This window comes from Mesoplodon mirus (genome assembly GCF_964341445.2).
Source record: "Mesoplodon mirus genome assembly, chromosome: 11".
NCBI lineage: Eukaryota > Metazoa > Chordata > Mammalia > Artiodactyla > Ziphiidae > Mesoplodon > Mesoplodon mirus.
The window spans coordinates 71,056,973-71,129,061 of NC_138987.1; the positions used below are offsets into that span (position 1 = coordinate 71,056,973).

The 72,089-nt window shown below is 40.2% G+C and overlaps 1 protein-coding gene across 3 annotated transcripts; it reads right to left on the reverse strand.

Annotated features, from left to right (window-relative positions):
* Window positions 1–10,146: 10,146 nt before the first annotated feature.
* On the reverse strand, window positions 10,147–39,850 carry MDM1 (Mdm1 nuclear protein). 3 transcript variants are annotated; one of them, XM_082635243.1, is made up of 15 exons: window positions 39,723–39,850; window positions 38,543–38,657; window positions 34,593–34,966; window positions 33,356–33,490; window positions 29,391–29,558; window positions 28,019–28,122; window positions 27,838–27,937; window positions 22,944–22,973; window positions 22,436–22,611; window positions 20,708–21,001; window positions 19,569–19,681; window positions 19,364–19,473; window positions 14,079–14,331; window positions 12,404–12,463; window positions 10,147–11,168 (listed from the first exon to the last, which is right to left on the reverse strand). In XM_082635243.1, exons 1-15 carry the CDS (start codon window positions 39,738–39,740, stop codon window positions 11,056–11,058), a joined length of 2,163 nt encoding a protein of 720 aa, XP_082491369.1. In that variant the 5' UTR covers window positions 39,741–39,850; the 3' UTR covers window positions 10,147–11,055. The 3 variants fall into 3 exon arrangements, with proteins under 3 accessions (XP_082491369.1, XP_082491370.1, XP_082491371.1); XM_082635244.1 differs by lacking the exon at window positions 22,944–22,973; XM_082635245.1 differs by lacking the exons at window positions 34,593–34,966; window positions 38,543–38,657; window positions 39,723–39,850 and having other exon boundaries at window positions 29,391–29,518; window positions 33,356–33,385.
* Between the last annotated feature and the right edge of the window lie 32,239 nt (window positions 39,851–72,089).

A 72,089-nucleotide genomic window follows, 5' to 3' on the forward strand; every position in this document is an offset into this window, starting at 1 on the left:
TGCCACCATTGGCTCTCATGAGCAGGTACAGCCGCCCCAGCACACCATTGCCACAAGCTAACAAATGTCCACAATCCTCACTCACTCACTCAACCCAGGGCTCCATCTAGGAGAGTCTCAAGGAGGGGCTCCTTCTCAGGAAACCCCTAACCTCTATCCCCTCTCCTTCCCTTTTCTATCCCCAGTTTGGCCAATATGAGTCTCTCTCAGGGGCTAAAAACATTCAGTTTTATCTTTTGAAAAAACCCAAAATAAAATAACTCTACTACTCCCATTATTCAATGACAATCTTTATAGGTAATACTAGCTTATGGTCTAGTTAGTGCTGAACTGGGAGAAAAACAGTTTAACAGAAAATACCAGGTTGGGGCGGGGCAGTGGGAAGGATCTATATTTACTATATCAAAATAATAGCTCACTACATTACAGGGAATTTCCTTACCTCCTACCCTCCCACCAGCACTGCCTGCCAAGGATTATACCCCTTACCCATTCCCCAGGTGATGCAGGCATGATGTGGGTTTCAGTAGATGCTCAGGCTACAAGCTCAGGTGTGCAAGAAACACAATTTCATTTTTTTCTCGATTATGAAGATTAACCTTTTTTTTTCAGGATGGCAATATGACCAATTCAATAAATATAAAATGTATACATTCTTTGACCCCCAAACTTCATGTTTTTTTGATATATACCTGTTACGGGCTGAGCTGTGTTCCTCTCCCCCACCCACCAAAATTTTATATGTTGAAGTCCTAACCCCCGGTACCTGAGAATGTGACTGTATTTGGAAAGAGGGTCTTTTGAGAGGTAATCAAGTTAAAATGAGATAATCTGGGTGGGTCCTAATCCAACATGACTGGTGTCCTCATAAGAAGAGGAGATTGATACACAGGGAGATACCATGTGAAGACACGGGGAGAAGTGGCCATCTACAAGCCAAGGAGAGACACCTCAGAAGAAACCAACCTTGCTGCCAACATGATGCCAGACCTCTGGCCTCCAAGAATGTGAGAAAATTAATTCCTGTTGTTTAAGCCCCCTAGTCTGTGGTAATTGGTTATGGCAGCCCAAGCCAACTGAAAAAGACTTGCACTTTTGACAAGGCAGGTATTCGTGGGACAGGACTCAGACTTGTAGAGCTTGACTTCAAGGCATCAGGACAGAGGACAGAAGAACACAGCACTGCAGCAGCCACTAGGCACTTCCCTCCACCTACCCCTCCACCTCCTTAGTGCACACCGTGGTCTGAGGGCTGTCTCATCCCTTCCACGCAGGAGTTGCCAGAGCATTGATGTTATTGATGCTTATTCACTTTCCTCTCCATCCTGCATCCTTCAGTCATTGACTGATGGGAACTCCTTCGACCCTCAGCGCTCAGATACGAGCTCCCAGAATTTTCCCAGCTGTGCTGAGCTCCAGTCACTCAGCATGGTAGCTGGTTTAACAATATACCCCTTTACTGGCTGTTTCTCTGAATCTCCAGGGTAGGTGCATTGCTGTAGTTGCAGGCTTCTGTGTGAACAGCATCCTCTCTCTTCTCTTTTTTTAAACTTCTCTTTCTAGTCCCATTTGGGTGGGTGGTAGAAAGGAGTCAGAGGAGACCATGTTCGAGGTCCAGACAAAGAGATGCCAATGAGCTGCTGTGCACCTCTTAAGGTTGACCCTCCCTGGCCCTTGGGCCACTGCCCTGACTTCCTGTCTCACTTGCTAATTAAAAATGTTTTAAATGCTGAGTGAGAATAACTTTCATTCCTCCCAGCCTCCCTCATTTCCAATAAAATTGAGCAATTTTAGGAAGTGAAGTAGAAAATAATCGTTATAATTTTTGAGTTCTATGTGGCAGCATTAAGTGCTTCAGGTGTGCAGAATTACTTAATTTTCACAATAACAATTTGAAATAACTTATGCTTATTACCCTATTTAACATACTCATCAACTGGAGCTCAGAAGTTAGGTAACTTGCCCAGGATCACACAGCTAACAAGTGGCAGAACCAAGATTCAAACATCCTCTCGCCTGACCCAAGAGCATAAGCTCTGTTTAAAACAAATATTTGGGAGTGTTTCTTTTTTCCAGCTTCATTGTAGTCTTGTTACAATTGTTAAAGAAAATCTACTGTAGGAAGACTCGTGGGGATTGCACCATTCACCCAGAGAAAAATATGGTAATATACTCTAACACATTTTACCTTGTGTCCTTGCTGCATCTGGATTTGAGATGGCCTGCAAAGGCCAAGGAAATTGTGAGTTCTAGAGTAACCGGCACCTTGGAGCCCAGGAAAACCAGAAGGCAGAGACAGGGCAAATGTTCTTTAAAGCAGCTTGATTTGACAGAGGAAAAAGGATGTAAGACTTGTTATTTCTATCTTATTTAGTGTGCATAAAGTAACTGAGGTAGTGTGTTGTTATCATCAGTAACATACATGCAAACACATAGGTACACACACAAACCACTCATACCATATTTTACTGTAACTGATGAATTTGTTATTAGCAACTAGGAAAGAGTTTAACAAAGGGAACCTGACACAGGAAAAAGGAAGACTCACTGGCTGGTTACGATGCCCTCCAGAGAAGGAAACGGAAATTAATTGTTACAGAAAATTTGAAATCCATGAATCATGAGTGGAAAATGATTTTTCTCCTTATATGGAATTAACAAAAAAACAATATCTAAATGTCTGGTAGATTATTTTGTAACTTGCAACTGTGACTTGTGTTTAATCTTAAAGAGACACTAGGATTAACATTGTGCATAGCAGAAAATATCTGTGGAATTTTTGCATGCAGTTTTAGTGAATGAATAAATGAATATAGTCGCTAAATTTATAAAATAAGGATTGCCAGATTTTTAGGAGCTTCTCTTATCAAAAGTGTTCTGCTTCTAAGGTTTTCTAACATTATTTAAATAATTAAAGAACTGTATGTGTTGATATTAGTCTTTACTATCTTTTTATATTCAAATTATAAACACAAACCTAAATTTTAAAAAATTTAAAAATTTTTCTTCTTGGTCCTCACATGTTGATTCTGAATGATGAAAAAAACTGATTATGTTCTTAGAGCCTTGACCTGTGATGTTTTTAAAGTCTTGGCAGCTACAATTTACAGTAATTAAAGTGATCAGGCTGGAGTGTTTGTTAATGCCAGGCTATACTCTCAAATTAGTATAGTACTTTGGACGTTTCATCTTTGCAAAATTACAAGTTAAACCTTATTACTGGTTCTTTATGGAACAAAAGTGTGAGTATTGTCATACAAACCTATTTTCAATTTTCTTTGGTTTTTTTTCAAAACCTTAACTGTTTTGACCTGAATAATTTTTAACGGGAACATTAACTGCTAAGGTACTCATTGTGGGCAAAATTTTCCTGGGTGACATGTTCAAAGTCTGACTGTAACTGAATTTATGAGTGTAATGTTTCTACATTTTCCCATAGTGTGTGGCATCTAGGTTAGTTTATATTTCCTTCTTGAAGTTAAAAAACTCTGAGTTTTTATTTAATTCATCTCCAAAAAAATAATAACTTGTAGCAAAAGTAGGAAATCTTTGATATTGACTGTGCATTCATTCAGGGATCAACCTTGCCTATCTTCCCTTTCATCAGTAATTATCGTGGGTCCTTTATCTCTGCATGTGTGGCTCATACCTGATAACATCTCCAATTCATGGTTCCTCTAACACAGTTTGCATATATCGAGTAATTGATTCCACCTTCTAGAATTGCTGAGTCACAACACTGTAGTCACAGACTTCTTTGCTTTACCACATAACGGAAATAGACAAATCATTTCAGCACCCTTGCCCCAAACTGCCTCTGTGTGAGCTGAATGTAGGTCATCGCACACAGGGCTGTGATGCGAGATGCCACGATTTCAGGATACACTGCCTCTGGCTTTTTTACTTAAATTCAGCCTCTCTAAAATACACCTTCCTCCTACCATTGTTTTAATGAAAATTTGCCTTCAAAATAACAGAACTAACATTTCCAATTGAATTGTAACCGAATCTAGCTTTGGCTGCTCACAGCTCATAAGCCAATAATTCGAGAGGCAAATGTCAGTAGAAAGGAAAGATACTTTAATCAGAAAACCCAGCAATCTGGGGAGATGGTGGACTCATGTCCAGAGACAAATTCCAAAGATTCTGCTCAGCCATGACAGTTTTTAAAGGAAAAAATTGGGGGGGGGGGGAGAATCTCAGTGATTCATCGAGGCAGGAGGTTAGGTTCTATATCATTCTCCATTGAGTGTAGACTGGCTGACTCTCTCTTCAGAACTTGTCTTACCTGTGTGATCTGCCTGCAGGATTGCTTAGGGGGCTGCTGGGGGTAGAGAGCTAATCATTTCTGAACTGCTTATTTCTTCATTCTTCTTTTTATCTAGGAAAAGAATCAATAGTTTAGGCAAGGCATGGTGTACGTTCAGGAGAGCATAAGTCAGGAGTTAGTTTCAACTGCTTAGTGATCTCATTCCTATAATTAGGTTTTTTTTAAGGTTAGAGGGGAATAGAAATGGGCAAACAGGAAAGGGGAAAAGAGCTGTTTTCAATTCCCCACTGTCAAACATCATTCCATTTCCAAGGGATTAAGGGCGAAGGTCTATCTTCTGTAACATCTTCATACTGACATAGGGCACCATATTCTCAAGAGTGGAAGATGTCAACTTGGGTCTGCGGCATCTCTTTGCTGACAATTTTAGTTGCCCGCTTATATATATGGGCAGAGCAAGCTACAATTATTTTGATGCCCACAAAGATATAGATTATTATGAGCAATAATGTTAATCCCATTCTCTTGAGGCCAGTTTCTTGGAACTGTGCTAGCCATAGATTCAGAACTGCTCAAGATGAAGAAGCTTATATCATGACTACAGTCTGTTCATCAGGTAGTTGTTTGTTTTTTTTTTCTTTCCCTTGGTGGCAATTATAGTATCTGTAAAACAACTCAGGAATGTGCATCAGACACTGAGTCTGTGACTCTATTGTCCTAATCATTAACTGCTCGGTTTTGTACTTGGGGGAGAGGGAGGTTCTGCTTGGTTCCAGAATGACATTTGGGTAACATACATGAAACGTCTTTACAGACCTTAATCATAAGTTTTGTAGATGAGAAACAAACTCAAAGGAATTTAACCAGCTTGCTCCAGGTTGAGTTGGGATTCAACCATAGCTTATTATAACCCCAAAGCCAGTGGTTCCCAAACTACCTGAATATCAGAATCACCTGAAGATGACACATACAGATTCCCAGGCTCCATTTCTGGGTAATTCTGTGGGTGGATCATGGGTAGTGTCCCTGTGTAGTCTAGTATCTGCTATTTGTGGCTTATTTTTATTTTCTAGGTAGACTTCAGCCAAGAAAGGAAATTAAACCAAAGTACTTTATTTTTATAAGCCAAGGAAGATGTGAATGGTTTAATAAATCTCATAGCTTATCTTGAGCTGCTCTTTTCTTCTTCCTGAAATGGATCATTTTCTCTATCAGGCAAATGATATGGAAAGAAAAGCAGAGACTGATGTAGTGGCTGCCATGGTGAGCTTGTATACTGCCTCTGGGGGTAATGGGGAGGAAACCCTAGTCTATAGCATTTGCCAATTTCTGTGGTGTAAATACTCCCACCATTTTCAAAATTGTCAATTTCAAACTACTGATGGTTTAACAACCTGCTCACAAAAGTTCTGAATATTTAACAATTGGCCCAAAAGCCAGCTTCAAGATAGGTTACTATTGGGTATAAAATACATAGAGGGGAACTGAACAATTTCCCAACATTATTGATATTGTCCACTACATGGCTAGAATTAGTTGTGTGGTCCAAGTCGGTTGTGACTTCCCCAAACATCAGTCTATCTGTTGGTCTTCTGCTCTGACTTCCAAAGGGACCTCGGTAGCCCTGCTCCTCATCTCTCACTCAATTTCCAAGGACATGCTCTGATATGGGCCTGGGAAGTAATGAAGCCACGGAAGGGACTAGTGGGTAGGGAGCATTTAGTGGAAGAGAAGTGGATGCCATCTTTAGGAAGGCTACTCTTTCTTCTTACCTGCCTTATAGCAGGGGCAGTACAGCAGGCGAGCCGCCCTCTGCTTGAGAAAGGCTGCTATCCTTAGCAGGCCTTGCAGGACAAGGTGGGAATGAAACATGAAACAGGGTTTAAGGGAGCTTGGCTCTGAATCTGAGAGGACCAAAAAGGGCTGGGTGTTTCTGTGCCTCCACAGGAGAAACACACATAAGGTCAAGTCAGAGTGCAGGATCAACATTAGGGAAGTGAAGATACACTATATCAACATAGTGAAGATACCACTGGCTTGATTTTAATCCATGAGTTAGGCTAGAGGGGCAGGCTGGTTTCTCAGGCAGGGCACAACACTAGCTCATCCAATGACAGAGACTGTTCTTTTACCTGGAGTAGACTTTGTGCCACTGACTCATCTTAGGAAACAGCGACACTGGCAGTTTGACAAAGACTGGGCCCTGAGCACGCTATCATGACTAATGCCACCACATGGAAAAGGACCAAAAACATATTCCCAAACCAAATGTAAATGATTCTAAGATCACTTACCATTTTAGATTATTTGTCCCTTTGGTAAACTTCCAGAAGTTGTGATATTTTGGGGGTGTCTACAACTGCAACAAAGGTACATAATCCATCCTTGAGCTCCCTGAGTAGCCAACTGCAACACTACTTATATGAGAACACACTTGTTTTTTTTTTGTTTTTTTTTTTCTTTTTGCGGTATGCGGGCCTCTCACTGTTGTGGCCTCTCCCGTTGCGGAGCACAGGCTCCGGATGCGCAGGCCCAGCGGCCATGGCTCACGGGCCCAGCCGCTCCGCGGCATATGGGATCCTCCCAGACCGGGGCACGAACCCGTATCCCCTGCATCGGCAGGCGGACTCTCAACCACTGCGCCACCAGGGAGGCCCGAGAACACACTTGTTTTGAACGTTAACTCACTTTTATTCTGGTTCAATCCATTTGTACAATAACTCATTGCCCATATACTCTTTTTCCTGGCTAGATATAAAGATGTTTAATTTATCTTCTAAGATGACAAAGTTAAATTAACTCCCAAATGAATCAACCAGAGAGAACTGAATCACAGTAGGACTCACAATTTTATTATAAACACTCCAGAGCAGGCAGCGTGGGTAAATTTCAAGGAAAAAGACCTAGATTTACTCCACCAGCTATCAAGTCTTGGTCCAGTCATTTAACCTAAGAGGGTTTTCCCATCTGTAAAACCAGGATATTTATACTTAAATCTCATGGTAACATTTCCTGCCATGTACTAAGCATGTTTATCATGTTCTTTGCTCTTAATCCTCAAAATCGTCCTTTAAGAGTGCTTAACTTGGAGTTCAGACTCCCACACAGAGATCGAGATGAGATCCAACATGAACATGCCTTCCCATACACGTGTATGAAATTGAATTGAACAAAGTCTCCCATATATGTGTGTTTGTGCATTTTTATCTGGGTTCTCAGCCAGGGACACATGAGAATCTCAGGATCTGGGGTGAAGATGGGGGTAAGGAAGAACAGAGGCAGTAGGTGTGCTACTTCCATTGTGATCCTGACATTTCCTCCTCTGTCTAGTTTGTGAGATACCAATTTTGACAAAACGACCAAATCACCAGTTTATAATAGTGATATGGGTGTGTACCATATACATAAAGTAGAAGTTATATTAAAGATGAATAAAAATGGAATTACCTAGGATTTTCCAGAGAAATTAAAGCATATGTCTACAAAGATTTGCACACAGATATCAAATATTCATTATAATCCGAAAGTGCAAATAACCCAAAAGTCCACTGTGAATGAGTGGATTAAAAGGAAACATATGTGCCCAACACATAGATGACTCTCAAAAACATTCTGAGTGAAAGCCATATATAAAAGATAGTTCCATTTATATAAAATTCTGTGGGACTTCCCTGGTGGCACAGTGGTTAAGAATCCACCTGCCAATGCAGGGGACATGGGTTCAATCCCTGGTCTGGGAAGATCCCACATGTCGCGGATCAACTAAGCCCGTGCACCACAACTACTGAGCCTGTGCTCTAGAGCCAGGGAGCCATAACTACTGAGCCCACATGCCACAACTACTGAAGCTCGTGAGCCTAGAGCCCGTGCTCCACAACAAGAGAAGCCACCGCAGTGAGAAGCCCGTGCACTGCAATGAAGAGTAGCCCCTGCTCTCCACAACTAGAGAAAGCCCACGCAGCAACGAAGAGCCAACACAGTCAAAAATAAATAAATAATAAAATTATTGTAAACTAATTTATACTGACAGAAAGCAGATTAGTGATTGCCTTGGGGACCAGGGGTGGAGGGATGGACTGAACTGCAAAGGGAAATGAGGAAACTTTTTCCATGATGGAAATGTAGTGTATCTTGGTTGTGGTGTTGGTTTCACAATGTACACATTTTTTTCAAACTCACTGAGCTGCAAAATTTTTAATAACTGCAGATTATACATAAGTATGCCTTAATAAAATTGATAAAAAATTGAATTAACAACTCCTAGATGCCAGCAAATCTCATGGAGCATTTCTCATGTAATTAAAACCACTCACCAACTCAAATGCATGTCCTCTGAGTTGCTCTTTTAGGGAGAATGATGAAATAGTACTGATCCCTCAACACTATTCTCTTCCTTGGGCCTCTGAATAGGGCTTTCAAGAGGCAGTCAGAAGTATACTGCAAAGCTAAAGTGTCATGCGGAGGCTGGGGTAATGACCTCAGCCTCATGAGAACCATACCCTAATCCATCTTAACACCTGATAGACCAAGTTCGTGGTCTGACTTATCCAACGGGTATATCCAGATTCTACACCCTGGCTTAGATAAAACAGACAGTGTGTTATGCACAATTCCCTGCAAGCAAGCTATAATTCCTCTCTCTACTGTAGATCACCGGTCAGCCACTGAAAACTCTATGCTAACCAACTAAACTAACGAACTCTTTAGAAAGAAGACAATGATATGTCTAAGCTTCCAGAGAAATAGTTTCAAATTTATTTTACAATTAATATGCCTCAGTACACATTTGCATAGAAGCCAAGATGATCTGTGTTCTGTGTTCTAAAATCCAATTATACACTAATTTCTAGTTTTTATTTCCATCTTTAGTGCCTTAGTTTTTAAATCAACAAACGTTTTTAAAAGGTCTGTGAAATGTAAGCAAATACTTTGCATGACCACAGTTCTTTATAACCTCATGGTAACATAAGATCTTTAAGACTCTTACTGTGAATAAGTGATTTGCAAAAGCACTCGACCAAATTAAGCACTTTAGAAGAGACTGTTCATTTGCTTTCTAACCAACAGACATGAATATTCTGTGTATCATCTTCAGTACCTTCTATCTATTGTAAATATTTTATGAAATCCGTATTTTTTAGAAAATTGTTTATCATGACCTGCAAGATAAAGAGTAAGACCACAGAACATATCCTAAGAGTAAAGAAGTATAGTCAAAAAGTTTGTTAGGGATGTTCCCTGGTGGCACAGTGGTTAAAAATCTGCCTGCCAATGCAGGGGACCTGGGTTCCAGCCCTGGTCTGGGAAGATGCCACATGCCACGGAGCAACTAAGCCCATGCACCACAACTACTGAGCCTGCGCTCTAGAGCCCACGAGCCACAACTACTGAGCCCGCGAGCCACAACTACTGAAGCCTGTGCACCTAGAGCCCATGCCCTGCAACAGGAGAAGTCACTGCAATGAGAAGCCTGTGCACCTCACTGAAGAGTAGCCCCCACTCACTGCAACTAGAGAAAGCCCATGTGTAGCAATGAAGACCCAACGCAGCCAAAAATAAATAAATCAAAAACAAAAAAAAAGTTCTTAAAAAAAAAAGAAAAAAAAGTTTGTGTTAAATTTTTTAAAAATGAGTTTGCCTTGGAAATTCTACATTTTTCCTACATTTGTGCAAAAACATTGTGGACTCAGTTTTGCTGCATTTGGACAGCTGCAAAAGAAGTATGTGTTTAAGTTGTTGTGAGTAGAATGTTTTTAAAAAATAATTATTTGTTCCAGATAATAACTTTCTAGAGAAGCCAAACCCTTGAAACCCTTGAAGCAAATAGAACTGAAACACTTGATCAATATTTATTTCAAAATGTCTACAAAGTTATAATTCTCCATTATACAAATAATTTTTCAAAATTCAGACATTATTCAAATGTAAGCCAAAGTCCTTATACAAACAGAATACACACAAAGATCAAAAATATACATATTCTCTCAGCAAACTTTGTTACATAAATAAGAAAAGTATATACAAAAGCTGGTATTTTCAATCTAAAGAACAATTATTTTAACACTGTAACCATATACAGAAGGTACTAAAATAAAAATAAACACCACAGCAAAAGTTAAAGGAACCGGCTTCCCTGGTGGCGCAGTGGTTGAGAGACCACCTGCCGATGCAGGGGACACGGGTTTGTGCCCCGGTCTGGGAAGATCCCACATGCCGCAGAGCGGCTGGGCCCGTGAGCCATGGCCGCTGAGCCTGTGCATCTGGAGCCTGTGCTCCGCAACGGGAGAGGCCACAACAGCCCGCGTACCGTAAAAAAAAAAAAAAAAAAAAAAGTTAAAGGAACAACAAATTCATTTTATGACATCTACAACTGTAAACATACATAAAGCCAATCTTGGGGGGGATGTATAGTTCACACTTATATCTTAATTTTTACTTCACTTTATTCATTTTTAAGAATATTCTCTGGATAGGTGAAATTCACAATTCTACCAGCTACCCCTGACACCTAATACAAGTTAGAACATGTGAAGAACTATATACTCTATGTCTTTGTACTTTGGGACAGATGCAAAACGAATTCTTCAAAAGTTAAATTTTTATGAACCTATGTTAAAAATTTTCCAAGTAAATTGAATTGGCTATTGAAAAATCAAACAATTCTTTTTAGGTAGGAAATGTTAGAAAAAATCCAAACACTTGCAGTCTTAACATAGTAAAGCAATAAAGAAGATTATGCCAGTGGTTCCCCTAGATAAAAGCAACTTAACTAGGTGTATGTCTAATTATGTTTTGCCCCAGAAATTCTCCTTCCTTCTCTGAGCTCGTGCCAGAGTTTGAAAAGCCCGGAGACTAGAAGCTGCAGAGCGAGCAGAAATCTCAGATAATCTGTCCTCATCTGCAACGAAAGAATTATATTCAGTACAAAAAATATGTCTTATAAAAATACTATGTTTCAAAACATTAACAGCAAATTAAAAGCATCAAGCTTTGTAATGTCAATATTGACTCTGTCAGAAACCAGTAATCTATTAAAATATAAGATATCAACATTTTTAGGATAGTTCACAGTAATTTTCCAAGTTTATCATATTTAGAAATCAAACATTTTAATGTTAAATGAGCATTCTGTTTCCTTCCTGAAATCCCACTATGTCATTACCTAAACACTCGTGATTTCAGTATTACTCGGAAACAGTTCATCATCATATTGTCTTGTCCTACTTTAAAAAGCACAGCTGTTTGAGCAGAAGAACTTTAATGTTTTAAAAATGAAATGCCATACCTTAACATGGTACTCACATCACATTTCTAAAATAATTTCACTTAATGTAGAAATAATGTCTGACTTTAATACGTTACCCTTCATTATTAGTGAAATTCCACAATCTGAGCAAGCAAATCTCTTATCAAGTTATTTGTAAACACTGTTCTTCCATTAAAAAGAAAACAGAACTGGATTCAAAGTGTCCAGATATTGGCATTTCAAAACATAGCAACGTGATTTCCAGCTCACGGAATTCTGAAAAAAGTCTCAAACTTGCTAAGAAAAAACCTATAATGTGTGTGAAGCTATAATACATAAAGTATGAATTCAAATTTACTTTCAAATTCGAAATTTATAAATTCAGTAATTTCATACTTCTTAGGGTGAATTTAAAATAGTAATTTCAGTTGTTCAACATTGAGAATTCAAAATTCCTCCTGCCACTATTAGAAGCAAATGAATTTGTCAAACGAAAGAAAAAAATTCATTTTCCCTAATTATATATATTTTAAGAATATACAGACATATGAAAAAAATGATGGATATAATGCTAGGCCGAATTCCTGAGCCACCAGCTACCCAGGGTGTAAAACAGAGTACTGACCTTAGGTGTGATGCTAGGCACAATCTCTTGCCAACTGTTTGCTTTAAAAAAGATTCTTCAAGGCTTATTTCCCAGTTTACTCGTTTATAAAATGGGGATAATTTCACCCTCTTCACAGGGTTTCAAGGTTCTAATGAAATGACATCTGTGGAAGTACTTTGTAAACTCTAAAGTGCTAACCAAATGTAAAATCATACTATTATGAACTACTATATAATAAAACATTATACTTTTATCCTGTGTTCTTTGACTATTAAAATACCTTCATCATTAAAGGCTTCTTGCTGAGGTAACTGGAAATTGTTCATCCTTGATTTTCCCACTTTAAAAAAAAAAAGCCAGAAGAAATTATCCTTCAAAGCCACCCAACAGTGTATCTTATTTATAGTCAACTCTAAGTGAAGGTAGGCTGTCAGAAAATGTATTAATTTTATAACTTTAATAGAAATTACTGCCAAAGGGCCATTCATTAATTCATAATGTACTTAGCAAATTTGTAAACAAACAATGGATAATCTCCTGGGATTCTTTTCAATGATAATACTGATCTATTCTAACTTTAAAGAAATATACTAAGCTTCTCTTTAAAGATGGCAGTTGGACTACACACATCTACAAAAGTGATATAAACCCACAGGACAGCAAAAATGGGAAACAAGAAAACAGCAACAAAATTTTGGAAAGGGGAAAGCAAATGGAAGGGCAGTGAGTGGTCATCATAGCCAAGTGAGCTGAATCCTAAGGCAGCAGAGGAGGGAAACCAAGAGGCAACCAATTTGCTCCCCTGATGGCTGGGGTTTTGGGAGTTCTGAGTACCACTGAGAGTTGGAGCGAAGGTAAAACTGAATCAGGAATCTAGTTGAAAGTCTTCCTACAAAAGTCTGCCAGATCCTTCTTCAAATTTGTACAGCAGGGTAACTCTCCCAAAAGAGGAATGGAGGTCTCATTGCTAGAGAAGGTTTATCAGAGCTACTTTGACTGAAGGACACCGGATTCAACCGGGGGCACATATTCACAATAGGGATATTATATATATCATTTATCTCCTCAAACAGATAAAACATGCCATCCATGAAATAAGAACTAGATGCTGTATAAAAGGAGTATGTAGTGTTTAAAAAATCTTAGAAATTAAAAATATAGCAAAATATCATTTAAAAACTCAAGTAGAAGATAAAAATTAGTGACCCTTTCAAATTAAAACAAAAAGACAGAGATGGAAAATAGGAGAGGTAAGATAAGAAAATATCATGTTCAACATGTCCAACATCTGAAAAATAGTAGTGCTGGAAGGAAGAAATAGAAAGTGGAGGGGAAGAAATTACTGACTAAATAACTTAAGAAAATTTCCCAGAACTGAGGAACATGACTTTTCAGATTGAAAAGGTCTAGTGAGTACTAGAAAAATGAATGAAAAGGGACCCACTATAAAATTTCAGAGCACTGGGTATAAAGAGAAGATGCCAAGAGCTGCCAGGAAAAAAAAGAAAGCCACATACAAAAGATCAAAAATAAAAAGAGCTTCAGACTTCTCAGTAATAATAGTGGACATTAGAAAACAGCAGAGAAACACCTAATAAAACCAAAGGAAAATATTTTATGACCTTGAATTCTACATCCAGGCAACATTTGGTAATGTCTGAAGACATCTTTGGTTGTCACGCCTGGGGCAGAGGTGCTATGGCACCTAGTGGGTTGCCTGTACGTTTATGGGAAAGAACTTGAGAGACACCTCACACTTAGACCAAAGTGAACTTGGGTACAGCACAACTGAGTGTTCCAGAGATGAGATTTTTTCTATTTAAAGAAATCTATTACATTAACTAAAAAACTAAATAACACAATTTATTAATATATAGTATATACTCAGCGCCTTTATATCTATCAGTATAACACTTTCATTTTAATAGACAAAAAACTAAAATCCAAGTAATTACCATTATGCTGAAATTCTGGATCTCTCAGGGAGCCCTGAATTCGACGAGAAGGATGCCAGTAGGATGGGGCACAGGGTGGAGATGCAGACTGCCCAGGTGTGTTAGTTGGATTTTCTGGAATTTTTGAAACTGGAAGAGTTGTCTCAGCAAATTTGGGGATATTGGGTTCAGAATCCTCCCTCAAAGGCAAGGGATCAATTGTTTTTAGACCAGCAGCTGGAGAAGTGAGGAGGGGTATAGCACGGCTTTCTTTCTAAATGACAAAAACAAAACAAAATACATATATGCATGTATACATATATAAGCAAAACAAACATTTAAACATATAAAAGTATATAACCATAAAAGCAGTAGGAAAAAATATGGGGAAAATTTATGTAACCTCCATGTGGGGAAGGTTTTATAAGCCTAACAACCAATATAAAGATATTTAGCTAAATAAAAACAAAAAATATGTAAATATTTAAAAAATAAAAGAAAAATGACAAACTTGGGGAAAATATACAACTTACTGGACTGACAATGAATTATTATCACTGTTACATAAATATTTCTTTTAAAGTAGTAAGATAAACCTAATTTAAAGGTAGAAAAAGGATACATATCAGCAATTCATATACATATAAATTACAAATAGCAAACATATTCCACACCTCACTGATAATCAAATAATTTCAAAATAAAAGCAATGACGTAGTAATTTTTCATTTACCAAATTACAAAGATAAATGAAAACAAACAAACAAACTATAATAACCTGAGCTGACAAGGATGTAGAAAAACTGGCACTCTTATCCAGTGTTACTGGTAGGACAACCTTCCAGGGGAGCTGGCAAAATATAGCAAAAACCTTAATACTGTGGCTCTTTGACCACACAATTAATACTTAGGGAGTATTTACATAAAAATAGGTAACAAAAATATGAACAAAAATGCAGGTAAAGAATGAATTTCTTTACAGCATTTTTTCAAAATAAAGTAAAACTAAGAAATAACAATAGGCATCTAGTTTTAAAAAATACATTTCAACAATAAGCATCTAGTTAAAAAAAACTATAGTATAACTACAGATCGTACATCATGTCACAATTAAAAATCAGATTATAAATTAATGGTATGGAAGTATGTTCACAATACATTGCTAGGTGAGAAAAATATATTATGAAAACTTATCTACAGTATAATAAACAAATACACTATATATCTAAACTCAAATTCAACAATGGATGTTTCTGAACAGTAGGTATGAATTACCTTCTTTTTTGGTTTGGTCAGTATTTTCTATTTTTCCACAATGATAATATATCATGAATAGAAAAGTCCCTGTATAATTTTACTTTTTAGGAGAATGTAAACAAGTAAAATCAAATATAGCTCCAAACTTTCCTGATCATTCCTTGTAATTGTTGCCTTTAGTTATTAACTTTGAGTTTATCAATGTAATGTTCAAAACATTGCTTTCTGACCTTAGGCAGCATTTTCTGCAATTAGAGGGCTTATTGCTTCAAAGGGGAGATAGCCTGGGGTCTCATCCAAAAAACAAATATTTTTAAATCAAGATCTAAGATAAAACCACAAATTTTCCACTTGCTTCCCTTTTTTTTTTTTTTTTTTGCGGTATGCTGCGGGCCTCTCACTGTTGTGGCCTCTCCCGTTGCGGAGCACAGGCTCTGGACGCGCAGGCTCAGCGGCCATGGCTCACGGGCCCAGCCGCTCCACGGCATGTGGGATCTTCCCAGACTGGGGCACGAACCCACGTCCCCTGCATCGGCAGGCGGACTTTCAACCACTGCGCCACCAGGGACACTTGCTTCCCTTTTTAATTACAAGGATCTCTTATGAAAATCGTTCTTTTGGTTTTTTCTTTTTGTACACATATGTGTAGAATTTGGAATTTCTGTCAAATTGGTTTCATTATTGTTAAAACCTGAATTAAATCTATTGAATATTATAACACATGGGGTTCCCAGGTTTAATTTAACTGACTTCATGATCTGTTCTTGAACCTAAAAGCCTCCTTATTGGCCTCACTGCTTCTACTCTCCCCCAGTATAGCCCATTCTCCACTGAGTAGCCAGAGTGATTTTAGTTATCAAGTGTATCAGAGATCTATATTTGCTTTACTGCTTAAAATCCTCCAAGAGCTTCCCAGTGCCATTAGAAGAACATCCCACTCCTTACCCAGCTCCCTTGCCCACTCCCTTTCCACCCTCATTCCCTACCCTCTCCCCTGCTCTCTCCAGGCTCCAGTCACATGGGCCTTTTCACTCTCGATGAAATGCTCATTGTTGTTCACCTGCACTTGCTGTTCCTTGTACCTGGAAAACAATCTCCGGCCCAGATCTCTGCATGGGCACCTCCCTCATCAGCCAGGTCTTGCTAAAATGTCACCTCCTCAGAGGTGCCTGTCCTGATGACCCAAACTAAAGCAGTCTCACCCACCCCTTGGAGGTCATTTGCAGTTTTATTCAATTGATAGCAGTTACTACTATCTGAAATTCTTTTTTAAAAAATCATTTGTCTACTTCTCCCAATGAAAATGTAAGTTCCACGATCGCAGGAATTTTATCTTGATTACCAATGAATCCCCAGATCCCAGAACAGTGTTTGATACATAGTAAGAGCACAGTAAATTCTGAACTGAGTGAATGAAAATGAAACTCCTGATATTCCCCTCCAAAGATGGCTTTCGTGCAGAGTTCTCTTACTCAGTGCGTGGCACTCTCCATCAATCCTGCTGGGCAAGTCAGAAGCCTAGAAGTCATTATCCAACCCAGCTCCAGGCCTTGACATTGTTCCCCTTACACAAATCTTCAGTTTCACTCACGTCTATGCCCACCCTCTTTAGACCAAGCTCTCACAGCTCCTATCTGACTACTGCAATGGGCTCTCAAAGGTATACACAGTCCACTCTTGCCTTCCATGGCAGCCAGAGAGATCTTGCAAAACATAAATCAATCACAACACTCCCATATTTAAAATATTTCAGTCGTTTTCCATTTTACTTGAGATGAAAGAAATTTTCAAATTGCTGTCTCTTCCAGCCTTATCTTGCACCTGCTTCCTGCCACACACTGTACTGGTCTCTGTTTCTTAAAACTCTATGTCCATGGGACTTCCCTGGCGGTCCAGTGGTTAACACTTCACCTTCCAATGTGGGGGGTGTGGGTTCGATCCCTGGTCAGGGAGCTAAGATCCCACATGCCTCGTGGCCAAAAAACCAAAATATAAAACAGAAGCAATATCGTAACAAATTCAATAAAGACTTTAAAAAAATGGTCCACATCAAAAAAAAAATTAAAACCAGAAAAACTCTATGCCCTTTCTCTCCACGGGACTGTGGCATATGCTATGCTTCTCCTCCCCTCCCTTTTTACCTGGTTAACTCTTCTTCTTCCTCTATATCTCAACTCAATTATGACTTCTTCAAAGAAGCATCCTTGACTTTCAGGAAGCTTCCTGATCTCCATGACTAGGTCAATTCCTTCCAGAACAGCACTATACACTTCTTTGAAACTACTTTTAGTTTTAATTTTACTTTTTTGGGGGTGTGATTTTCACAAGACTGTAGGTTCAACAAAATCATGTACCATGTCTGTTTTTGCTCATTATCACAACCACAGCATCTAGCATGTAAGTAAATGGATAAGAAACATCTGCTGAATGAATGAAGTAAGCTAGCATACACTTGGGTTTTTAATATCATTTTTAAAATGTACAGATGGTACTTGACTATCAAACCAATATCATGAGAATTCTACTTTCAAGTCTTGTGAGACAGTGTTGTTTAGGGGTTAAAAATGTGGGCTCTGAGAACAGACTGCCAGGGGACAAATCCTACTCCACCATTATGAAGACTGAACAAATTAACACATGTAAAGTACTTAGCACAGAGCCTAGGACATAGTAAGTGCTCAGTAAATGCTAGCTATTATGATCCTCCCCACAGAAGTTCCCCAAATTGCTGCTGCCCCACAACACTCCCACAATTCAAGGTATGTCATTAAAAGTTAACACTGAAAATATTTCTGGATAATATAATATAGTCTTCCTAATTCCTATGGTAAAAAAAAGAGATACAGAATGATATTAACCAAGGGCAACTGAATGACAGGGATAATTCATTGCCTTTAGTTACTAATTTTGAGTTTATCAATGTAATGTTCATTGATAAACACTGTTCATTGATAAGTCATAATGACTTACAGATTTAATGTTATGATAATAGTAGCTTCTGTAAGAAAAGAAAGGAAAAAAATGACTGTGTTCAGTGAGTTTAATGACTCCTCTGCCTACCAGCAACCAAGGGGTAAACAATGGAAAATAACCAAATCTAGCTCCTGGTACAGCTACTGCTATGATCCAAATGACCATCACCTGTTGCCTGGATATTGTAACTGACTAACCAGTTTCAAGCCCTTGCTCTTGCACCCCTACTGTCTATTCCCAATACAGTTGCCAGAGTGACCTTGGAAAAACCCAAGTCAAATCATATCACTCCTCTGCCCCTCTAAAGGCTTTCCACTTCATTCAGAATCAAATTCAAAGTCTTTGCCATGACCTATAAGGCCCTACACAATTTAGTTCCTCATTATGCCTCTGACCTCACTGCGCATACTATTCTCCTTTTCTTGCCCTCAGCTCCACTCTGCTGGTTCCTCAAAGAATCAGGTACCTTCTCACCTGGAGGACTTTGCACTTGCTATTCTTTTTGCCTGGAATGCCTTCCTAGATATGAATACGGGTCAGTCCTTCACCTGCTTCAGATTCTGCTCAAATGTTACCCTCTCAGTGAGAACTTCCCTGGCCACTTCCTACTCACTTCCCCTGCTTTATTTTTCTCCTTAGTTCTTATCACTATCTAAAACACTGTGTATTTTACCTAGTTATCCTGTTTATTGTCTCTCTCCTCCACTAGAATGTAAGTTCAGTGAGGGCCAGGATTTCTACCTGCTCCTTTCACTGCTACATCTCTAGTGTTAAATCAGCACCTGGAACATAGCTGGAACAAAACTGCCACAGAAGATGCTCAATCAATAGTATTGTTTTTCTTCTCTCTCTTCCTGTTGTCACTACTGACAAAAATTGAAAGTATAGCAGAAATACAGTGCCACTACCCAAAAAAACAATTCAATGCCTTTGCCTTCTGAAAGTAAGTTAAGAGCATCATCTCCATATATGATAGGCAGAATTTTCTAAAATCTGAACCTCTCATTCACTTATTGCATGTGACTAAAATAATCACTTCCTGAAGAGATGTTTTTCTCCAAAATATAAATATTTACCTTCCTAAAATCATTCTTCAAAGTTTCTAAGCCATCCTGAGAGGACATTCTTTTTCTCTGTTCTGCAACTGAAGGCTTCATTTTAGATGGAGACACTAAAACAGCACCACCTGCAAAAATGCAAAAGATGCTATATTTTGATTAAACTAAATTATCATGTAGAGAAAGCAGGTGAAATAAGAACTGCACAGTGTTTGCCTGTTACCAACAGCTGGAGTGGTAAGATCGTGATGAGTCCTCTGGATTCCACCAAGTTCTCTTAGCTTTGGAGTAGGAAGCCTGCCTCCTTTTCCTGAGGACACAGAAGACGACTCCGACCTACAAATTAAAACAATTATGAAGCATGTCCTCCAGAAAATATAATAAAAAATACTTTGCCATCATTATGCAATTAAACTATAAACCTATAAGAGAAGGCCATTTTGTTTCTGAAAAAAATAAACAGATCTACACACAGTTAAGAGTAACTGAATATTGGAAAAGAGGTGAGATCACTGCAAGTCAGCAACACACCAGAGAATTCTTCCATTAAATCAGAACCTAAGTTCCATATTAGCTGCAAAACTCACAAATGAATAAGGGCGCTGGACTACGGACAAAAAAATACCATAACCAATGGTAGAGGACCACTCCCCAAAGCAATCTGCATATAAATCAATGGAAATTAGCTATTTGCAGAAATCACTTATTTTATTAAAAAAATTTTTTTAACATCTTTATTGGAGTATAATTGCTTTACAATGGTGTGTTAGTTTCTGCTTTATAACAAAGTGAATCCGCTATACATATACATATGTTCCCATATCTCTTCCCTCTTGCGTCTCCCTCCCTCCCACCCTCCCTATCCCACCCCTCTAGGCGGAAACAAAGCACCAAGCTGATCTCCCTGTGCTATGCAGCTGCTTCCCACTAGCTATCTATTTTACATTTGGTAGGAAATCACTTATTTTAATATTACAAAACATCTTTTCTTTCTTTTTGGTAGTATAACCATCTGATAGTAAAGAATTATCAGTTATTTTCTTCAAGTCACAAAGTCATACTTCCAGAGATATCTAGCAAATCCTAATTAGGAGGATATAAATGAAAATAACCCTAACTACTTTCTCCCCAAGTAGCTCAATGTTCAAGTGTTCAATTACCAAGTAGTGGTGACTCAAATACCTGAGTGAATCAAATTATATAAACCATAAAGAAATGCCTATTTCGTTACATTAAAGTAAAATCTTTTTATTAGTCATAAAACCAAAGTGTAAACCACTATAATTAATTAGTGACAAAACAAAATACATATTAACTGTGAACAATAATGCGTCTATATACTGATTAATTTAAAACGCTCACCCTTCTTTTATCTTGTCTGCTTTAGATTTTTCCTGTACTTCCAACTTCTCTAGCTCTCCCACATTAACCTGCTTGTCCCTTTCCTCCTCTTCCTCCTCCTCTCTTGGCTGTTTCTGTGTGTCTTCAGTGGTGTTCTCTGCATCCCAAGCCAGACGCCTTCTAACAGGTATGGGAGCATCTGACACACCCAATTTCTCTGTGGTAGTTTTCTGGGGCTGTTCTTCCAAGATAGGTCTTTTTTCTTCCAGTTTTGTAGAAGGACATTTCTGCAAAGTCTTATGGCTTGTAGGATCTCTGCATAACAAAAATAAGTTTTATTTTAAATTGAGTAGTTTGAGGTTTCTAATTGATACTTATTTTAATAAGACCGTCATTGTCTTCCATGGTTCACAACTGTTTCCCACTGATACTGCCTTGCCCAGATAATGAAGAAAAAAATCGAATTAAGAGTTCATTTTACAATAGAAGTTAAAGTTACAGTCTATTAAAATATTCCAAAATAAAGTATATTTATCTCCTTCTACTCCTCCCATCGCACATACATGCTTGCACCACTGCTGATAAAACTCACATGTATCTCTCGAGTGGCCTCTGCATACATGAACTAGGACCCCCTCACATGGTCTAACTTGTTCAGTTACTCAGTTAGGGTTTGTGCACAAACTCATGTGTACTTATGGATCAAATAAGCGGATTCAAATTTTATATTTTAGATATATTAATCTTTTCAAGTCATTGTTAAAGAACAGATTTTGTGATGAACTTTTAAAATCAGATGTCACATAATTAGAATTTATAGTTAATTTGGTATGTATGGCTGTATTAATACACTATAAAAACCAAAAACTATTTTATTTGCTACAAATCGATGTGCTATTCCTCTTAGAAACAGTTTAATTGTGTTCACTTTAAAACCCAAAATAGCAGAGAATTATTCCATAGAATCAGGGTGGAAGTTCCATATTAACCATAAAAATCCATTAATGAATGATAATGGAAATGTACTAATAGATAATATTCTCTAAGTTTTTATTATTGTTACCTTTTTGTTTTACTTTTTAAAGTTTTTTATGTCTACTGTATAGTCATCCCTAGTCTACTCTTTTTTTTTTTTTAATTAATTTATTTATTTTTTGGCTGCATTGGGTCTTCGTTGCTGCATGTGGGCTCTCTCTAGTTGGCAACAAGCGGGGGCTACCCTTCGTTGCGGTGCGCGGGCTTCTCATTACGGTGGCCTCTCTCACTGAGGAGCATGGGCTCTAGGCGCGCAGGCTTCAGTAGTTGCAGCGCACAGGCTCAGTAGTTGTGGCTCGCGGGCTCCAGAGCACAGGCTCAGTAGTTGTGGCGCACGGGCCCAGCTGCTCCGCGGCATGTGGGACCCTCCCAGACCAGGGCTCGAACCTGTGTCCCCTGCATTGGCAGGCAGGTTCTCAACCACTGCGCCACCAGGGAAGCCCCCTAGTCTACTCTTAATTGCTAAGAAGGAATGTTATAAAATCCAATCTTCCAGATTTAAATTATATATTATTTCTACCCAAGTGTGTAAAGCAAGTATGTATGGCTTTACTTTTCACAGAGAGTAAACTAAAAATAATGAACTGTAATAAGTGGCTGGTATATTTCCATTTGACTAGACAACTTTTGAGTCTTCATATCATTTTCCTATGTAATTCCACGATCTACATAAACTATAACATACTTTTCCACCATCCACAAATAACATCTCACCCAGCAAGATCTAGTGCTCTAATGTTGCTACTAATGGTTCCTTCTGAGCTCGTGGTCGAGGAGACATCCCAACAGCGGTTGTTTTCAGACAGAATCTGATTCAGATGGTCCCGAGAAAAATGAGTTCCCTGAACTCGTTTCCTATAAAACTCAGCCTTCTCTCGGAGTTCTTTAACCTATGCAGGAGAGTTGAGATATCAGGTATCATTGTAAATGCTCCTTTGCAAATATCACCAAGTAGCATATCCAAGACATTGTACAAATACAGCCAGAGACCAAGGAGAAAGAAAGGCAAAAGTAGCCACATACATTCATCAGACTATGTGCATTTTTAAGCAGAAATTAAAACAGTCAAGCTGATGCACAATGCAGTTATTTTACTTCAGGCCAGCAGGCAGGGAGAAATTTGCAGCAGCTAAGAAAAATATTGACACCTACTTCTTACTTCAACTGAAATTACACAAGTACTCTATGCATTATTAGATTTAAAAACTCAAAAGCAACCAACCTCTGCATACCACATGGCATTTAGAGAACCCTAGGGGAGGAATACAGAAACATACTTAATGACAGGTTAATGCCATAATTGAATATTAATGGGAATCACTGAAATACCTTATTATTTTTCCTTCTAAATATATACCAAACTTGTCAATCATTTTTTTTTTTTTTAGTATTTTCAGTAGCATTTAATTCAGTAACCAAGATACTTTAACATTGCCTTGAAAATCAACCACATTCTTGCATGGGTGGAATGCTGTCGCGACAAGGTAACCTAATTACTATTTCCCCACCTCTGGAAGAGTACTGACATGTCAGAAACCCCTAGCCCCAGTCTTTACTTCTAGGCTTATATACACCTGCTGCTACTACTACAGAAGCTCCACTGAGAGAGTCATGAGGCTTTCCCCTCCAAATTCCTCAACATTCCCTTGTAATCAGCAAAACCAGTATTAAATACATAATTTAAAAGAATATCCCACAAAATAATAACCGTAATATATTCGACAAAGCAACAGGATACCAAAAAAAAAGTTCTGATGAACTATTAATATAAGGTGACTTGAATTCCCTAATATGCAAATAACATATTTTCACATGAAAAGGAGTCTTTTATACTCATTGAAACCCTTTCATTTTATACATCATACTGCCACCTTCTGGCTTCCCTGAATACAATTCCACAATGTAAAAAAAATTAAGTTGCAGCTTAAAATAGTTTTGAATAATCTGCTTAAAATAATTTATTCTCAAAAAACTGTACAATTTTTTCTATCATAAATACAAATATTAGCCTTAAAAGGATACCTGGATACTGTCTGCTAAAATCGCTTTTCTCATATTATATAACAACCTAAATGGGAAAAGAATAGATACATGTGTATGTATAACTGAATCACTTTGCTGTACACCTGAAATTATCACAACGTTGTTAATCAACTATACTCCAATATAAAATAAAAAGTTAAAAAAATAAAAGCAAAAAAAAAACTGCTTTTCTCTCACTTAAAGGCAAAAAAGCAAATAATGAAAATTGGCATTGCAAAAGCAACTGGAGAAACATATCCTCAGCTCCTTAAGGAAATACTACTGATGCAGAGGGATGCAAGTGCTACATCTCTAGGGAATCAGACAAAGCAAAGGACAGCGCCTGCCAGGGCAAAAGAAAACACATAATCCCAACAGAGTCCTACTGCTCTAATGAACCAAACTTGAAACATTCCTAAAAGATAATTCAAAATATTGTTTTCTTCACTGTTAAAAAAATTAAGCCATGTTCATTTATCATTTTTTTCAACTCTTATACTTTAAAGAAAATTACTAATAATGTTTTTTGCATTTAATAGGTATTGAGTCTGTTGAACTCTTAACCAGTATATTCTGAATGCATGGGAACCTTGTAATAAAGTGTCTTGATATAATCCAGATTTTATTTCTAATAAGTACCCCCATGCTTCAAATGTGTCATGGTCACTCCATCACCTACATGATAAAATCTTCATGCCTTAGGATCACTTCCTTCCCCCTGGGTTCTCAAAGCCCTTGGTGTATATCCCCACTAGTACTTATTTCATTCTTCTGGAATTATTGCTTGTGTCATTCTTCCCCATTAACCTATGAACTCCTTGAGGTGAGGGAGAATGTAGGCTTTCAACATTGATTCCACAACCTGTCCTGAGTATGGACTAAGCGCTAGGCCTGAGCTAGACGGCTGGTAGCAAAGATAAGCAAGAAAGTTCCTGCACTCAATGTGCTCACAATCTGGTAGAGCAGGCCGACCTCCTCCTATATGATAAATCATTATCATAATATTGGTACGATCTATGCCATAATAAACAAATGAGATATAAACTGAAGGAGTGGTTTCAAAAGGGGGTCCTACCAGCCCTGCACTGTGTGTAGGGGAGCTGCAGAGAAGGCTGCATTCTATCCATGCGGGAGGACCTCACTGATTGATGAATGAGAGGATGGATGAACATCCCCTCCATGTACACAGTGACCCAGTTTTATCTGACATCAACTTTTTTTAAAGAAGGGAGGGGAGATACAAAAATTCTGTAAAACTTTATTCAGTTCTATTTGTTACTGACATTCAAAACTCAATGTTTTAAATTGACTTTATCAGCAATCTTTGTTAATAATCTTAGTACTAATGCTATATTTTACAAATACATGATTTTAAATGTCTGTAGTCCTAAACTAAGATGAAAAAATAGGATGCTGATATTTCCACAGTAAGGTGTTCTACTAGAAAGAGAAAAAAAATCAGTGGTGTGAACTCAGTATTAAAAACAATCCCTACAGCCAAAAAAAGGAGCCACTAAAAAGGATATGAATAAACCATGCCTAACTCAGTTAAAGCCAAACACACACACCCCTTTTCAGGTCAAGTAACACCATCAGGTTACATAATATTAAATGCTATAAGTAGAACGTCTTCCTTTCCGGATTTCTTTTCCCAAATTAAGAATTCAACTAAGTTGTTTAAATTTATATGTGAAAAATTCAAACTCAGAAAACTGGGGAATAAAATACTCCTTTTTCCCAAAATCATCCCCTGAAAATGAAGAGTCATCTTATACCTAAAAGTCCTTACAATGTCTGTCAAATTACAGAATGTCTCAATGTGGCACTTCATCTTGAAACAAAGTCCTATTTCTGGAAGACACATTAGAAAAAAATTATCTCAACCAATGCAGTTGGGAGGATTAGAAGACTACCTAACAATCAGGAAAAAAAGACATTTAACACAGATCCAGTAGTTATTCTGAGGATTGGACTTAACAGTTGCAGTTGCTGATTATTATTAAAAAACAGCCTTCAAGCGAGCATTTTAAAGAGGAATAGAGCCACTGGCTATAGTATAGAGATAACAAATATACAACCACTGGACAAATAAAACCAACTACCCTAATGTTATATGAATAGGAACTTGGGACACAGGATAAAATATCTAGTGACTAGACTATAAATAGATTAAAAAAGTACAATATCTCAAAGAAGAAAGAAGGAAATGAAGATGATACATGGACTAGAAAACTGTAACATGATTCAAAGTGCATTAATATTCTAATGATAAAAATGTCGCTGATGTCCAAATGCATTTGACGATTGTGAATAATATTCCATGAAATGTTAGTAGTAGGAAAATGAGGGAGTACTTTATATGTAGGTACCTCAAAATCAGCCACATACAGTAAGTATCTTCCAGGGAAAAAAATGTAAGATATAAGAAAATATGGACCATATTAAATGTCTATGACCTGATCGACTAAAACTATTATCACTATCAGTGATCGCTAACCTCACAACTAAAAATTCTAATTCTTTTCTAACTCCAATTTGTTTTTTTGAATGATTTTGACCATGAAGTTAAGGCAAACTATTCTACTAATTTAAACATTTTCAACCACCAATAGCAATTAATAAAACAAACCTTCAGAAAAGTCACATTACCAAGATATTATAATAGGAAATCTTAAAGACCGATCTTAAATTAACAACAAAAACAAAAATGTTCTCTTCCACAAGGGCCGGACAAGGACTGTCACATTATCACGACTCCAGACATAACAGTCCTCTGAGTCCATTAAATGTTTAGATCTGAGGCCTAAATACCAACTCATCTTGGTTCAAAGAAGTCTCAGACTAAGGGATAATCTTTCCAAAACGAGGAGCTTCTCATGAACCCAACCTAGTGAAGTACCCGAACACGACAGGGCAGTGGCTGACACCTATCAACTGGCCACACACGCCCTCTATGGCCACACTCTGTTCCTGCCTTTGCTGGGGTTTTCCCTCATTCCCCATCAGACTCCTCAGGCACAGAGATCCTCACGGAGGTCTGGCATGGTCAGAAACTGCTCAAGAATTCAAAACTGACTCAATTCCTTTCTTCTGTCATGGCTGCTTTCAATGCTCTCATTTTTAACTTGATTTCACCAGGGTGAGTATAGGAATTTTGCCCCCAGTAATATTTGGTTGGCCGAAAAGTTTGTTCGGGTTTTCTGTAACACTGTATGGAAAAACCTGAACGAACTTTTTGGCCAACCCAATATCGTCACCAGGACATAGGTCTGGGAGCTGCCAGAGCCAAGAGCCAGAAGCTCAGAGTGTCAGAAGCTGATTACACATAATTGTTAGCCATGGTTTAAAGTATGGAGCTAAATAAGATTCATTCCCCATCCAAATTATCCCTCTCTTTATGATGTCTAATCCAAAATGTTCTCATTTAGCTTATTCACACAGAAAGGGGAGCAAACCATCAAGATGTAGTTTAAAAGATGCTAACTACACAATAACCAAAAAAGCTCTACCATTTATCCTTTGGCTATAAGAAGCTAGTACTAAACTAGCACTCACCAATTCTAGAATTACCCTTTTCTTCCAACCTTTCTTTAGGATCCTCAGAATTTCTCCCATATGTCAGGTATCCCAACACTAGAACTCAAACCTCTATCAACACAGGCCACTGCTTCCTTGTGCTTGCAGACTGCACTATTAGTACATGCTAACAGGGCACATCAGTTAGATAAACTAACCTTGAAAAATCAATCAATCTTGAATTGAGAGGGTAGAGGTCTGAAGGTTATAAAATAATCAAATCTATAATGCTACAGTTCTATAAACTGACTTCATTAACATAAATATTTGATTTTAAAAACATTTTTAACTTTAAAGACCTTATAATAATACTAATCTCTAAGCTAGTATTTAAAAAAAAAGTAAACACACGGATAAACTATACCCTCATACATACAGTTTAAGTTCCTGATACGTTTACTGCTATTACCGCATCATACGTTTTCATACTGTCGTCTCTATTACTAGGTGAAACTATTGTGAAATTAAACTGATATAGTGCCAAAGAACATGTGGGCTTCCTGAGCTTATATACTCACCTGATTTGGTATGTTTTCCTTCACACGTGTCCAAGTCCCAGCTTTATATAAATATTGGGCTGGGCTCAGAAATTTTGCTCTATATTCAGAATTCACCTTCCTAACAGAAATGAAATGAGAGTAAATATTTCACCATGTTGATCATCTAAATACCATGATATTTTTCTTACAAAATACATACCCAAGCCTTTGATGTCTCCAAGGAGTAAGTTTCTTTTTAGGCTGGTTTGAGTCTTTTGATTCCATCTCTGCTTCTAATTTTAAAGGATCATCTGTTTTATTATACTAAAATGAAAATAATTTAAACTTTTTATGCTCAATTTATGTTATAAATTAAAGTGAAAACACAGATGTTATAAAGTATAGCTGGATACTGAATTACAATTCTGTTTTTCAAAGTAAGCTTTAACTACTAAAGATAACATAGAAATCATAAAAAATCAACAAGCAAGTTTTGAAACTAGTATATCTGGTTAGTTTCTTGAAGTATATAGCTCAGGATATGGTTTCATTTCCTAACAATAAAAATTTTAGATATTTGGCTAGCAAAAAATTTTAATTAACAAACATCTAAATAAATAAACTTTATGTTAATGACCTATTGAACACTGGTCTTACATCTTCCCTTGATATTCTAAGTTTACATTTAATTGTTACTCATTGGGACCTTCCATTTAATTACTGTTAAGTTACCACACAGCTTTACTGAATAACTTAACAATTCTTTTTTTTTCAAGATCATAGGTCCAAAAAGTATATATATTATTAAACATATACATCATATATAATATATATGTATGACTTATATATACATATATAATTTTTATATATGTATATTTATATATATATAAATTATTTTACTTTTAGTCATATAATTTTTATTCTTAGAACCCATAACATTTCAGGTATGACATTCCAGGAGATCAAAAAATAGGATTTACCCCTGATTTACTTACAATTTACAATAATTTTAACCTGATGCTGTAACTGAAACAGCTGTAATTTCACACAGAGAAGTAGGTGTTTGTATATACCAAGGTAAATCGTGTGAATTATACTGGCTATAATTTGGCATACTAAAGCTATGGTTTAGAATACATGTGTGTATGTGTGTTTCTATCTGATTTCCACTATTTAATTTGAAGTATGTGTTTCTATCACCACTGTAACCCCTGGAGCTCACATTACTATAAGGACAATCATTTGATATTAGACATAGCAGACTTACCTGCTGTATTGCTAAGCATTTGCTGCACTGTATTACACTTAATTATTTAGATCTGTCTCCCCACTGACCCAAGAACTGCTTAGGGCTTAGTGTAGTTATCATTGTATTCTCAGTACCTACCTGGTGCCTGGTTTCTACCAGGTGCTAGATGAACATTTGACATTTAGTGAATAAATAAACAAATTAGTGAACTAGCTAAAAACAAAATCTCAAATGGTGATAAGTAAAAGAAAATTTGTAAAGTTCCAAATGGGGGTAAGTAAAAGAAAATGTGGAGAGTTTCAAATCATGAGGATTTTATTTTGTTTAAAGAACTGACAAATACCTTCTTTTCAGGAGATATTGTTTCAAAATTTCTGTTCTCCTTTAAATGATTTCTTCGCTTTGGTTCTTTCACTGGAGATAAACCCTTAAAATTTCTTTTGTATTCAGTTTCATGGGTGACTGAGTTACCTTTGAATTGTGGAACAAATTTGCTTTTATTGTGGAAAACCTTAAAAAAGAATTACTTTAGTTTAGTTTTTTGTTAAATATACAGAACTTCTTCAATTGCTTAAAAAATTTCACATATAAAGTTGAATCATAGGATACAAAAAAGGGAAAATTATATATGGCTGTAATTTCATTTCACATGTCTAATTAACATCCATTGCAACAAAAGCAAAAACAGACAAATGGGATTGCATCAAACTAAAAAAACTTCTGTACAGAAAACAATCAACAGAGTGAAGAGACAACATATTGAGTGGGAGAAAATATCTGCATTCATCTCATAAGGGGTCAATATTTAAAATACTTAAGGAACTCAACTCAATAGCAAGAAAACAACCCAATAAAAATAGACATATAGATCAATGGAACAGAATAAGGAATCCAGAAATAAGCTCACGTGTATATGGCCAATTAACTTATGACAAAGGAGCCAAGAACATACAATGGCGAAAGGGTCTCTTCAATAAATGGTGTTGAGAAAATTGGACAGCTACACACAAAAGAATGAAAATGGACCACTGTCTTATGCCATACATAAAAATTAACTCAAAATGGATTAAAGACTTGAACGTAAGCCCTGAAATTATAAAACTTCTAGAAGGAAACATAGGCTAAGCTCCTTGACATGGGTCTTGATGACGGTTTTTTGGATTTGATACCAAAAACAAAGGCAACCAAAGCAAAAATAAACAAGTGGGACTACATCAAACCAAGACACAATATTTGCAAATCATATATTTGATAAAGAGTTAATATTCAAAATAATAAAGAACTCATAACACTCAATAGAAAATAAAAAAGCAATCTGATTAAAAATGGGCAAAGGAACTTTTTTCCAAAGAAGACATACAAATGGCCAACGGGTACACGAACAGGTGCTCAACATCACTAATTGTCAAGGAATAAACCAACATCAGTGAGATTTCACCTCACATGTTAGAATGGCTATTATCAAAAATACAAATGGTAACAAGTGTTGGCAAGGATGCAGAGAAAAGGGAACCCCTGTCCACTGTTGGTGGGAATGTAAATTGATATGGCCATTATGGAAAGCAGTATAGAGGGTCCTCAAAAAATTTAAAATAGATCCAGCAACCCCACTTCTAGGTATATATCCAAGGGAAATGAAATCAGTATCCCAAAAGATATCTACACTCCCATGTTCATTATAGCATTATTCACAGTAGCCAAGATATGGAATCAGTCTAAGTGTCCATGGACAGATGAATGGATAAAGAAAATGTATTATTATTCAGCCTTAAAAAAAGAAATCCTCTCACCTACAACAACATGGATGAACCTGGAGAACATATGCTAAGTGAAATGAGCCAGGCACAGAAAGACAAATACTGCATTATATGATACCACTTATATGTGGAATCTAAAGGAACTCATAGAAGCAGCGAATAGAATGGTGGTTGCCAGGGACCAGGCGGTGGGAGAAATGGGGAGATGTTGGTCAAAGGGTACAAAGTTTCAATTATGCAGGATAAATAAGTTATGGAGATCTGAAGTACAGCATGAATATAGTTAACAATACTGTATTATGTACTTAAAATTTGCTAAAAGGATAGATCTTAAGTGTTCTCAACACACACACAAAAAAATGGTAACTATGTGAGGTGATAGATGTGTTAATTAGCTTGATTGTGGTAATCATTTCAGAATGAATACATACGTCAAAACTTCACATCGTACATCATAAATATATAATTTTTGTCAATTAGACCTCAGTAAAGCTGGAGAGAAAATCCAAAGGTCAACTTTCTCTACTCATTACTATGTTTTGAATAATAGTTATTGTAATCAAATAATGCTTAAGCCAAAAGAAATAATGAACCATATCTTTTCTCCCCCAAGTTCCCTACCCACCCATTAGTTTGGTAATGAGAACAGTAAAATAGGCAGATTTCAATAATATGAAAATACACTTTAGCTTTACAAAGCAACTCTGTTGTCAGCTCTGCAGGGTTTTTTTCCTCCTTGACATGAATTTTTTTTCCTCCTACAACAATAAAAAAGTCTTAACGTTTTGAATATCTGACATATGCATTTGCTCAGGTTTTTTCCTTTGCTTATTTTTAGCTTAAAGCAAGAAAAAAAAACAGGTAATTATCATGTTTCTATTTTTAAATGTTTTCTTTTATCCTTAATATTTCATAATATGGTTTCCATTTCATGGTATATTATCACTGATTACAAAGAAAGCAAGTAGAAAAGATATGGAGTTCAAATAAGGTATATTATTGCTTCACAACGCTGAATAATACACCTTCATACAGATCACAACCAAACAGTATATCTTTTTAAGTACAGTATAACCTCAAGGACTCTTCCACCAAAAACTGTTCTGACTCTTTTACATATTAATATAAGACATCCTTTCAGAAAACAGGTGTCTGATAAAACAGAACGGAACAGCTCCTTTAGAGGTTCCCTATCAACAAGCTTTGAAAGTTTCTGTCACAGAGCTCTTCAATCCACAGACCCGAAAACTGATATGCTTTCAACTAACAAAGAGCATTTGCTTCCAAAAAAAATTCTCTGAAACCCTCACTAATGAAAGCAATAAAGCTAGTAGTGAAGGTATTGCTAGTGATTTATTTTATATTATACTTCTGATACTATCAAAAGAACATTACTACACAATGCTTTCACTGAAGTATGCAGAAGTTGTCAATAGGGCTTTGATTTGAATCACCTCTACCTTAAAGGTAAGATATTCTACAAAAATTGAAGTCACAATTTTTAGGCTGTAAGTAATTTTGTAGGTACACTTTCTATCCAACAACACTTGTGAGCCAGCAAAAGAAGTACTGATTCTATTCACTAGGTTTATAAAGGGTGTGTATTGATTTATGTTATTTTATGTGTCCCTAAAACGTTATATAAATTTCAGTTTTTTAAAAACTGAATAACAAGTAAGTAAGCCTAAAGCTGCTACAATTTGTAGGATAACACTGGTACTATCTTAGTGTAAGATGACATGTTATTGTCTTGCTGAATCTAATTATCCTCTCGGTCCTTATGGGTGTATAAAGTATACAGGTGAGTGAGAAAGAAAAGACTAAGCTGTCATGAGCCTCTGGGGATATTCTAAATGGAAATATTTCCTACCTAAGCTTAGGAGTATGGTTAAGAACATAAATGAGCTAAGAACTGTCTGGAGAATTATAGTAGTAAAACAACAGAGTATGTATTAGTAATGGTAGTCTAATACTAAAATTGTGTGAGGATACAATGAAACCTAATATCACATTTAGTTACCATTATAGCTTTTGAACTTATAAATATAGTTAAACTGACAATTCCTATCACTGCTCATTTGATATAAGGACAAAATTATATATCTTGCATCACTTTCAACCTATTTTGTACTTATTAAAATAAATATCCAACGCAGTTACACCTTTCTTAGAAGACAGAAAACATGCAATATATTAGTCAACAAAATTCAACATTTCAGAATAAAATCAATTTAACAATTTTTTAATAAATAAAAAAAATTCATAGCATGCAAAAACTTACCAGTCCTCAAGTTTTCATTACCCTGTCTCATATTTAGTCTATGTGATGGATCTGGCAACAATGATCATCAGTAGCCTAGGACAGTATAATATTACTACTATAAATCAGAAGTAATAGGATGATTTTAGCAAAACTCTCATTTTCACGTTTCTAGAACCTACCTTCAGGCCTTCTTAAGTATCTAATTTCTTTCAGTTCTTAGTTCTATGTAAATCTGCAACACTAGATTAGATGATATTCCTCAAAAATGTATTGCATCCATTAAACTACCTGATTGGCTGCAAAAGCTGAAGCAGTTTCTTTAGGGGTCTTCCAAACAAACTGCCTTTGATATTCAGAATTTCTCAAGACATTATGTGAAGGAACAACAGTCAGTCCAGCTTTTTTCTGTAGAAGTCTATCCAACTGTTAGGGGAAAAAAAAATCCCACTCCAAGTTATTAAAAATTTCTATTCAAACTTTTTTTTTTTAACTGTGGTAAAAAACGTAGAACATAAAAATCTACCCTTAACAAATTTTTAAGTGTACAGTAAGGTATCATTAACTATATGCACATCATCATACAGAAACCTTTCTTCAATTCTTAATCTTCCTTTAAATTGTCAAACTCTTTAAAATTCCCTTAATACCATCAAGGAATTATTGTGCATCCCAGCAAAAGATAACATTCCTCTCATCACTTCTCGGCCTTTTGGCTAAGACCAAGTGTAGATAACATTTCTCAGTCCCTTCCTATCAATTATGCATAATTGAATATATTACTAAGAAACAACAGCACATCACCTCGTCCACAGCTTGCTTTGGGGACACCCCTTCCCCTGCCCACCAGACTTACATGTCACCTTCCTTGATTCCCATGCCCCCTGGTTTTCCAACACTTCTAAATGCCTCTCCGTGGTTCCAGTCAGCGGTGGACATGAGATGGGGAGGAAGCAGTAGAGTAGAGAAAAATGGGGAAGCAGTGAGGCGTCTGCACGGGTCCCTGCAGCCTCTGCTTATGTGCTCGCAGGGACCTGCCGCAGGCCAGCTGGGACATAAGAGAGCAGAACTGCAAGATCTTTTAAGATCTAGCCAGACCTCTCCTTTCTTTTGCATTTTGTCAATTGAGACTCTGTTTTTTCTGCTAGTACACAATAAGAAATTGAAAAGGGCCTAGGTATAAGTCAGCTCACCAACCCTGCCAGAGGTAATGGCCTACTCCCTTTCTCTGTCTCAACTTGATCTGTCCCTTAGGACTCAGGTGCTGATATATGATAAATAAAATCCAGAGGCAGGCTGTGCACCCAACGAAAGGATATCTTAGTAAAACCAGTACAAAATGGCAACTATTAAGAAGGGAACTAAGTCATAATAACTAAAGTCAACAGCCTCTTATCAACTCTTCTACAGACACTGGACAAAACAAATAATGGAAAAATTTAAGCACAAAATGTAATATTACTGAAATGATGGTGAAATTTACAAAGAATTCTCTGCTTCTGAAAGGAAATACAGTGAATATACCTACCCCACCATCTATGTTTTCTGAAAGAAGCTTGGTAGAATGTTCCAGCTCCACATTTTCATTAACTGGTACATGATTTGCTACTATATCCTCCTTATTTTCCACAATATCTGAAGCCCCTTCAGCTCTGGAGTCTGCAGAGTGAGATCTGGTTCTCTTGGGAACCCTGGAGGCATCTAGTGCAAGAACCCTTTCTTGGTTAACATCTTCTTTTTGTTCTGCTTCTTGTGGTTCTGGTGTTCTGGGGGCTTCGGGTTCTGGTGATACAACCACAGCGTTCTCTGAGGTAGCTCCATTCCACTCAAGAGATTTTGAAATCTGTGGGTCATGGTGAGGGACTCTTCTTTTGGAAATAAAACTTGGCTCTTTTGTGATTCCTACAAAATATAACATACAAAAATAGCAGATACCAAAGCATCAAGCTACAAAGACAACTTTAAATCACATGTATGAGAGGAGAAATGGAATTTAAAATTCAGTTGAGATACACAATATCCTTCCAGTTACAGGATTAAAAAAAGTACAGTTTTTCAACACAATATCTTTAATTTTGCTTTAAAGAAATATTAAAAGTTTGACCATAATTTTTAAATTGGGGTCACAATGTTCGAGTTATCCTAACACAAGTTGCTAGAATCGCAACGTGATGGACCTGGCAAGCCAGGTGGAATGTGTTGCCTCCGTTTCTAATTACTTTCCTGTGCTACTTTACAGAACAATGGGCCCTGGTGCTGTCAAAATTTGGAACTTTTCACAAAGCTTCTCTTATGCACAGCAGACCAAGATGAGAAGGGGTGAGATGTCATTATGCTGGATCTTAGTTCTACATTTGCCTTGAGTTCCTGAGAAGTAAAGAGAATGAACCCTTTTGACAAGAGCTAAGATACTATTTCTCTATATTTCTGTCTGGCAAGCAAATGTCCAAAACACTTAACCTTCTACCCAGGTAAGAGGAGCTCTGTGGAATGACAGTCACTGAGATACTGCCCTAGTTTGGAGCCATTCTTTAAAAAGAAAGAAGACACTGCAGGGTGGGGTAGAGAAGAAAGATTAAGACTGGAAGAGAAGGGAAGGTAGACAGACAACCTGGCATTAGGTAAAACCAGAGCCCTTTAGCCTCTATCATGGATGTTCTGGCCATCAAACCCAGGGTCCCCACCCTTACAAGTCTCCCCTAGACCGTGGTCTTCAAACTGGGTACATATATATCTGGAGGCACAGAAAGACATTCTGTGGGGGGCGGGAGCAGAAATGGGCAGCTTAAGGGACTCACTTTCCAGATCCTAACTTCCATATGTGCTACTTCCTGACAGCCTAAGGGCTGCATCTGCCACCTGTAGTTTCCTTTCTCACCACTCCCTTCATAATCACCCTCTTCCCACTTCATACAAGAAAGACACGCCTCTCAACCACCCTATGGAATAAAAAAATTGTCATAGGTGGGGAGGACAAACAAAGGAACAATTCAAGAAAGCACAACAAAGAGTATTTGACAGCAAAGCAACAAAGGCAGAGATTAGAAATAACAAAAGAACAGTGCCTTATTTTATCCAGCACAACACCTTTTCCATCTACCTATCTTAGAATTAAAATTCAGGTGTAAGACAGTCATTATGTGAAATGCATATATGCATATTAACGCATTTATGTGGACCAAAAAATAAAGTCAGACTTTTTTCTCACAGAAAATAATTCTAATTTACATGATTTGTTTTCTAGTGAGGACTGACTTTACCAATTAAATGATGAACATTTACCATAAACTGAGCTCAATTGCTAGCTCCAAAATTTTAACAAAAGACATGTAAAACATATACACAATATTCAATATGCTAGAAATCATATCCTTTGAAACTATTCATTACACTTTTGATAAAAAAGAAATTAAATATCAACTTTAAAATGTGACGAGAGATAAGACTTCCTAAATTCTTTTAGCGGGTATGAAAGCACAAAAGCTTGAAGACCACTGCCCTAGACTTCTCTCTTTAACACAGAGCAGGGCTGGTGGAAGAAGAGCAAAATGAAAAGGGAAGATTCTCAAGTGGTCCACCCTTGTCTCCTAGCACCGTGGAAAATACACTATGAGGAAAAATAAGCACAGAACGCCCAGCCAGCCTTCAGTAACACCGCTGCTGTTGTTTCCTGGCCTCCACCTCCCTTTCTGAGCCACCTGGGGTTCTCACTGTGCCCCTCTCCCTTACCTCCCTGTTAACAGGCCTCCCCCTAGACCATTCCTTCCTCACAAGGTACCGTACTCCACAGTGGCTCTGCCCCCGCGGTCTCATTTCATCACCCCTACCCTCACATGTAGCTGATCTAAGCTAAAATGTTACATGGGGGCAACTATGTGGTTAACCAATGCCCCCTGTCATAATACCCCTCAAGGCCCTCAGTGGACTAGCTACGTTTTGAGAGATTTATGTTGGAATTCTTAATCTAATGGAGCCTCGAATCTGTGGAATTTCTGGTCATTCGGAGAGGATTATGAGCACCACCCTGCCCAAGATGCAGTGACACCCAGTCTTTGAAGCCAGGCTCTGGGAAAAGGATCCTGACAATTCAGAGGAATCCTAAAAGAACCACCCATTCTCGTCCACTCTTCCCTTTGTTCTCCAAACCTAATCCTGGAAACACTCTCACCTTACTAATTTCCCAGGCTTGCCACCCCACGTGTAAGTCTTTCTTCTCCTGGCTTCAAACATCTAAGGTTGGAGGAACTTATATACTACACATCTGGCACTCTCACACATGTCACAGGTTGGGCACCAAGCACTCATCTGTATATATGCACCTAGCCCTTAACAGGAACATCTCATTTCATCCCTCCTAGGAATCCTGTGCAGTGGGCTTCCCAAGTCCCACTTGGTGAAACAGGCCCAATTTGCCCGAAGTCACACAGCAAATGTGGATTCAAACCCAGATTTATTCATTCATTCAAAAATGAAGTTTAATAAACTCCAGAGTATGCCAAGGCCCTGTGTCATGTACTAGGCAGGAACAAGGTGGTGAAGACAGACAGACAAAGCCCTGCTCTCAGAGATCTTACGTTCTAGTGAGGGAGAATTAAGCAAGCAGGTTGAATGGAATCAGTCTGTCTCTTTCCCCCTCTACCACACGCTGGGAAACCTTGGCCGAGGGTTCTAACTTCCCTGAGATACAGGGAGGAAGCATGTGTGATGACAAGAACATGGCCTCTGAACTCACAGGCTTTGAACAACACAGACTTGATTTCAAATCATGGTTCTGTCACTTATGAGCTGTGAACCTTGTGCAAACTGCTTCATCTATCTAAGCTTCCATTCCTCAAGATCTTGGGAGTACCCCTCCCCACGCTTTTCCACTCTCAGCTTTCATGTCTCAGCTCCAATATCACTTCAAATAAGCCTTTCCTGACCATTGATTCTAAAGTGTATTCCCTCCAACCCACCCCTCCTTCCAGTTATCTATCACGCCAGCCTACAATTTTATATAACAACCTGAAATCCCCTGGTTTATTTATTGAGTTACTTGTTTACTGTTTTCCCCACAGTTAAGGGTCTTTGGTTCAAAGTTATATCCCTAGAAGAGGAGAATAGTCATGGCTTACAGTAAACCCTCAATAAATATTTGTTAAACAAACGAGTAAGTCAACCAGGCCAACTGAACAATGCTTCACAAATTTGTGTGTGTGTGTGTGGTACGTGGGCCTCTCACTGCTGTGGCCTCTCCCGTTGCGGAGCACAGGCTCCGGACGCGCAGGTTCAGCGGCCATGGCTCACGGGCCCAGCCGCTCCGCAGCACGTGGGATCTTCCCGGACCGGGGCACGAGGCCGTGTCCCCTGCATTGGCAGGCAGACCCCCAACCACTGCGCCACCAGGGAAGCCCACTTCACAAATTTTTAATAAATCATTTTGCAAACTTAACCCCAAGGTTTATTCAACTTATAATGACTACTAGCTGTTCAACTTACCTAATTGATCTGATCTAAGTCCAGCCCATGGGTACCTTCTCCCCACTGAGGAATTACAGGACTCTGACAAATATGACTTTTTCCACAGAAAGTTTCTCTGGTATTCACTCAACCCCTGTAATGCAAAGTACAATTTGAGTAAAATGTAATTAATGAAAGTTGTTTTAAAGTAGACATCAGTAAAAATCATTTCTGAACCTCTAAAAAGAGTTGAAAGACTTAAGACTGATAATTAAACATAGAAGAGGTCCTTAATAATAGCTCCCAACATTGACCCAGCCCTGTAATACCAGTTCATAGTGTTATATCCTTTAATCCTCACAACCACTTGAGACAGGTGTTACAAGGATTCTGAGGCTCAGAGTGGCTACCCTTTGGCTGGTTGTCTGATTCCAAAGCCTGAGGTCTTGTCTGATAATGGGTGGCAATCTAAATCCTCATCACTATAATTATACTAACTAACGAAGTTCTCACCGAGTACACAGTATAATATAGTATACCTAATCCCTTTTGAAGTTTTGTAAAGTCAACCAAGAAAAGACAAATTCCCTCCCATTCTGGATGCAAACCCTCAAGATAAAAGAAGACAGTCAGGGCTTGTGGAACACTGTGGTCAACTGTTATGTTGAAGGGTGCTTGACCATGACAACTACCAGCTACCTGGAACTATTAACAAACCTTAAACAAATGCACAATTATGAAGAATGTGTATTTCTTATACCCTGTCTTTATCTTGTCAGGGTCCCATTTCTTTTATGCCTTTAAAAGACATAACACACTTTAAAGTTTTAAAGGGAAGGGGTGTTAAAAGCTAAGCTGTGATGTGGTCCACAGTTGTCCCAATCTGAAGCCGCCGTAGTTCCCATTATAAAGTGCCCTCCGTCTACAAGCCTCTGAGCTCTCCCCGCCCCCACCCACCCAAATAAATCCACCTCAAACCATCTAACTATTCCACTCGGCAACTCGGAAGTAAGTGTGAGCGGAGAGGGGGCTAGGTAAGAGGGCAAGAGCAGCATCCTCTAGGATGGTGACAGGCAGGATCGGGAGCTGACAGGCTCAGCAGGGCCGAGGGGCGCGGCCCAGAAAGCCAGTGAGGCTCCGGCGCCCTGCACGCGCCCTGCACCCGCCCTGTCCCAGCTCCCCCCCATCAGGCTTCGGCCCCCGGGGACCCCGGCCTCACCTTGAAGCGCACCGGCATGTCGCCCGGCGCTGGAGCCCCAGCTACTCCGACAGTTAACGGGACAAAAAGCCCGGAGGGGGCGGGGCGACAACAGGAGGTTCCCTAGCAAAAGCCTCGGCCCGGCGTCCCCGACTACGCGCCGGCGCACTGCGCGCTTACCTCCTTGAGTCGTGTCGCTCTACCTCGCTCTGCCTTTCCCCGCCCATTCTGAAGACTAAAAACCAGTAGAGACTCGGAGAGCTCCGCACCGTCCTTAAGATTCGACCAATCAGTGCTGGAAAGGAGAACGCCCGCCTCCCCAGCCAAATCCCGGGGATTGATAGAGATGGCGGGCGGAAGGCCGGCCAATGAGGCTCCCGGGCCCGGAGTGGGCGGGGCCCCGCGGGAGCTTCGTCCTGAGGAGAGTTCGACGGCGTCTGCTTTGTCGCGTCCTGCGCACCAATGGGTCTGCTTGCCGCTGTGATTCGTGAGTCGCCGCCTCGCTGGACCCAGGTTCTTGACGTCATAAAACAGGAAGGTGTGTTTTTAGTTCCAACATGTATGACAGAACGGAATGTTTCTTTGTATGAAATGAAAATATTCAAGTCTGTTCTTTAGAATATCAATTCCTGCCACCGACAACCGTGCTACACTATTTACTGTCACGTCAAAAGAAAGAGGCCAGGGCTTCCCGGGTGGCGCAGTGGTTGAGAGTCTGCCTGCCGATGCAGGGGACGCGGGTTCGTGCCCGGGTTCGGGAAGATCCCACATGCCGCGGAGCGGCTGGGCCCATGAGCCATGGCCGCTGAGCCTACGCGTCCGGAGCCTGTGCTCCGCAACGGGAGAAGCCACAACAGTGAGAGGCCCGCGTACCGCAAAAAAAAAAAAAAAAAAAAAAAAAAAGGAAGAGGCCAGAAAATAAATATGGCTTAGGCAGGCCAAAAAACTTTTTTTTACTGAATCTTGAAAGACAAACCGCTGACTTCCCAGTGATGTTCTTGCCTCCCATAATCCCCCCCTCACCCCGCCTCCGCCCAAAAAGATGTACATGTAGCTCCTAGATTAGGAAGGGAAGCATTCGTTAATGATGCTTGTGAGTCTCAGCTTCCAAAGCTTCAGCCTTGTCTCTCCTCTCACCCTTTTTAAAAAATAAAATTCCTCTTGAATTTTACAGATTTTTGCCATCATCAGTATTTCTTGAGATTCTACCATTGACAGAACACTGTGCTGGCCCTGGCGATGGAAAAGTCATAAACTGTCCAGATAGTTCTCTAATATGCTTGGGGAGAATAAACTTATATTTATTCAGTACTATGTATATGTCCTATGTACATATGTACTATGTATATGTACTATGTATTTATTCATTACTCTGTATAATGTATTATGTGCTGAATTTCCAAATGAGAGGTATAAATGATATACGAATTGGAGGAAGGAGTCATCCCCAAGGGCAGAGATGGTTAGAAAAAGCCTCAGGAAGAAATATTCAGACTTAGCCTTGAAGTTTAGAAGAACTGAAATAAGTAAAGAGGAAAATGGGACAATCAAAGGGCAGATGTCTGAATGGAATGCTGCCAGGCTTTTTCCAGAGCAATGAATGCAGTTTCATTTTACTTTTGTCATTTTTTGATTGAAGAAAAGGATACCCTCTTGTAAACTTTAAAATATTATTATTAATCCTTTCTGCAGAGGCTTGTCTTCTGAATCCTAATTGATGTCTCTGTTCTTCTTCATCATCACTGAGATACTTAAAATTTCATTTGAAGGAGCCATCTGATATATGAAACAAAGAGAATATTAAATTAGTCCCTATGCAGCCATGCATCCAGAGGGCCCTTGATACATGCTAATTGGTGATGATAGCATCTCTGTTGTGTAAATTAAGAATGGCACAAACAAGACACAGTGGAACATAAAACAAAAGTCCTCTGCAGGAAAGCAGCCCAGACCTTACAGGATAGGAAAGACACAGATCTGGTTGTACACAAAGCTTTGTTGCCACATAATGCTAAGGTGAAATCAGTAAAAGTAAGTATATAGAATGTAGCCTGTCTGCCAAACAAGGGCAATGATAACTATAGTCGAGCTCTGCTGAGCAGGGAACAAATGTCAAGAAAACCAAACAGCAGATGGTAAAAAATGACTTAGTCACAACCTGAGTTTGCTGAGATGTGTTATAAGGGCTCAAGGAAGATGAAGAGTTTACTTTGTTATTTTTAAGAAAAGCCTGTTTCAGTTTATGAGCCAAAGATGTAGAAATGAAAAAAGCGACAGTGTTGCTAAAGGAGAGTTTTGTGGCCTGTGTTTTACCAGCTCCTAACACTCTCCACTACTGTAGGCAGCAGACCCGGTACCCCACAAATTTCCACCCAAGTGTTCTGGAGAGTGCCTAGGAAGTGTCTCACATGTGCTTACAGCTACCACATATAGTTTGCCCAGCAGCACTGCCACTTCTTCCAATAGCCACACATCTCTAGGTGTCACTCTTCTTGCTGGCCACCAACATTTCCTGCGGCCTGAGTTACCACGGGCGCAGCATGGAACTTCCTTGGGCTATTCAACCCTGGCGGGAATCTGTGGCAAAGCACCTCCGTACATTTTTTGTGTTACCCTCTATCGAATGAGTACCAAAGTGTCTTACAGAGCTTTTCCACTTGTATTTTAGCCTTCCTTCTCTCCAAAGGACTCAAGGTGAAGTCCATTGGGTCTAGGCCAGAAAGTAATTCCTCAAATGATGGATCGAATTCCGTGAGATGAGGGTGTCACTACTGGCTCCCTCTTCCCTTTCTTGATTTCTCTGTTTCTCATGCAAATAGATTTCTGTTTATTGCCTGTGAGAGACAAACTGATAGAACCTCTATAAAAGGCAATTTGGCAGTGCTTTTCACCCAGCAATTCCACTTTTGTAAGTTATCTTACAGATATACGTGCCCATATGTGAAAAACCAATTCATTTAATGTTGTTGACTGCATTGTTTATAGTAACAGAAGTTGGAAGCAACTTAAATGTCCATCTGCAGGGTACTAGTTAAATACCTGATGGTTCCTCCAGGGACCAGAGCAGGAACAGGCGGTGCAGCAGGTCCAGACGGCAGTGCGGGCTGCTCTGTTGCTTTGGGCTTTCTGACCCAGCAGATGTCAAGTACACACTATATCCGTCAGGGTGCGGTAGGGAAAACAGAAACTACCAGAAGCATTTCAACAGAGAAAACTTAACATGAGCTATTGGTTAGCTGTTGGAGAACTTTAAAAAGCTAAATGGAGAAAGAGAGCATAGTAATTCCAAGAAGCGGCTCATACCCCGGGTCTGGAAGAACAGAGGGAAAATGTTGAGGTTACTCGAGCACAGCTCCACGCTGGCTGGAGACACCTCATGGCAGCTGGTCAGACCTCTGAGAAGGAGTCACTGCCTAGTGGTGCTGGTGCCTCTAAGGGGACAACATGAGGCTGCCCCCCAAAAAAGAAAAGGGAGGCGGAAGGGAAGGGGATGAGGAGACTGCAACCAAGTGGCACCATGGAGGTAAAGGTCATCGCTAAGGGGCTGCAGAGAGGAAAAGCTAGTAAACGAGAGCATTCCTGTCTGTAGAGTCTGTCTTAGCACACCTAACAGGGAGCTAGCAGGATCCAAAGGTTCTGCAGATTCCAAAGGGTGAGACTAGAATTGAGACAACAGCTTATTAACTTGAACGCCCCCTTGCAGCCCTTAAAAAGAAAGAAGCATTTCCTCGAGCTAACATGGACTGATGCCCCCCTCTCCCCCTGCCAAAAGAAAAGGCAAGTTGTACAAGAGCTTGTGTAGTATACCGTCGGCTGGGATAAAAGACAGACAAAAAAAAGAAAAATGATGTCATGATGGCATCATTCACAGACATTTTTACCCTAATGAGTCTAACTACATTAGCAGCAGCTATGAAGATGAGCATTTTATTCATAGTTTCTAATACATGGAAATTTTGTGGTATTGATAGTTATCATTAAGGCTGTCCTTCTATTTAAAATGACGCTTTCCATTGACCCTTTCTAGAGTCACTTTGATTTATATATATCCCAATAGGGCTGTTGCTTTTTAGAGAAAAAAAAAACATATCAAAATCGTTCAAAGCAACTTTTTTCTTTTTTTTTTGCGGTACCGGGCCTCTCACTGTTGTGGCCTCTCCCGTTGTGGAGCACAGGCTCCGGACGCGCAGGCTCAGCAGCCATGGCTCATGGGCCCAGCCGCTCTGCGGCATGTGGGATCTTCCCGGACCTGGGCACGAACCTGCGTCCCCTGCATCGGCAGGCGGATTCTCAACCACTGCGCCACCAGGGAAGCCCTAAAGCAACTTTTATTTGTACTTGAAGTGTAAATATACTACTCACTCTATTAAAAACAGGAAGTCGATCACTTCACAAATCTAACAATCTCCCATCATTTTCTCGGTAAGAATTGAAAGATTGGAGAATTTGTATTTGCCTCTAACTATATTTTTGTTTAACAAACAAAAATATGTTATCTATAAGCAAAACACTTAATACAGATAACAAAGTTGAAGAAAGAAGATACAGTGAGTAAGACACAGCCTCTGCCTTCAAATGTGATTGCAATCAGATGAGGGAACAGACCGTACACAAAGAACACAGGAAATGATAAGAGAAGGAAGCAAAGAAGGGGCTAAATGTGAGCACCCTGGTATTCTGAAGATGCTTTTAAATCTAGAGCCAGCAAGTTTGATCTAAGCCTGGGGACTAAAGAGCAGACGGGATAAGGCAGCTGCTTTTAAATTCCATCCTGGGAAACACCTGACCTAGGTGACCTTTCACTTTCTCTTTTGTTATGCCCCCAGGTAGCTGAATCCAGGCCAGAGATCAGGAAGATTTTAACCAACACTTGCTCAAGATTCTTTCCCCAAAAGGTAAATTACTTGCTGTCTGTTGTCTCTCTTTTTTTCCCTTACTGCTTCAGAAATAAGAGTAAAGCTGGTTTAGAAATCACCGTTTTAGCAACATGGTGATACGTCATCCTTGCGTTTGCATGTGTATAATTTACTCTGAAATACCTTACAAAGTAACTGAAATTCCAGTTTCCAGGCTCAGCAATGCTCTGGCACTTGTAACTTCCCCTCAGGTCACACTTGTACGGGCTTCCCTTGGTAAATCTTGAGTTCAGCCTTAGCCAAAAAGCAATCAGTCTGACCACTGCTTTCTTTGGTGTTTTTCCATAGGTAATAACTGCCTTTTCCTCATATGAATGAATTTCTGATTGCACAACTGAAAAAAAAAGTGAAAAAATTAAGTCAATGGATTCTGTCTTGGAAGCAAAATTGCTGGTATTTCACATTAATGTCAGTAAGAAACAAATAAACAGGGTCTGTGATTAAGACTTGCCAATGAGCCAAGTGCAGTTTGCCCTCCAGACTTTTAGCCCCCATGCCTTTGTCGACAAAGAAGTGTCTGGCTTTTGAATCAGTGGGGCACCTTTTGGAGGGACTCCAGCTTCTCCTGACAGCACAGACTTTTGTGTGTGTGGGAGGCTGCGGGACTCCTTGCCATACAAGGCTATAGTGAGTAAAGTAATTCTCAGTAAGGCATAAACCACTGCAAGCCTTACATACCATGATAGTGTTGTGCCTCCATGGAACAAGACACAGAACAATATTGGGGGCACAAAATTCCTTTCATTTTAAGGCCTTCACTGTTGAAGATTCTGTTATCTAAGAATTACCTTCCCTTTTCTTCACTTGAATATTCATCGTCTTAAATCACCACCCCTACAGATTTTTCTAGAGTTGCTAACTCGGCAGATTTGGAAGCTTTAATTCTCTCACCACTTAAAACCAGATGTCATGTCTTAAGGTCAGATCAGAGGACGCTACCCATCTGCCTTCCTAAGAACCTTGTAAATATCTACTCTATGCCAAAATAAATTTTGAAATGTTCTTTTATCACCTAGTTGTGTATATACACCTTAATAACTGCGGATCAAGACCAAATACCTCCTATTATTCCTTCTGAAATCACTGTTTTTTCCATTAGCATTGCTATATCAAATATCATAAGGGACCAAGAATTTTTCAGAACATAAATCAGTTTTCCTCGCCTTAGTGACTTATAATTGTTGGTTCTCTTAAGAAATTTTTATTTGAATTTTGCTGAAGCAATAAGTTCATAAAATCTTAGTACTACGTTGTTCATCCTTTACTCTCAACTTCTGTTAATTGAATTAATGATGTTTGACAGTGTAGAGAGTGATATGCCCAATTGTGAAATACACTGAATGTATGAATTTAAAGAAGTTGTTTTCAGTATCATTGAGCATATGCCTATGAAATAAGTTTTAGGAATAATGCTTGTTTTAGTTAATCATAGCTGTGGCAGATACTGAGGCTGACTCATTCCAAATCCATTCCAACCTCCTTCTCATGTCCTGCAGAAGCTAGAAAGCTAAAAATCCCTTTGACCCTAGATGCCTTTGCAGCTGAAGTTCAGGTGTAACCTACATCCTGATGACAAGAGGCACTTACATAAAATGAATTAGATGGAAGAAAATGAATTAGAAGAAAGGCAAAGCACAGGCATCTGCCATGATGGTGTAAATCATGGCAGTAACAGCAGCAGCCTGGTTCTGAGTTAGCCGCTTCCTAATCACAGGAGAAGTGACAGGGTTCTGGAACCAGAGCTTGTAACAGTGGCTTGTCAACTTAGCAGGGAGTTTCCTGGTTCTACAACTTCATGACTTCAGTGACTCTGTCATGTGACATGGCCCCAGAGTCTACTTCTTCAGACTTCCCAGTGATTCTGTAAGCTACTCATATCAATCATCTGTTGCCACAATAATGCTCTATAACAAACATTCCTAAATGCAGCAGCTTAAAACAGTAACCATTATTATTGCATGAATCTCTTGGTTAGCTGGCCAGTTCTACTGGTCCAGGTTGAGTTTGGCTGATCTTACTGAGCTTGCTCATGTGTTTGTGATCAGCTGATGGGTTAACCTAGAGGCTGACTGGTCTCACATGGCCTCAGCTAGGACAACTCATCAGGCCATGTGGGCCTTCATCTTCCAGCAAGCTAGCCTGGATAGAGATCCAAGAAGAAGAGCAAGGTGTGCAAGGCCTCTTGAGGATTAGGTTTAGAAACAGCACACCATTTCTACCACATTCCATAGGCCAAAGCAAGAGTCAAGGGGTAAGGAAATAGACTCAATCCCTTGATGTGAGGAGTTACAAAGTCACATGGTAAAGGAGGAATGAAAAATTGGGGCCGTTATTGCAGTAAATCTGTGTCAACACTGAATACTCTGAAAATACCCTTTTTGTTTTGAATTTCTAGAGTAAATTATGTTCTCTGCAGTTTAACTCTGACTTGCACAGTGGTGGGTTAGATGCTCTCATTTATCTCCAGTCCCTCTTAAAACTCTAAAAACTGACAATAAATGAGGAAAACAGGTATAGACGGGTAAGGTCAAAGAGAAAGGCAGAGGCAACAATGGCAAAATAGAGATAGCAACACATACTGGCCATATGGAGAGCAGTCTGTGGCAGACTGGGTTCTCTGGGAAGCAGACCCCGGGATGTAGTTGCATGTGCTGAATGTTTGTTAGTGAGGGCCCTGGGGGTCCATAGCTGTGGAGGGAGAGCAAGGGAGCAGGAGTGAGCAGAAGTCAAGATGCAAGGCAGGCCTGACCACAGCCTCAGGCAACTCCCTGGGGAGTCCAGAACTAACATGGCCTGTCAGAGTTGTCCTGCGTTGGGCCATAATAGGCTTCCCTAGGAAGGGCATGGCCTTGGGCAAGGTGGCTGTCTGCAGTGAAGGTAATCCCTAAGGGGGATGATAGCAGAGAGCACAGCCAGTAGCAGCAGGATTTGGACAGCGCATCATTGTAAGCATCTTCCTACTACGCAGTCAGTGTTCCCAACTAGTAGCATACATTTGAAGCCATAGACCAAAAAACCTCTGTTCCCATTGGGAGCTAGTCTCAGTGCAACCATTAGAGTCTTAGGCCCCAAACCTTCAGGAGTGAAGATGGGTACCTGTCAGCACTAGTACCCTTCATTTCAGGCACTAGGCCTGAATTTCGCTATGCCCTTTCATTCCCTCTGCTGGTCTCCTCAGTGTTACCGTGTAGCATGGTGTTATAATGGGCCTCTGCAGAAGACCATCCATAGCCTTGTATTTCCAGAGATTCTGGTAGAGTTGTTGCCAAGCAAACAATTAGGAAAGCTGGATCCAAGGGCCAGCAGGATATCCTGCTGATGGGAATTGGACAAAAGGCAAAAGAAGGATGGGAATCAGAGCTGAGAGGAGCACAGGAACCCGTACTCTAGAAGGGAGCAAGGAAAACAGAAACCGGACCTGAGGATCTGGGCCCAGAACTTGTCTTTCTACCTATAGGTGTCTAAAACACAGTATTAAGGAAAATTATCAATATTGGTGAGCCAAAAAGAGAAAAAATACTGGATCCCTAAAATTAATTCCAATTAAAGTCATTTATAAATTGGCTACTACCATACATGTCATCAAGTGTGTGCTCAGTAAATTAATTGGAAAGCTAAACTCTGCAATTATTGAAGTATGGATGGTCATTAGGGTTTGTTACTACTTCCTTGTGATCCAAGGCTTACACCATAGCACGAGAGAACACATGAGCCAGAGGGCAGCTTCATTCTCTTCTGATGAGAGAAAACTGTGGAACAAATCCATGTTTCAAACAAGTGTTCTTTTTACAGTATAAGCCAGTTTGTTATTATAGTTGTGCTGTTCTCTTGATCATGGGCTTTTATTGTTAAGAAAGTAAGTGTCCGTTTCCAAAATGTGTTTCATCTTAGCCAAATGCAGTAAGGTATGTGCAAACACTTTGTGAATTGAAAAGTGTTATAGAAGCATAAGCAGTTCTTGTTATTAGGTATTAAGAATGGTCTCCTTGGGCTTCCCTGGTGGCGCAGTGGTTGAGAGTCCGCCTGCCGATGCAGGGGACACGGGTTCGTGCCCCGATCCCGGAAGATCCCACATGCCGCGGAGCGGCTGGGCCCGCGAGCCATGGCCGCGGAGCCTGTGTGTCCGGAGCCTGTGCTCCGCAACGGGAGAGGCCACAGCAGTGAGAGGCCCGCGTACAGCAAAAAAAAAAAAAAAAAAAAAAAAAAACAGCAGTGAGAGGCCCGCGTACAGCAAAAAAAAAAAAAAAAAAAAAAAAAGAATGGTCTCCTTTTTTTTTTTTTTTCCCGTACGCGGGCCTCTCACTGTTGTGGCCTCTCCCGTTGCGGAGCACAGGCTCCGGATGCGCAGGCCCAGCGGCCATGGCTCACGGGCCCAGCCGCTCCGCGGCATATGGGATCCTCCCAGACCGGGGCACGAACCCGTATCCCCTGCATCGGCAGGCGGACTCTCAACCACTGCGCCACCAGGGAGGCCCAAGAATGGTCTCCTTTTATACGACTCCTCGTATTTGCTGTTCCTAAACAGTGGAACTCACATGGTTTAACAATCTTTCTTTTTTCTTTTCTTATTGAGGTATAATTGACATATAACATTATATTAGTTTCAAGTGCACAACATAATGATTTGATATTTGTATATACTGCAAGACGATCACCACAGTAAGTTAACATCTATTCTCTTACATACTTACAAAAATTACTTTCTTTTGATGAGGACTTTTAAGATCTACTCTTATCAGCTTTCAAATTGCAATATAGTATTATCAAGTATAGTTGCCATACTGTACATTACATCCCCATGACTTACTTATTTTATAACTGGAAGTTTGTACCTTTGCCCCCCTTGACCCATTTCTTTTTTTTTTCTTTTAATTAATTAATTAATTTATTTATTTATTTATTATTTTTGGCTGTGTTGCATCTTTGTTGCTGCACGCGGGCTTCTCTAGTTGCAGCAAGCGGGGGCTACTCTTCATTGTGGTGCGTGGGCTTCTCATTGCAATGGCTTCTCTTGTTGCGGAGCACAGGCTCTAGGTGCGTGGGCTTCAGTAGTTGTGGCACGCAGGCTCTAGAGCGCACGCTCAGTAGTTGTGGCACACAGGCTTAGTTGCTCCGCGGCATGTGGAATCTTCCTGGACCAGGGCTCAAACCCGTGTCCTCTGCATTGCCAGGTGGATTCTTAACCACTGCGCCACCAGGGAAGTCCCACCCATTTCTAACATCATTAATCTCTTAGTCTCAAGTTTATTATGAACATACGTTTTCTGATCAGTGTTATTATTGTCTAATATTTACTGAGTGCTTGCTACATCTCTTAGGACTGTATATACTATATCAGAATGGTTCTGTCAGGAAAACAGAGCCACTGTAAGTGGTATAGGAAGTGTAAGTGGTATATGCAATGTGGCAAAGGAAGGGAATACATATGGGGAAGAAAAGATCCTGTAGGAATTTTAAAAGGAGAGAATCAATAGCTTTTACTTTAGTTGTGAAAAGAGGGCTATTGGATTGTCAAGTCTCAGGGTTGGAAATGGTCCTTAAAATCTGATCACTAGTCTGGCCCTTGAGATAGATGCATTGTATTGATGAGAATGAACTTGAACGTGCAGTTTCGCCCCCCCAAATTTATTTAGCAAAGAAATACATGTGATATCTCCAATTGTATGTCTTTAAGGCATCTTAATATTAGTCAATCCAAATGACCCCTAATTTCTCACCCTTGCATCTAAGAGTTTCCCCCTCCATCCTTTTAGTTGTTTAGGCTGAAAACCTTGGCTTCATCCTTAACTTTTCTGTTTCTCTTACATTTGGCATCCAATTCATCCGCAAGTCTTGTCCAATATGTAGTCAAGGTTGATCAATAATCGGATCATTTCGCACTGTCTCCACTGATACTCTACTAACTCTAAGCCACCGATAATGTTTGCCTGAACTGGTACGGTCTCCTGGCTCCCACCCTTGGCCCTGTACAGTCTGTTTGCCCTCACTGGGGCTCTGCACATTCCCCGTGCTCAACTTCTCAGGGTGGGCCTCCCCCAGGATGCATTCTCGGCCATCTGCTCTCCTATCTGCCTGCCTTCTTCAGAAAGCTAATCCATTTCCATAATTGCAGTTAACACCTCTGTGCTGATGACTCTCAACTGTTGTTTTCAGTTTTCACTTCCTATCAGAGTTTGGACTTCCTGAGAGTACTAAGCACAGTGGTGGTCTAGCACAAGCACTGGAATCAGACGGCTTGGGTTTAAGTCCCAGTCAACTCTATAAACTGCATTAACTGCTTAACCTCTTGTCCTTCATAAAATGGGAATAATAATAGTACCTATCTCAAACAGTTTCCATGAGGATTAAATGAGTTTACATGTGTAAAACACATAGTGCCTGGCACATAGTAAATAATAAGCATTAGCTATCATTATTGGAGGTCATACTGTCACTGCCAGCTATATTTATACAACACCAGACTCCTCATTTGCTTCTCTCCCCCTTTAATCAGTTCTCCTCCAGTTTTCTATGGGGTCTCTAATTCTCAGACCCACCGATTTGAACATTGGAAATAATCTTTGGCTTACCTGCTACTTAATTTCCTTTATCCAGTCAGTGACAGACAGGCCTTGCTAACTTGCCTGACTTTTCCTCAAAATGCCACTTACTCTTTTTCTTTTCTCTCCCTCCCTCTGCCGTGCCCCGGACTGGCCCCCATTGGCCCGCATGTCCTTGCACTGCCACAACCAGAGCAGCCACCTCCTCAGTAGTCTCCACGGGCTCAGCCTCCGACCCCCGAGCCCTGGAAATCCTCTCAGAGTCTCTGTCTGTTGTTCTGTCCTTCACTCAGAAGCTTGCTGTTCTCCTCTGTTTCCACTTCCATAAGGTGGAGAGTCCTCTAAGTAGAGAGAACTGTCTAGAACTTCCATAATGAAGCTCCATTCTGTGCAGTCTTATTTCTTTCCACTCTTCTGCTTTGCCAGCTCTTTCGCCCACTGCCCCAAGACCATCTCACACTCTTTCTGGCCTCTGCTTTCTTGCATGTTGTCCTCATCTGGAATGCCCTCCTCACTTTTCTTCATCCAACTCAGTTCTACCTGTTCTTCAGCCCAGCTCAAACTCAGCCCTCTCCCTGAAGAGTGTAAACCCACTTAATCTCATTCTTTGTGTTACTGCAGCACCTAAAACCAGCATTTGATTCGGATTACATATTGTAGCATATTACTCCATGTAGTTTTAAATATATGTCATACTTTGTGTGTATTAGATAAGATCCTGGAAGGTTGTAATGTTTCCTAAACTTAAGTGTTCCTGCTCCACCTCTTCCCTACTATACACATAGGGAAGACATAAGTAAATGGTAAAGATTCAGAAAGCCTTGATGATAATATAAAATAATAGTAATAATAATAATAATACACATTATATGCCAAGTACTCATCTAAGGAGTTTTACATTTATTAATTTGTTTAATCCTCACAATAATTTTATAAAGTAGAAATATTATTATCCCCATTTTACAACCAAGTTAACTGAGGCACAGAGAGATTAACTCGCCCATGATTGATTGCTGACCCAGAGTAATCTTCACATATGGAGATATGTGAAGGAATGCAAAATATAATCTAGGAAGACTATATTGTAGAAAATACATTGAATACCCAAGGAAAAGAAATCCTAGGATCCACCCTCATTTCAGTTATACAAAATATAATAACTGCATTTCTGGGTTGTGAAGGGAAAGTAATAAATAGGGATCACTTTAAAAAAAAAGATGCAATTTGTCTTCTCTGTATTTTTCTGATTCTAACTGAATCACAGAGATGACCTGAAAAAATATCTCATCCCACCTTCCACCTCCCCACTCCCATTTTATAAGTGAGGTCACTAGGATTGCTTTGAGAGCTCACCCAACCAAAACCATCAGTTGTTATGAAATAACAACTGCGTAAATTGGCAATTGCCCTGCCCTAGAAGGAGGCTCATGTTCCATGGCATGCTCTGAAAGTCACGTACTCTCTTCTTTATCTTGCCACAAGGAACAGTTTGGATATATACAAATGATGAAGGGCTGTATTAACTTGTGTCTGAAAATCAGTTAAGTATTCCCCACAAATAACAACTCGCCCACACCTACCTGAACTCTAGGTCTTCACTCTTCAGAAGAGAGTGCAATAGGGCCAAATGGTCCCTCCATGGCTGGCCGAAGAGCCTGCCCTCTTTTTTTTTTTTTTTTTTTTTGCAGTACACGGGCCTCTCACTGTTGTGGCCTCCCCCGTTGCGGAGCACAGGCTCCGGACGCGCAGGCTCAGCGGCCATGGCTCACGGGCCCAGCTGCTCCGCGGCATGTGGGATCTTCCCAGACCGGGGCACGAACCCGTGTCCCCTGCATCGGCAGGCAGACTCCCAACCACTGCGCCACTAGGGAAGCCCGAGCCTGCCCTCTTAACACTGAAAGCACCATCCCCAAAAGCTGGGATTTCCCCTCCCCGCAACACTCATCACCTCCTGTGTATGAAGGAAAGACTGTAGCTTGTCTCCAGCACACAACTAAGGTGGTGAGTTGAAGAGTTGAACAAATCATTCATTTTCTGTGGCCTGAATAGGAATCTGTACCTCTTGGCTTTTTGTTAGAGGAGGGAAAAACAGTGGCCTGTTACCTCAGAAAACTCTGCCCAGTAAGAGGCTGGCCCTTCAGAGGATCTGCCCTGGTTGCCACACAGGTTTTGCAGACCTGGTTAAAAAGTTCTTGAAATGGTTATCTTTGCTTACAGTAGTAAGTTAAAAAATGAAATGAGAATTAAGAAGCCTTGTAATATAATTAATATTTCATACCACCTCATTAGTATTTGAATATGTTTTTGCTAAGCTCAGATGATTTCCATACAGGTGGGAAACTTCAGATTTCATTTTATTACAACCAATTAACAGCACTTTGAAACAGTAGTTAGTTAGGTCATCCTACCTCCAGAAAAATATTTGCATTTGAGGAGGTTTGAGCTGCCACAGGCATTCCTGACTGGCGTTCAAGTGGATTATTCACTGTCTTGCCTCTAGCATCTATTCTGCCTTAATGGCTTCTATCCTCCAACACTGCTGAAAGTGACTTGAGGCATTACAGATTCCAAAGGCAACCTGCCAGATGAAGCAGAGAAGCTGCAGGAAGCATACATTGTGACAGAAAAGTGAATTCAGTTCCCCTGAGACAGGTGTGCATTAATATAACCATGGTTTTTAATCTCCTCAGATACTCTCTCTGTAACTATACATGCCTTGTATAGTATGTTCAAAGGAAAAATGATAATATCTAACAGCTGGACTCTTTCTAGTACTTTCTTATCAAGTCCTTCTAGTTTGCAGCTTTCCGGAACAAAGAGTGTCCCTAAATGCTTAAGCCCAAATGCTTGACTTATAAACTTGTGTAATGAACCCTGTCAAAATTTTATTACCAATTGGTTTGTACCATAATATATGTATGGAGCAGCTATTGTACACAAGGATGAGTTATTGTAATGAACTTTCCATTTGTTAGCTTTCTCTTAACCCTGGAAATTGTAATGTCTCCTTTGTTTTTATTTTAGACAGCTGCCATTTAGCCAGCTGCCATAAAGATAGCCATCTCCATCTGATTTCTTTTGCAGCTACAATTCACATATTAAAGTGGAATCCATATCTTTCATCCTTCTTGGGTGATGTACAGAAAAGATCCTGTCAACAACTGGTCTGACACCTGTGCGTTCTCTCTCATAAAAACCAATGCCAAGCTAAATCTTGGACTAGGTTTAATCATTACAGTCCTTCTGGACCCCACAAATGCCAAGGCATTTGCTCCACAAGACAGCCTGGAACCAAGGTGTAATCAAGCCTTCCACTGGTCCCACTGGACTGGGCTATGAATCATCTTCCTTTCTTACCCAGCTGGCACAGATAAAGAGCAATTGGACAGCATTTTGTCCCCTGAAGAGTATAATTTCCTTAAATTACCATAGGTACTAGTTGTTGTATTCACTTGCAGCTTTTATAAGGCCAGACAGATCTCAGGAAGGCCAAACTAATCTCAGGAAGCAACCCACATGTGGAGAAAGCCCATTGCAGAGTTCAAAACCTCCTAGGGAGAAGGAATATGCAGAATTGTCCTCACAGTCACCTGCCTGGGAAACTTGAGCTGATGGGGCCTGAAGAGCATTGCTGCTCCAAGCAATGACACCACCTTTTGTTCTCAGTTTCATTTCACTGCCAAAATCATTCTGTCACCTGCCTCTTCCCTAGGGGCTGAGCTAATAGGAGATTGTTACACCTATCAGTAAGTCCATCTGGTTCACTGAAATTTATCTCACAAATAGTAGCTAGTCAAAAGAGATGGGAAGAGTGGCACAAAGTGGTCTTATTTCTGTAAATCACCACCACCACCACCCCGTGAAAAAAAGCACTAGCTTACCCTTCACTAGAGCAGCAAACCTGTAAGGTAATGGACCCTTTCAGAGCATTCAGGTATGACCTGAATTGGGGCTGATATTTAGGTTTGTTCCTCGTATTTTATTCAGATTACATTTATAATGCTTCAGTCTTCCACTGAAAGTGACTTTCTTCTTAATCTTCATAACCTGGAGGGAATGCAGATTGTCTAGGTATATACAAAAGGAAATAATGTATTCACAGTATCAACAAAGAGCAGGGAAATCTTTTTTTTTTCCCCCCTTGTAGGTTCCTGCTGAATATTTTAAGAGTCAGTGGGAGTTGTGGTACTTACTCATTTTTTAACCATGGGTCAGATTGGCTGCACTCTCCTCCTCCAGTCTGTGGCTAGAACAGAGTTTCCCCAACTACGTTGCTGTGGTGGTAAAGTACGCACACTTTGGGGCCACCTGCCTGCGTTTGAATCCTGGCTCTACTACACCAGCTGTGTGATTTTAGGCAAGTTTCTCAATCTCCACATGCCCTGGTTTCCTCATTTGCAGTGTGGAGATAATCATAGTGCCTACTTCATGAGATGGTAGTGAGGATTCATTTCAGTAATGTAGGTGAAGTATTTAAAGTGACTGGGCGATCATAAGTGGTGGGTATCATCATAATTATATTCCACAGAACACTGGTTCCAAGAGATGTTCCTGAGGAAACAAGAGTCTGTGGTCAAATAAGATTGGAAATGCTTTACACTAACGTATTTCATCAAACCTATAAACTATCGATTACATACCACTAAGAAAGAAAAAGCAATGCCAATTAAACTAGGACACGATGCTCTTCTAGGGATTTGGCACTTCTCCTGAGTTTTGTTGCATTGCTCTCTGGCCTGTGGTGGGCAATCGTTTTGCACCTACCTCAGTAACACAATATAGCTTCAACCACTGGGTATTGTCCTTTCTTAAGTTCTATAAGCACTTGGTTATTGTTTTGCAAGAAAATATGGCATGGCTGTTAACCCTGCATGATGAATTTTGGCTGCTGTAACATCATACATACACGCCGACTGCTCTGTTTCCATACCTCTTGGCATATACAGTAACTTTTCATTCCAGTGCCAAATCATGGTGTCATCTTTATAAAGACATTTTAAAGAGCAATTAAACATCACATATGTTCTAAGAATGTTCCTAACTCAACTGACGTATGACGACAACAGCTCTGACCAAGTTCCTATGTGCCCACGCAGTGTCTACCATTGCACAACTGCTGCTTGACGAACAGCCACTGGAAGATGCCTCTGTCCATAAGAAGCGTCCTAGCTTCAGAGATGACAAAATGTGGGAGGGAAGTGCTGCTTAGAACTGATGAAACATTTATGTCTCCCTTTAGGAGATACTCAATGCATGTTAGCATATTAAAGGTTGGAGGATGCCCTGCAGTGAAGAAACCGTCTTCCCTGATTGAAGCCAGTATATTGGGCCACACAGATGTCTTTACAAGCTGCACCTGTCAACACATTGTGGCGTGCTGAAATAGAAACTAACAAATCTGACTATTACAAAATAATTGGAAGGGATTTTTCTAGCCACTCTGTAATCAAGTAGCAGCAAAGAGAAGGCTGACTGACCCTGATGGGGTTTGGAACTTGCTACCCCAAAATATGGCATCTTGGCATATTGAATATTTTCAGCTGAAGGAGTTTGAGAAAACAGCAGAAACAGGAAGGTCACCCTCACCTTCTCCCTCCACAGCCTTCTCCCCAGAAAAGTCATAAAACCCTCATGTGAGAGGTACCTTCCCTGTACCCCAGGGGAAAGGAACACCATTACCTCCAAAGACAAATGGACCCTTAAAGAATCCTAACAAACAGACCTTGTTAAGTTTGCCCCAGTTTACTATACATGCTTCATACTCCCTAACGTATCATATTTCAGCATCAAACCTAGCATAAAATTACATAGGTCTAACTGTTTCTTCAGATCTTTATTTCCTTATGAAGTTTCCCATATCACATAAAACATATTCAATAAATTTGTATGCTTTTTTTGGTATGTTAATCTGTCTTTGTCAGTTTAATTTTCAGACCCAGCCAAGGACTATAAGAGGGTCAAGGGAAAGTAGCCCTCAGAAAACTCCTGGAGACTAGTGTTGAGCCAATATCTCCATACTCTTAAGGAAATCACTTGCCTTCATCCCAGTCCAGGGTTTCCACCGTGATGGGACTAACTCCTTAGAACTGGTCAAATTTCAGTTAAATAACAAACATTCTTGAGCCCTCAATATGTATCAAGCCCTGAGTTACAAAATGGTTAGGGAACCTCTGTTTCATCATCTATAAAAATGAAATAATAACACATAATAATAGTGTTTATTAAAAGTAATAATAATAGTAATTATTGTAGGTATACAGTTAAGAGATGTATGTAAAGCACTTAATACAGTGCCTGGCATGGCGTGTTACCGGGTTCATTGCAATGAGGGAGATGGGAGGGAAATTCAGGAAATGCTGAGGGTCCTGGGGCCGGCTGTGAGCCATGAGGACCCACTTGTCTCTTATTCTAAAAGGGCAGATTACCATAGAGGACACCAAGCAAATGGCTTTCTGTCCTCTGGTTTAGTTTAACTTTAGATTCAACTCATTCTAGTTCCTTTGTGCCTGCAAAACCAGAGGAACTAAATGAGGCTTCAGCCAGCCTTGCCTCTGGTCACCTGCCCCCTGCAAATGCTGGGGTGTGGGAGAGCAATGCAATGACTTATTCTACCTTCAGCTTGGCATTTGGGATGAGAACCAGCAGTGAGAAGATCATCTGGCAGGCAGAGGGAGAAGGTGCATGTGGGCACCGGGAGCTAAGCCAGACATAGACGTCAACTCAAGGCTTTCACTTCCAGCCCCAGATTGGCAAGCTAAGGGAAGGATGGCACCTGAAGTCCTGCCCGACAACCCCCACTGGCCCCCTGCACTGGGCGCTGCCCAGAACTTCAGGAGATACACAGGCCTGCTTTTACTCGGGCCTGAACTTGAGTTAGAACCAGGCCAGATACAGAGGTTTTAAAGACAGGAAAACTTGTCCTCACGGTACCCACTTTACAGCCAAGCTCCCAGTTCTTCCTCCCTGTCAGAGGCTTAGCCAGCCGCTCCTGCAGTTTTGTAGTGCTTTTCACATACTCGCAGCCACTCTGCAGCAAGATGTCAGCTGCTTAGATGCTAGCCTCCTGCTGGGAATGAGAAACCAAAGTGAGAGAATGTTTTAAAGGGGATTATTTGCAGGATGGGAAAAGCAAAACACCGCAGAGACATTGAAATCGCAGTAATTGGCTGCAATAACAAAGTTCATAACGTTAAGCTTGGCTTCTCCATGCAAACATTAAGAGGGATAAGGAACAACTTGGTGAATCAACAAAGGAATGGAAAAAAAAATGCTGCCCAGAATCATGCCTATGGAAATGAGTAGGGGATAATCAAGAGAAGAAAGATGGTGGTGGAGGTATAGGAATGCATTCAAGGAAAAGTTTAGTAGAGAAGGCATTTGTAAACCAGTGAAAGAACTTAAAAACGGTAAGAAGAGGTAGTTAATCTTATTTTTGCAGCAGTCTCTGCAACTGCCTGGAGGATGGAGAGAGGCCCCAGAGCAAAAGATAGCATATATCATTGGTTTCCATGGTGATGACTAACCGTGTCACCATCAGAGCATTATGACTTCAGAATAGGAATGAGGATATAATGATAGCATATGCTAACATACCCCTTTAATCCCTCCCCAAGCTCTTAGTATTTATTCTTTAATTTTCACAATGCCTGTGAAGTAGAGAATATTATCCATTTTATTTCAGAGATTAAAAAACCAAGACAGGAGCAGTCCAAATGGGCACAATGCCTGAAAAGTAGTATTTCTGCTCATCTTTCATTCTACAGTATAAATTTGTGAAATAATCAGTATGAAAGACTACTTCATTGGTTTCATGATAAGTAATATGAGTATTTTGAGCTAATCATTTTTGAAAAATGTACTAGCATTGTATGGAGGAAAAACCGTTTCTAACTACTATTCACATGTTTCGCCTTTGCTTACAAAACAAGAAAAGCCAACATTTTAGCCTTTTCAACGGGTCAGCATTGCCTTCCAAACTTTGTGTCAAAGATTACCAGTCCATCTTACCCATAGGTTACTGTCATTTGCAACTGGCATTTTTTCAGGTTTTTTATATGTTTTCTGGGCTTTGTTTCACTTTAGTCTTCTGTCTCACTCTCTTCCTCTTCATTCATCTGTCCCATAGCTCCCTTCAAACACACTTTCAAAACCAGGGGTAATAAGCCCTGTGACCATATCACTATAAAATTCTTAGAACTAGTTGACATGGAGAGGAAGTTTGTATAGCAGTTGAGAAGGCTTTGGAGTCAGACAAACTGGGTTCTAATTCTGCCTCTGCCACGTACCAGCAGGGTGACCTGGGACCAACTACTGCTCTAGCCTTAAAATAAGATTCTATCAGTATGTTTCGTGAGAATAAAACTGGAGAATGTATACAGAACACTTAGCAATTATTCTTCTTGGGGCTATGAAAACCCAGGAGTCCTTTCCTAGGTGGCTCTCCTTCCACTTTCTCATACCCTATGTCACATTCCCCACCTTGGCTCTAAGGTCTTTTGACCCTAGCCTCCTTGTGGGGGGTTCTCTCCAGTCATATCAAGAGAACAAAGAGAGAATCTCAGAGAAGCTATGTTCATGCTTAAGATCTACTAAGACCTCAGGAAGTGGCTGAGGGGCTGTAGATCCAAGGACCAAAGTTGTCTTTCTCTGTGTCCCCCTTACAGATTGTGTGGTCTAGGGCAAGCTTCTTAACTTCTCAGACCTTCACTTTCCTCTTCTGCAAAATGTCATCGCAGTGCTTCATAGGTGGTCATAGGGACCCTGTGAAGGTTAAATGTGATTATGAATATGAAAATTGCCTTGTGCAGGAGCATAGCACACAACAGATGTGCAATAAAGTATGAACTGAATGTGACTATGAATTTAAAATATTCCCCACCGTTCTCACTTTCCTGGAATTTAACAGTAATTAAGTACCTTCTGGTGTATCCTATGATGCAGTTACTAAAATCGTGTAATAGAAGAACATTTATTGACATGAGAGAATGCTCATGATCTATCACTAAGTGAGAAGTATTTTATATCATTTTTGTTCTTTGTTTTTTAAAAACTACAGGCACACACAAGTAAGGAAAAAGGGGCATTTGCCAAAATGTTAACAGTGATTATCTCTAGATGATGGTGGTGTGGTGTCTGTGTGTGATTTTCTCCATTTTCTAAGTGTTCCGCATTAAGAATAAATCCTTTTCCTTTTCGGGAGAAAAAGTAAAAATGAAATTTAAAAAGGAAATTGTGGCAAGTTTTTAGAAGAATTATATGGTGATTCTTAGGGACATAAAGCATGACCATGGAAGAAAAGCAGTAAACGCAGCAGGGAATGTAGAGCAAGCCAGCAGCAGCCGAGAAAGGGGGGTATGGGTGGAGGGAGAGGGAAGAAAAGAGGTCAGAGAGAGGACAGGCAGTAAGTCGAGGCCAGGACCCAGAAAGAACCTTGTTGTCTTCCAAGCATTTGTTGCTGGGACTGCCAAAAAGCCTGTGGGGATACAGGGTTGTGTCCCCAGGCAGGCAGGCCGCTGAAGTTCAAATTTCACCAGGGAATTGGGATTCAGTGGGCTTCTGAGCCCCAGCAGCTTTGAACTGCCTGTCTTTTCTGTCTCGGGCCCACAGAAAAGGTGATGTACTTGCCTGCTTACGTAAAAGCTAAAGGATGACCCAGATGGCCTCTGTGTGGCTTTCAAGCCTGGGACACTGATTTACTAGGACTTGGTTTACTTTCTTCCAATGAGCAATAAACCAAAAGCTATCGCCACTAGGTGGCATGCCCCCAATACTATTTCACTTTGAAACTGGCAGAAAAGTTGGTGTGCCAGGGAACCACAGACACGCTGTAAGTCAAAAGCATAGTTAGAGGCAACAAGGTAAAGACCACTTAAGGTTTTCAGTTTCTTCCTATTAAAAACAAACAAAAACAATCACCACCACCACAACAAACAATCTTCTCCAGAATAATAAATTCAGTGCATTTCTCATGGACACACCTGAGGGTCTCCTTGGAAGACTTGCCTCCCCCCACCTCCTCCTCCCTGTCCTTTGCCAACCAAAATAAGTAAGTGCTCCCACAATACTCCAAAAATGGAAGCAGGTATCTAGTGTCATCTTAGACTAATGTCCAACCATTGATGTAAGATAAGCTTTAGTTGAGGGAGGACAAGAAAGGTCCCCATGTAGGATCTGTTATAGTTGAGGAAGGACAAGAATGATATTCAGCCCAAAATGAATATACTCCTTTTGGCCTAATAAATTTCTCTTTCTGAATATCAGTGCTAGTGCCCTGACCTCTATATTTAGCTAGAGTTATCAGTCATTCACACCTTGCTGTGGATTCATTTTCCTCTGCTGTCTTTTCTCCTAAAAATTACATGCTATTGGTTATCCTGTCAGAATAGAATTTTGGTCAGATAGCTAAAAAGAAGAATAATTTTGCAGCACATGAAAGGAGCACCCAGAAAGGATAGGACAGGGTGGGACCTTGAACTTGCTCTACACGTGGTTGCTGAGGCTCTCTGAACCCTTGGCATTTTTGAGTGAGGAGAGGAGAGAGTAGATGAAGAAATAATTAAAGGGAAGTGCTGAAAGAAGGGGATGCGGCAAGACACGTTTTTCATAATTTGCAGATTTGCCTAGGACTATCTGGATCATAAAGCCCCAATGAAGAAGTGGAAGAAATACAAGCAGTTTGGTATTTTCTGATTATAAAACTCTGACAGGAAACTCCCCCAATTCCCTGTTATTTAAATAAATATATGAGATGTGACAATAAATATAAGGACAGATTTTAAAAAAAACAAACATGCATGTATATACACACAAATGGGTATTACCCATTTCAAAGTAGAAAACTTAGGAAGCTGATCACTTATTTTAATGATGCAAACCATTTTGGGAGTTCCTCTTTGAATTGATTTTAGCAACTGATACATATCTTTTGAAAAGCCACAGTGCTAACAAAACATCATTCTTTTTGAAGACAGATTTCATTTGTTGATAGAATCAAACATCATTTGGAGCTAAATCTGGCAAATAGGAAGCTTGATCAATAAGAATGCTCCATTGCTAGTCAAAAATGAGATGTGACTTTGAAGTATTGATCAGAGGTATGTGCTCTGATATCAAGCTGCGCCCCAATCCCCATTCCACTATTTTATTAGCTTTGTGAATATAAGCAAGTTGTGAAATCATTCTGTCTCAGTTTCCTCATCTATAAAATGCAGGTGATAATAATTCCTACCTGATACTGTTGCTATGTGATGAGATAGTGTGCGTAAAATACTTCCATGGTGCTGGTACATACTATTTACCAAATAAATAGTAATACTGGTAGTAGTACCAATAGCAATAATAGATGCAGCAGCCGCCATAGTAACATGTGGTTTATGAACTCAGAGGCAATTAAAGTATACAGTCTCCCAAAGTAACAACTTGCAATAAGCACACTAATTTGCATGTGTCCTGACATATCTTTTAATGTTCTTTTTTGCTTCTTAGCCAATCCTTATTTAAACTCAGGGGGTACATATTTTCCAAGGAGCTCCTCCAGTCAGTGGAGAATATTCAAACAGTTTCTGCATCAGTGGTTTTAAATTATTGTACCAGTACATTAGAATTAATTAAGATGCTCTATTCTCTAGACATGTCAAATTGTATGTCTTTTGTTAATTCACAAGATGTACCAAGCTAATGCAAATCACTTAAAAACTAAAATAGATCTAGTCAGTCACTGATTAAAATAGATCTAGTCAGTCATAGATTAAAATAGATCTAGTCAGTCAATCAACAGATAATTATTGATGATGAATTTTGGACTGTACGGGCTGGCCCCTGTGCTAGTCACCAGAGATATAGGGATGAACCAAAAAGACATAGCAGACCTGCAGGAAGTTCTTGGATTCTTGAAAATCCTTCTATCTGAGGGACACGCACACACACACACACACACACACACACGGCATCATTTATAGAAGAACACCCAAGACACTAGCAATGGTTGCTTCTAGGGAGCAACCATTTTATACCATTTTGTATTGACTTTCCATGTGCTTGCATTCATTACCTTTTCAAAAAGTAAATAGAAACTAAAACTTTAAACTTTTATATAAGCCAAGAAATTTAGCAGCTCATATCTATGACTCTGATCCATCTCTTCTAACTACGTGAGATCTTTGCACTTCCCTCTTAATGCAGAAAGAAAATTAAATCGTTCCCTGCGATATAGTACTGCTATTGATCCCCAGCCCATTAATTACTCCTAATTTCCCTTGTAAGAACACAATAACAGCTGTGCGATCAGTCAATCCATGTACCACCGTGACAGCCTGTTGAAATGCTTTGCCAAAAGAATTTGGTCGTGGTGGGGTGATCAGGATCTCCCTGTGTGGCTGGGTAACCATTCCGTAGTGGCCAGCAGGATCTGCAACCCGCACAGCAGAGCCGGTCCAGCATCTTCCTCATCCATCAGCAGCGTGTCTCCCAGAGGCGCTAGGCAATTGACCTTCCCCCACGAACGCTGAGGCTCATTTTCTTCTTTGAAGCTCATTGCTATGTGCTTGACTCCAGAGAGCAGTATGTCCTTCAGCTTTAACCTTGCCAAGAAACCATCAATCAATCTATCAGCAAAAATTTATTAATCATCTCCCACGTTCAAGGCACCATGATGGATGCTTTTGGGAATGTCAAGAAATAGATGTAGTTTCTAACCTATAAGGGTTTATTATCTAGTTGAAGAGACAGAACATGTAACAATTCAAAAGGTAGAATCATAGAAGGTAGAATATTAAAAGTGACAAATTAAGAGGTGAAGGGGGAAAGGGAGCTAACATTTACCAAATGCCTATACATTGCGCTAGGGCTTCACATATGCTTTTCACTTAATCATCCTGCCCTGCTTTTAACTCCATTTTACAGACTGAGAGATGAAGAAAGTTGCCTAAAATCACAGATAGGTAATGGCAGCACGTGCATTAAAATTTCAGTAAATCTGATTTCAAAGCTCTGCTCTTCTGACTCCAAAACTTTGCACTTCCCAGTGTGTATAATACCTCCACATAGAAAATAAGCACTCTAAGAATTCACGGGAATGAGTTATCACTTTGATGGTAACATAAGGCATCATGAATAGGATGTGAAATTTGAGTAAGGCTCTAAAAGGTTAAAAAGCCAAAGACAGGTAGAATGTTGTCAGGTAAAAGAAAGGAAGAAAGGTATATTTCTATTTGTAAGGAAGGGCCTGTACTGTGGTGTAGAGATGAAAAAGCCCAAGCTGGTGAGAAGAATACTGGGTGGTGTGCCCATACCTGTTACCTGCTCTTCTCAGCACAGGTATACAGCATGGTCCCAAGAGCATGTAGGTGCTTCTGGGACCAGTCAATTAATGAATAAGTGAGCACTTCTTAGAAGGAGGTCCCCCTGGGCATACACTAGGAATGGCATCTTAAAACCTTATATATCTCCTTAGGGGTTCTTGGTGTATGTCAGGGACCCATTATACAAGACTAGTAATTTAACTTGATTATAAGTAGTGAATATATTGAAAGAAACACAGATATTTTGGAGTAGAATCCAACACTGACATTCTTTTGAAAATATAAGACAATAATGCAATGCCTTACTTGTAGTGGGAGGCATCACACGTTTTGGGCTCTGGCTCAGACAGCTGGAAACGATTGGTTACTCTTCTCTGCCTTTGGGGGTCTTAGGGTAAGGGTTGAGAAATGCTAGTATGGACAAGACACATACATGGCATAGCACATGATATTGTGGAGGCAAAAGGTGAAGGAGGAAGGATCCGTAATGCTCCTCCAGGTCTCCATGTCCTGGTCTCCCTTGTCATCCACTCTCTTGTTTTTTATCTCTTGTACTGACTAGTAACTCTCTCATCAGGAATACTTCGTGTGTTGCTTTGTCCTGATAGGTCATCTTCGATTTTCCTCTGTCTCACATCCCACATCCGATCCATCAGCAAATCCTGTTGACTACCTTGGAAATGGACCCAGAATCCAACAACGCCACCATCTCCACTGCCAACACCTTGACCCAAAGCTCATCTTCACTCCCCTTAATTGTAGCAGTAGCTTCCTCACTGGTCTCCCTGCTTCTGCCCTTGCTCCCTAGAGTCTACTCGCAACAGCAGCTGGAGGGATCTTTTTTTTGTTTTAATTTATTTATTTTATTTATTTAGTTTTGGCCACATCGTGTCTTTGTTGCTGCGTGTGGGCTTTCTCTAGTTGCGGCCAGCGGGGGCTACTCTTCAGTGTGGTGCGCGGGCTTCTCATTGCGGTGGCTTCTCTTGTTGCGGAGCACGGGCTCTAGGTGCGCGGGGTTGAGTAGTTGTGGCTTGCGGGCTCTAGAGCGCAGGCTCAGTCGTTGTGGCGCACGGGCTTAGTTGCTCCACGGCATGCGGGATCTTCCTGGACCAGGGCACGAACCTGTGTTCCCTGCATTGGCAGGCAGATTCTTAACCAGTGTGCCACCAGGGAAGCCCAGAGGGATCATATTTTAACCTACATCAGATCATGAGAGTACTCTGCTCAAAACCCGGAGTGACATCTTATCCCACTCAGAGTAAAAGCCCAAGGCCCAGCTGGCCTACAAGGCCCTCACAATCCTTTCGAATCACCTCCTCTGTTCTCCCTGCCCTCACCATTCCCCAGCCACACTTGCCTCTTTACTGTCTGAGCAAGCCACGCACCTTCTTCCTCAGATACCCTTCCTTCTCTTCCTTCTTCCTGGGATACCCTTCCTCCAGACATCCACCTGGCATTACCCCACCCGCCTTCAGATCTCAGCTCAAATGTCACTTTTTCACTGAGGCCTGTCCTAGCTTTGCAAAGCCTGACATGCCCTGCTAGCAACGTCTGACATCACCATGTATTCTACTTGTTCATTGTCTACCTCCCTCCACCAGAAGGTGAGTTTCACAAGGGCAATGCTCTTTATCATTTCATATACTCCCAGCACCTTGAACAGTGCCTGATACATAGTTGGCAGGCAACAAATAGTTGAATGAATGAATCTGGTAGTCTTTGGCTCAAAAAGTTTCTGTTTTGTTTTTATAAAGCATGGATCAAAGTAAACCACCTGCTAAGAGTCAAAAAGAAATTGCATTTAAAATTTAAAACAAGTTGCAGAATTTGTATAGTATGATTTCATTTTCAAAATTATATGTTTGGGTATATATTATGGAACACTAATTATATGCTGGCAGTTTGATAAATATACTCTACATAAGCCATATAATATACTCTTATATAAATGTTTGTAATGGCATGAACAAATCTCTGGGAAATACACCAAACTATTGGAAAGTAGAAGTGACATTTGAGGGAGCCAGGAAAGACCAGCTTTACTTTATATACTTCTCCAGGAGTTGATTTACAATGACATATATTATTTTATAATTTAAAAAGAAAAACATCCGAAGAAACTGGGTACCAGTCTTATTTCCATTGAAAGCTTTCCATTTTCATTTTTAACTTCTCACAGAATGATTTCCTTTGGATTTGGGGCATGTGCTAACTTCCAAGGTTGTTCTGTCTCAGGAATTCTTTCTTGGCTACTATAGAAAACATTACAAGTGTCAGTGCCATCCAGAAAGCAAAGGACTGTGATCTTTCTTTTTTTCCTTTGGGTTGCATTTTTTTTTAAGATTTCCTGTTCTTATTGGCATGGTTACGAAATGAGAGATATTGCACACTAGGTTACCACAATTGCCATTTTCGACCTATCTTTGTGTCCCACACGTTCTTCAAGGATTCCTGTCACCTCAGTATCTGTAATTTCCACACCGAGAGCATAACAGCGTGGTGCAATTGTCCTTTGCAATGCAGCAGAACAACAGAAAGATGCCGAGGCCTACGGCAGTTTCACAACACAGAGGGTCTTTCCACTTCAGCTGGACAGATGCCCAGACAGGCTGGGTGGAGTATTCTTAAGGTCTCTACACAGAGACCAGGCCTGTTGGAACTGAAATGGCTCCACCCAGTCAGCAAGGGACACTGTGTGGGGCAGGCTGCCTGCATCCCTCTGTTTATTGTTTATTTAGTTGGGCAATTTGGGCAATTGTTCACAGGGCAACAGGGACTCCACCACCTATCACATCTGGGCTGTCACTGCCGGGCTTATGAGTTACTTCTGCCTGTCAGTGACCACGCCCTTTCCCAAGCTGGGCCACAGGAAGTCAGGCCGGGAGGGAAGGAAACCTTGCGAGCTGTGGGAACCACATAATCTCCCGTACTGCTGTCCAAGATCTACTCACCCCTCACCAGAGAAACTATCCCGGAACCACCTTTGCTCCTCCTCCCCAGCCCTCTTGCCCTGAATGGCTGACTTGGGTGAGGTTTACATTCATTTTTTTCATACCTAAGGTTTGGGTACAGGGATCAAGTTGCTCACCACTCAGACTGCACACAAGAAGCCTTACACTGAAACATGCTCAACCTCCATTAATCAAGTCACACAAATGGGAAAAAAATTAGATCGCATTATATATTTTTTCTTTTTTTTCTGATAGTAACAGTTGTTGCCAAATACTTGGTTTCAGTTAACTGCGGTTGGAGTATACAGCCTTGGTACAACCTTTCTGAAAGGTAATTTGACAGCATGGATCAAAAGCCTTAAAGATACTTACATCCACCAGTAATTCTACTTCAGGGAATTGAATCTAAAGGAACGCAAGATGAACATACAAGGATGTTTCTTTGAAGGTTACATCCATAGGGATGGATACTTGAAATAATATTTTAGAAGGTTTTTTAAGGGCATGAGGAAATGCTCATGATAAATGAAAAAAGCCCTATATTTATGTAAAAATATACATGGTGAAAAATATGCATGTGTACATACATGTAATATATGTATGTAAGTGTTATGTGTGCAGAGAGAGAGGGAGCACTTTCATTCTCTTTGAACTACCCTCTATCCTTGGTGCCAACCACTGCCCCCTCTCCTAGACTTCTTACTAGTCACTGGCTGGTCGCTTATGCTGCTGCATCCTCCTCCTCTTTCCAGCAGATACAATTTGGAGGGTCTTAGGTCTTGGTGCCCAGTCCTCCTCTCCGTCTGCATTTAACTTCCCTAGACCAGTCACCTCTTCTTCATCCCCTCTATGCTGATGATTCTCGGGTTAAAATGCCCAGTCCCGTCCTCTTGCCCGGAGCTCTCACCATATATCCAACTGCCTACTCAAAATCTTTACTGGGGTGTGAAATTTCCATTCAGGCTTCTCATATCCAAAATTAAACTCTTGATTTCCACTACCACACACACACTTCTCTCCCATTGTTTTCCACCTCTGTAACTGGATCATCATTTCACCAGAAATGGGACTAGAAATCTGAGCGTCATCCTCTTCCTGCCTTCCTTCCTTACATCCAGTCCATCAGCAAGTCCCCTTGCCCCTATGTTCAAAATATATGCTCAATCGAGTAACCTTTCACCACCTCCACACTCAGCTCTCAGCCCAGGACACCATCATCTCTTCCCTAGACTTTTGTAAGAGCCTCCCAGTTGGTCTCTCTGCATCCACACTGCCTGCCTACAATCCATTCTCCATACAGCAACCAATGATCATTTAAAAATAATAAATCAGATCAAAGGCAAGAAATCCATAACCAAAATATTAAAAGTTACCCAGGAATGATGAGATTATGGACTGTTATTTTCTCTTTCTGCTATTGTGTTATTTGTCAAATTTCCAATGATAAACACATTTCACTTTTACCAGCAAGAAGTCAAAATGTTGTTTTGAAAAACCAAAATCATTACAGACTTCAGCCTGAAATATTAGTATTTATCTCCCACGAATCAGTTCTGGCAGACTAGCACCAAACAAGCTATAGGGTGGTAACGAATGCTCAACTTCCAAATACAGCACAAGGAGCAATGGAGGAACGTCCTAAATCAAGGTAGCTGATACACAGCGCTTGTGATGCCACTTCTCCCTCCTGCACGCATAGCAGACGCCACTACATGATTGGCACTGTTGCCAGCTGAGCTGAGGTGCAGCCTTGAAACCCTCCTCAACACAGAGGCGGCAGCCACTACCATTCAGTTAGGACTGACGCTTAAGAGGAAACGTATTAGTCATCTATAATAAGCATTCTATGTGAAGATTGAGACATTAAATTTTTATGCTCCATTTAAGTGAGTATAAAGCACCAAACATTTTCAAATTATCTTTACATCTAAAGCCTTATATATTTTCAAAACACCCCATAAGGTGGGTAGGGTAGATATTTTTATGGCCCCAGTGGTTAAACTCACACAGCAGAGCTCTGGTCTCCTCATGCTTGTCTGTGGTTCCCATAAACCTCTGCAGCCTATGAGAGAGGTCAGAACCAGACACTGACCACAGCAGACAGGGAGGTGGGGGCCAGGGTAGCATCAAACCCCAGCAAAGATGGACTGCAGGTAATGAGTAATTCGTTACTTAACAACTTCGAAAATAAATAGTGGAGAAACAGATGAAGTGCAGTTCACAAATACCAAAACAAAAGCCATCATCCTCTTCAGGGGCAGGGCCTTTGAAAGCCAAACAGTTTGTTGGTTACCATAGCAACCCAACTGGTGTGCTGGCCAGCTAACCATTTGACCTATCCTGAAGTAGTTTTTATTCGGGGCTCCCAAGCCTGCAAAGGACAGATTGCTCAGCTGGCTTTAGTATCTTTTCACACTTCCTTGTCACCTTCTCTGCAGTCATATACAGGTTCAATGACCAAGAAAAATAAAGCGTTCACATGACCACCACGAAGCAGAGTACAAACTCCTGCTGCTGTTCCATCTGTCGGAAGTAAGCAGCTTATTCCATTGGCCACTAAGCAATTCTGATTGCCATCGGAGATAGTGTGACCCCTGTCCTTGGCAAGCCACTTAATGGAAGTTCCATGGTAGGAAATAAGTGGAGAAAACTCCTATTCCCATAGGAATAGGCATGGCACTCTAAAATAGCAAAGACTATCAAGGAGATAATCTTTCTGTAACGTTCAGGACCACATCACAACATTGGTGAGCGGGGAAGTTCATCTTCTCTTCAATCTCCCGCCGACACACCTCCCATTAACTGCTCCACCTGCCCTCCACCCTCCCAAGGCATCCCCCTGCAGTCTCCTGCAATCACATATCCAGAGGCTGATGCTTTATATATTCTTTTCCCACCCCTCTGCCTTTTTACTCTAGTTTTGGAATAAAATGTTGTATCTCTTTGAGCAATATGCAAGTAAGAGGGGGGCATTCTCTGGCCAGGGAATTCTGCATTTCTTAGGTGCAGGGACGGAGTGGGGGTAGGGAAAATATAGCGCACTGGGGTTGTATTGTCAGCCCCACCTCCTTTAAACCTTACTGCACCCCTCCCACTCCTACCCTAACACCACTGGCTCCTGGAATCCAAAGCTCCGTTTCAATTAAGGGCAAGAATGCTGGCTGATGAAGTCCTAAGACCTTCAGGTGTGCTGGGTGAGAGTGATTATGCAACAGCTCACAGTATTGTTGAAAGAATGTGGGCTGAAGTCAGAACACCAGGATCGGAGCACAGTACTGGCCCCTTCCACTTGTTAATTATGTGTATGGACTCTGTGTCTAATTTCCTCTGCAGGATAATAATGGCTATAAAGTGTGATGTGCTCATGTGAAATTAATCTAGCACCATGGTGGAATACCATCAATGCCAATTATAGATGCTAGAGAAATAAAGTGAGATGAGAAAAACAAAACACGGTTTAGCCAAATAAAAGAAATGATACAGCAGTAAATTGTTTACAGGTTGTGCCTAAGTGCCATGCAGCCCAGTAACAGCTAGGTATTCTATTAAATATGTGCTGCAAATTTAATTCAGTTACAGTAATCAGATTTACACAGGGCCCTTTGCTCACAATCAAAAGAAAAAAAGGATCCCCTCCATGTCCATGGCTGCTCCAGGAAGAGGGGAAGTGGCATCTCTAATGTGCCTTATGTTATAGTCTCCTGAGTCTGCCAGCTGCCCAATGTCCACTGGCACCTTCTGTTTAATGCAACTCACACCCCTTCCAGCTCTGTCGATCCCATGGATTCCCAAGTTTGAGCAAAGGGAAATAGGTCTTTCAGAGACAGCTGACAATGTGGCTTCCCTGAGGGGAGCTGACAAATGCTGCCTCGGAATGGCGGGCCTTCCCTAGTGGGAAGGGCAAGGCAAACCGTATCCATGCAAGTAGGTGGATGAGAAGGAGGTTGTTTGCACTGACTGAAACAACCGGTGCAAACAGTCAGTGACAGGAAGAGCTGCCAGTGGAACAAGCCAAAAGCTGTGGTCCGTTGTGGGGATTGCTGAAGGGAGAGCACCAAAGCCGCAGGAGTCAGAGGCCAGACAGAAGGTACCCCCCAAAGAAGGCCACCAGATGACAAGCGCTGGGACGCAGTGGGCCTTTTCATCGGCACAGCTCGCAAGCTCTCCCTTGTGGGGGGCCTCTCCTGCTCTTACAGGGCCTGACTTCTCACAGCAAGACTCAACTAGAGCCCAAACAGGTCTGGTAAAAATGAACCAAGCTGGGCAAAATTCCACTCCATCAGACCAAAGGGCAGAGTTCAAGGGAAAGCCATGATTCCATGTTCATGTTAAGATCACAAAATATAAAAGATGTTCCCCCAGGTCACCAAATACTGTATCAGATCTACTGTCATCTTAAAAATGGCAGCTCTGGACCCCACTTCAGGAGTGAGGTTTACCCTCTGGGTCAACCACCAGCGGCTGGATATCAAAACATAAGGACATATGTTGGAGGGGAGTGTAGTTTTATGTTTGTTGCCTGGTAATTGTTGGGTCCCAAAACAATAGGCTTGGAAGGAGTCTGGTCCTCCACACCCAACAGAGAGAATATGGGTCACAGGGTGAGGACAAATCTGTACGAGAACTCACCATGTGAATTACCCCATCTCAAACCTCCCCACCACACACAAATATTTTAGTTATA

Bases quoted from the DNA above. Each gene is read 5' to 3' on its own strand.
- MDM1 (XM_082635243.1), bottom strand. The intron at 27,938-28,018 runs GTATGTATTTTG...CATTTCTGTTAG, and splicing joins TGGAGACATCAAAGGCTTGG to GAAGGTGAATTCTGAATATA. The intron at 19,474-19,568 runs GTAACAGGCAAA...GCATTTTTGCAG, and splicing joins TCTTACCACTCCAGCTGTTG to GTGGTGCTGTTTTAGTGTCT.